This window comes from Wyeomyia smithii, chromosome 3 (assembly GCF_029784165.1).
Source record: "Wyeomyia smithii strain HCP4-BCI-WySm-NY-G18 chromosome 3, ASM2978416v1, whole genome shotgun sequence".
In the NCBI taxonomy this organism is placed as follows: domain Eukaryota; kingdom Metazoa; phylum Arthropoda; class Insecta; order Diptera; family Culicidae; genus Wyeomyia; species Wyeomyia smithii.
In genome coordinates, this window is record NC_073696.1 from 269,548,285 (window position 1) to 269,618,767 (window position 70,483).

Genomic DNA, 70,483 nt, shown 5'->3' on the forward strand with positions numbered 1-70,483 from the left:
CTACTAGTTACAACAAGAGGTTTAAAATTAGCAAAACGATGTTCATAAGTTGAGGATTTCGTGAAAACAGCGAACAACTAAAGTGCCTTTAGTTATGTAAAACACATACTTTTAAGAATGTTTTTATAATAAAGTAGAGCCGAAATTTATTTTGTAATGCACTGCGGCGCCCAGAACTTTATCGTGTCAAAAAATTTATCTAGATAATCGTGAATGATAACTCGAACCATATTTTAAAGAGTCGCACTTGTCTCGATAAGAGAGACACTCTAGGCCAGTGGTTCACAACCGGGGGGCCGCGAGGTTCATCTAGCGCTGGCGCGAAGTTCTTGGTCAATTTGACAGGCTAACTATAATTTCTTTCTAGATACTTCTGTGAAAGCGGATTTCCAACTCTTCTGCTTATTAAGGGGTTATATATCTTAAAAAAAAACCGAAAAAAAATATTGCATTATCTTCAAATACAACATCTTGAAAACATTTTCACAAATTTTCATAAAGATCTGAGTAATAGGAAGAAAGTTAGAGCGATTTGCAGCGCGCCTCGCCACGGCCGCATAAGCTAAACTTGAAACTTTACACGCGATCATCTCGGGATAGTGTTTTCCGAAAAATGACTGCTGTGATCCTGATTGCGGGAAAACTACTGAACCGATTTCCATCGTATTTTTTTAAATTTTCGTTATTAAATTACCGGTCCTTGAACAATCGCTTTTTGGAACATACAGTTACATTTTTCCGCAAAATAAATTATAATGCAATTTTTAGCGCTCAAAACGTGCATTTTTGGGAAAAACATTCCCGTTTGCAATGAAAACCAAATACTCATAAAAGCGATCGTTCAAGGACACGACACACTTCTAAACTAATGAAATAATATGAGTGTTTTGATTTCGGTTGACCCGCTGAGTCTCTATCAGGATCATCGCAAGCCTCTGCAAAAAATAGCGGCCATTACTCCAGTAATAATTGGTATATCTCAAAATCAAACGTATTTTTTTGTGGTTGATAAACTTTTGATGAACAACGCACCTTTCGGCGGGCACTGACATCCCCCTTTTACTGATTGTCAGTCACAGCAACACATTCTTGGGGAACTTGGTGTGTGAAATTAACTTAATCGTGGTCGTGGAGCTCACTTCTATCGTGGGAGAAGTTAATACGAAGTGCCCTGCCAGTCGTTGCCATCTCGTCGTCCATTACCACTCGATTCGGCGGGAAAATCGACTTAATCGTCCAATTCAACCGGTGCCGCTGCGTCATTGCCTGCAGCTCCGAGACCAGTGGACGAGACTGCCGCTTCCTGGCATGTATATACATGTTCGCCAGGTACTTTTTCACTGTTTGGCCGTACGAAACGACCTCCCGGACAAGCGCACGCAGTGATCCTCGAACTACCTCTTCAGCATCCCTTGAAGCTTCTTGTCGCTCAGGATCGTCGGCCGTCGGGAACCGGGCTTTCTTCCGTTGCTCTGATTGTTATCCAATAATGCCAGGATGTTGTAGATGCTGGAACGGACGTATTCGGCGTCTACAACATGCCGCACGATGTCCGTTTCCGACTCTGAACGGAGTAGCTTCATTGTTTTCGCCATCACGGTTACAGTTCAACTGATAGAACTGTCATTTTTTTCCTGCTGACCGATGGGTTACTATGATTGATGCTGCATGAGTGGTTTTGTCGGTGTAAAGGTAAACCCATGGAAATTCGGCAATTTTGTCCATTTCTTTTATGCAAATGTTTGTGTTGGGTGGAAAATTTTTCTTATCATTGATTTCTCTTGAATAGACTTGTGATGTGGATATATAAAAACGTTTTGTCCTCCTTTACTAAATTTTATGTCCATGTTCAAAAATTGCGGACATTATCCAGGCAGTCGAGTCTACTTCATAAGTAACAGGAAGTGATTTCGAGCAAGTGATTTCACATTCTTGAAACAATGAGGTTTCTTGCTTTTCTTAATAACGATCAACGAATACTCCTAACTACCGTCCATGTTTGTAACTTCAAGTTCTCGAGAAAAATCACGGGGACAATGGAAAATATTGGGCTATAGCTTCGGTAACGAACCTCCCTTCATGCATAAATCCAACCGACGCTTAAAACTTGCAGTTTTTTTTCCTCTTTTTGACTTCATGTTATGTTGAACAATAAAAACTGAATGTGGCACTTCGAGATATCGGTAGAAAAATCAGAGCATAAGATTGCTATGTTTTTTCAAGATAAAAGAAATTTGAGATTTTGAAATATACCTTCAAAACTATCGAGATAGGATATAATGAATATCGACATTCTGTGCCGAACACGCATCAGTACTGGACGTGTTTGGTGATCGGTCCGATAGAGTATAAAACAAAAGACGTGTGAACAAGTCTTGGCATTGTTTGCCTGGTCGAGTGAAATAAATCCGGGTTCAAGGTCGTTCCTTTGTGCAACTGTTTCGCATCGTGACTGCCAGCTGGTGCGTAAGCCGATTTGGCTGCTGGCTGGATTGTGCTACAGCAGTGGACGAGACACAAACGAGGAAAAAGAAGAAGCCATCAGTGTCAGCGAGTCGTATCGCTGTGTGGAGTGATCTCACACCTGGCTCGCTGCTGGTGGCTGTTTGGTGCTGCTGTATTGGTGCTGCTGGCTGTAACGGCTGCAACATCGAACGATCGGACAACCAACCTTACTGGAAGGGAGAAATAAAAAGGTACGTGTTCTTGTCAGCGCTAGTGCGCTAAACATAGCGCGATGGATGTAGATCCCTCGCCTCCCGCGCCACCATCCCCGAACCCCTCTGACCCTGACCCTTCTGTTACCCCCTCCCCTGTTCATTCTTCAGTCCCCCCTCGCCACAGGCTTTACCCAGACGGAGCCCAGGGCAGCTATACTGTTTATTTTCGGCCAAAGGCAGGACCGAAATCGAAAAAGTTGAACCTCTTGCAGATTTCTAAAGACCTGACGAAGGAGTACAAGGGCGTGACCGAAATTTCCAAGGTCCGGCCTAACAAGCTCCGTGTCGTGGTCGGTAACCTGAAAGAGGCCAACGATATAGCTTGCTCTGAGCTCTTCACACGCGAGTATCGCGTTTACATACCCGCACGAGACGTGGAGATCGACGGTGTCATAACCGATTCGAGTCTGTCCGTCGAGTGTATACTGCAAAGTGCCAAAGGGTGCTTTAAGAACAAAACGTGTCCCGAAGTAAAGGTGCTCGACTGCAAGCAATTGCGGTCAGCATCGATCATCGGTGGCAAAACAGTATACACTCCGTCAGACTCGTTTCGAGTTACGTTCGCCGGGTCTGCACTACCAAGCCACGTCTCGATCCACCGGGTTCGTCTCCCTGTGAGGCTCTACGTGCCCCGCGTCATGAACTGCCTGAATTGCAAGCAGTTAGGCCATACAGCCGCCTACTGCTGCAATAAGGCACGTTGTGGCAAGTGTGGGGAGTCTCATGCGGAAGATTCTTGCAGTGTTAACGCTGAAAAGTGTATTCACTGCGGAGAAAATCTGCATGAGCTCTCGACATGTGCGGTGTACATGCAGCGCAGGGATAAAATAAAACGGTCTCTCAAAGAGCGTTCAAAGCGTTCCTACGCTGACATGCTGAAGAAGACCGTTACCACTTCTCCCGTTACTTCGAACCCCTTCGATCTGTTGCCCTCTGAGGAAACCGATTCTGACGATTCACCAGCGGGAGCATCTTACGCCAATCCTGGGGAGTCTAGAAAGAGGAAAAGTGTTTCCTCTCCTAAACTTCCCCGAAAAGGTCCTAAGATTTCTCAAAGTGAAATGAAGGTTACAAACAAACCAAACAGTGCTGCGGAAAAACCGAAGCAAACTCCTCCTGGGCTGGCAAATTTAAAGTCCCAGAAGGAGTTCCCAGCACTGCCAGGAACATCTAAAACCCCAGTTGCTCCTTTTACACTCCCAGTTGATGAAACAAACTCTGGATTAGTGAAATTTTCTGACATTGTGGACTGGATTTTTGAAACTTTCAATGTACCCGATCCAATTAAAATTTTTCTTACAGCATTCCTCCCAACAGTTAGATCATTTTTGAAGCAGTTGACTGCCCAATGGCCTCTCCTTGCAGCGATTGTATCCTTCGATGCCTAATTCAACTGCGTATGTGAAGGATTCTATCTCTGTCTTACAGTGGAATTGTAGAAGTATTTTACCAAAAATTGATTCGTTTAAAGTTTTGATAAATAAAAACAAATGCGATGCATTTTCCCTTTGTGAAACTTGGCTTACTTCAAATATTGATCTCAACTTCCGTGATTTTAATATTATTCGCCTTGATCGAGACACCCCATATGGAGGAGTACTTTTAGGGATTAAAAAGTGCTATTCTTTCTATCGTATTAACCTCCCCTCGATTCCAGGCATCGAAGTTGTCGCATGTCAAATGACAATACAAGGTAAAGAGCTTTGTATTGCCTCAATATATATTCCCCCCAGAGCACAGGTTGGGCAACGGCTGCTCTTTGATTTAATAGAACTTCTTCCCTCGCCACGTTTGATTTTGGGAGACTTCAACTCTCATGGCGTGGCTTGGGGTTCCCCATACAATGATAACCGCTCCTCTTTAATCTATAACCTTTGCGATGACTTCGACATGACTATTTTAAACAACGGTGAAATGACACGTATCCCGAAACCTCCAGCGCGCCCAAGCGCTTTGGATCTATCCTTATGTTCGACGTCGCTACGGTTGGATTGCACATGGAAGGTAATCCTCGATCCTCACGGTAGCGACCATCTGCCTATTCTTATTTCAATTACTAACGGGTCAACTCGCATGCGACCAATTGACATTCCGTATGACCTCACACGAAATGTCGATTGGAAGTTATACGAGGAAATGATTTCAAAAGCGGTCGAGTCGATTCAACATCATTCACCACTTGAAGAATACAACCTCCTCGCGGGCTTGATTCTCGACGCCGCGTTGCAAGCCCAAACGAAGAAATATCCCGGCGTAACGATCAAAGAACGGCCTCCCACTCCGTGGTGGGACCAAGAGTGCTCCGATGTCTACACGCAAAGATCCGACGCGTTTAAGGCCTACCAGACGGGAGGTATACCTGGCGACTATTTACGGTATTCGGAGCTTGATACCAAGCTTAAAAGCTTGGCTAAAGCAAAGAAACGTGGATATTGGCGTCGGTTCGTGAACGAGACGTCGAGGGAGACATCGATGAGCACTCTTTGGAACACAGCCCGAAGAATGCGGAATCGCGTAACGGTCAACGAAAGCGAGGAGTCTTCAAGTAGGTGGATATTTGATTTTGCCAGGAAAGTATGTCCGGACTCTGTTCCTGAGCAAAATATTGTTCGCGATGCGTCTCCGGGCCACGACGCGATAGAATCACCTTTTACGATGGCAGAACTTTCAGTTGCCCTCCTGTCCTGTTACAATAACGCGCCTGGATTAGATAGAATCAAATTCAACTTGTTGAAGAATCTACCCGGCAATGCCAAGAGGCGCTTGTTGAACTTGTTCAATAAGTTCCTGGAGCAAAACATTGTACCGCAGGATTGGAGGCAAGTGAAGGTGATCGCCATCCAAAAACCAGGGAAACCAGCTTCTAATCACAACTCTTATAGGCCGATTGCAATGCTATCCTGTATCCGGAAATTGATGGAAAAAATGATACTCCGTCGTTTAGACCACTGGATCGAATCAAATGGTCTACTATCAGAAACTCAATTTGGCTTCCGCCGTGCCAAAGGGACGAATGATTGTCTTACGTTGCTTTCAACAGATATTCAGCTGGCGTATGCTCGTAAAGAACAAATGGCGTCTGCGTTCTTGGACATTAAGGGGGCTTTTGATTCCGTTTCTATTGACATTTTTTCGGGTAAACTTCACCGACAAGGATTTTCTCCAATTTTGAACAATTTTTTGCACAACTTGTTGTCCGAAAAGCACATGCATTTTACGCACGGCGATTTGGCAACTTTTCGCATTAGCTACATGGGTCTTCCCCAGGGCTCATGTTTAAGCCCCCTTCTTTACAACTTTTATGTAAATGACATCGACGAATGTCTGGCAAATTCATGCACGATAAGACAACTTGCAGACGACAGTGTAATCTCTGTTACAGGAGCCAAAGCTGCCGATTTGCAAGGACCATTGCAAGATACCTTGGACAATTTGTCTGCTTGGGCTTTACAGCTAGGTATCGAATTCTCTCCGGAGAAGACTGAGATAGTAGTTTTTTCTAGGAAGCATGAACCTGCTCAGCTTCAAACACAATTAATGGGTAAAACTATTTCTCAGGTTTTGGTACACAAATATCTTGGTGTCTGGTTCGACTCTAAAGGCACCTGGGGTTGTCACGTGAGGTATCTGATAAAAAAATGTCAACAAAGAGTGAATTTTCTTCGTACAATAACCGGACAATGGTGGGGAGCCCATCCAGGAGACCTTATAAGGCTTTACCAAACAACGATATTGTCTGTTATTGAATACGGGTGTTTCTGCTTCCGCTCCGCAGCAAACACACATTTGATCAAACTGGAGCGAATACAATATCGTTGTTTGCGTATCGCCTTAGGTTGCATGCAGTCGACCCATACGATGAGTTTGGAGGTTTTAGCTGGAGTACTACCATTGAAAAACCGCTTCTGGAGCCTGTCTTCTCGTATTCTAATCAAATGTGAGGTCTTGAACCGTCCCGTGATTGAAAATTTTGAAAGGTTAATCGAACTTAATTCTCAAACCCGTTTTATGACATTGTATTTCAATCACATGTCCCAAAATATTAACCCTTCTTCGAATATTCCAAATCGTGTCGACTTATCAAATACTTCTGATTCTACTGTGTTTTTCGATACATCCATGATAGAAGAAACTCGTGGAATCCCGGATCATTTACGCGTGCAGCAGATCCCTAAAATTTTTTCCAATAAATATCGAAACATCAACTGCGACAATATGTACTACACTGACGGATCACTTCTTGATGGGTCCACTGGCTTCGGTATCTTCAATAACAATTTAACCGTCTCCCATAAGCTCGATAATCCTGCTTCTGTTTACGTCGCAGAATTAGCTGCAATTCAGTACACCCTAGGGATTATCGAAAAAATGCCCACGGACCATTATTTCATCTTTACGGACAGTCTCAGTTCCATTGAGGCTCTCCGATCGATGAAAGATGTTAAGCACTCTCCGTATTTCCTGGGGAAAATACGGGAACATCTGAGTGCTTTATCCGAAAAATCTACTCAGATTACCTTAGCGTGGGTCCCTTCTCACTGCTCGATACCGGGTAATGAGAAAGCGGACTCTTTGGCTAAGGTGGGCGCAACAAACGGTGATATTTATGAAAGACCAATTGCCTTTAATGAATTTTTCGCACTTGTACGTCAGAATACGATCATCAGTTGGCAAAATGCTTGGACCAGAGGGGAATTGGGAAGGTGGTTACATTCCATAATCCCCAAAGTATCGACGAACCCGTGGTTCAAGGGGTTGGATGTAGGTCGGGATTTCATTTGCGTGATGTCCCGGCTTATGTCCAATCACTATAGATTTGACGCGCTCCTCCGTCGTGTTGGGCTCGGGGAAAGTGGTATCTGTGCCTGTGGTGAAGGTTATCACGACATAGAGCATGTGGTTTGGTCATGCCCTGTACACCGTGACGCCAGGTCTAAATTAATAGCTTCCCTGCAGGCCGAGGGTAGACAGCCGGCTGTTCCTGTTCGTGATGTCTTGGCGAGCCGTGACCTATCCTACATGTCCCTTATATACGTTTTCCTGAAATCCATCCACGCCCCAGTCTAGTCCCGTTCCCCTCCGTCTACACCCAACAAAACGACAAGAACACGTTTGAACCTTAAGCACAAAACCAGCAACCAGACCCCGCACAACAGAACCAGGACCCAAGGACTACGAGCCTCTGTCCCAACTCACGACATCGTGGCTCAGCAGAACGAATCCATACATGCCATTCGACGATTATCAGACGACCATTGAACAACAAAACACTGATTGGAAATCCCATGCTAGTTTTAAGTTAGACTTAATTTCAGCTCGTAGTCGGCAGCGAGGATAAAAAATTTGCTTTAGTTTTTAAGTCATCAGATATAATTGGCGCCGTTAAACATTAAATTGTATTTGTGCCGTGTCAAATAAATGTTATGTGAAGAAAAAAAAATAATGAATATCGAGAAGTTGATTTTATAAGTACAGATTAACAGACGTAACCTAGCTCCATCGTCACAAAAAACGATCATTTAAAACTTACAATCGAAAAACAGTCATCGCGCGATATCATCGTCATATAATCGTACCTCGAGACTAGCCGGGGCAGCTATGATGTTTACTATAAAGTTGTTTTTCATATCTTTGTCATTTTTGTCTTGTATAAAATAAATTTTATGAAATAGTATTACCAAATATATTTAACACAATTATCGCTCTACAGCCATCCTAATTGAGCAATTCCACAAACAATGGACAAGCTTTTAAATCGAGCATTTTCTATTTGGTTAAAATTTTGCATCGAAGTTTTTATGGGTAAAAGATGCTAGGGTAGAGCGGGGCTAGTTGGTCATTTTTGGTCAAAACGTTCTGTAACTTTCTGTAGGAAATTTTTTGGCAAGAACTCATTCCATGGAAATGTTGTGTTAAGTCTATAGCATCTGGAAAAAATATAAATTGTACAGAATGGTTTATGATTTTGCGGATGTTTTATGTTTTTTGAGTGGATGTCAAATTGACCAACTAGCCCTTCAGCTGGGGTAAGTTGGTCAGGGTGTGGGATAAATTGACCATTTATATTTCGGAAAGACAATTAAGTTTTCCTTTCTCACTGCATTTGCGGCAGCCTGTAGCGTCTCAGCGGAAGCCAAACCGCTTCCGGTTTTTTGTTTATACGTTTGCTTTCCGAAATCCCAAACTCCTAGAAAAGTAACTCATAATTGAATGAAAAAAATCGACGAGAAGTATATGTTGAAATCTCTCAAATAGTTTGGTTGGGAACTAAATCAAAAACTTGGATTCAGTTTGCATCTGTTAGTATGTGACCAACTAGCCCCACAAAACTTAACATAAAACTAACGAAAATGACTTCTATAATACGCTGTGTCATGTTTATTTCAATTTGGCTAGCTTTGTTAAGACAAAAATTTTCAACCTAAAAACCGAGTAGAATTGATGGCCAATTTGGCACCAACCTGTATTTATTATACGTCCTAATTAATATTGTACTTTATTTTGTCATTTTGTTTCTCTGGTTATCTACTACATAGCACCCATATAACACGATTTTTTGATACGTAGATTCGAAGATATTCTCATTGACCAACTTACCCCGTAACCAACTAGCTCCGCTCTACCCTGTTATTTGTTTTTTTTTTTTTTCGAAACACGACTCGTTTTTGAGGAACGATTTAAAAATGTTGGGTAGAAAAAGTATTGATAATTATAAATACTTTTAGAGCCAAACCGGTTTTTTGATTGATGTGACGACTTAGGCAAAGTTGTCGATAGTAATTTTGTCTTCCTAAAAAAATATACACTCTGGGAAAAAAACTTTTTTTTTTGAGAAAAAATGTGAAAAATTGAAAATTATTTACACTGTTCCACAAAAACGAAAAAATGTTTCCCTGAAGCTTAAAATAACTTTCCAAAACAGAATATAGCTTGTTATATATGCAGAAGTGCGTCACAGTGCAGCAAAGTAATTGCTCGCCGGGTTCGTCGCTTCTACGTTGGTTTATGGTAAACTCATGTAAGTCTCTATCATCACCAGGGGTATCAAAAGTCACAGCAATGGTTAAAAAGCTATAATCTTTCATTTTTTTCAGTTTAAATTAAAAATTTTTAAATATTCCAGAGAAAAAATCAATTACTTTCCAGAAAAAAAAAGAAATTTTCCAGAAAAGCCAGAACGTTTAGTAAGATTGGAATAACGTCTTCAGAAAAGTTGTAGACAGTAATTTTGTCCTTCTAGGAAAAATATACACCGCAAGACAAGGTTAAAAAAGCACTCAAAATATAACTATACGGAAACTAAACATTATAAGCTAACCAAAAATAGTTGACTGAACTTGGAGAAATAAAAAGTCAAGTGTCATAGTGTAATTTTTGTTGGAAGAATAACATTACTATCTACAACTTTGCCAACGACACTACACCGATCAAACATACCGTTTTTTTATTATTAATAAGCACTCGGCGCGGGAGATAATCCCAAAACTTGATGTCCCGGGTTTTATGCTGACATCAATTCTATATCGGCACTATTTCTAGTTGACAATTGCTATAGTTGGCATCTGATTTTTCTCAATAAGTATCCGTCTTGTTTTTTGTTCAAACTTTCCTTCCATTACTATTTATGCGGAAAATTCAATTTCCCCACACTCTGAGCGGAACTTGAGACCTTTTTGGCGTTTCGAAGTAAAACAAAACTCCAATTTTAATGTTTAAATGCCATTTCAAGCAAAGGAATAAGAATCATATCCTCTGTTTATAGTTCATAAACAGCAAAATTTCGCATCGAAACGGCGTTCATAAACAGCAAAATTTCGCATCGAAAGCACATTTGAGTTCCTTTCCGTCCCCTTTCAGTTGTTCACGAAATAATTTCCCCAGGGAGAATAAGTTTCAAGTACATGCGATCCTGTATTCGTTTTCGCAATGTTACATTTCTCACATTTACCTATGTTGGTTGCCATACGAAACCGAGAATTATTGCACAAAAAGCTAGCTGGTTTTTCAACGTTGGTTGCTTTCTCATAGTCTCAATTCTTCTGTCTAGGTCACAGTGTATAAATTACAATTACTGTTTAACTAAATAACAGTAAAATTGTTAAATGATTGGTTTAAACATGCAAAATTTCCTGATTTGTTACTTCTAAAAAATGAGTTTCAGATCTGTGTAGTTCACATGAATATGTATGAAAAATGGGCAATGGATATCGTTTTGCAATATTTATTTTGTCGAAACATATTTATGAGGTTCTAACATCGTTTTTATCGATTTGAATTTGTTGTGTGTAACAGACCTTTCTTCTTCGCAATATCATCAATTTCCGACACTTTTCTTTTGAAGGCTGATTGACAATTCTGGTTGAGTCATCTCTTAGAAAATCCGGAGACTGTTAAACGTGAAGCAATGTTTTTTCCCTATTTCTGTGGCAAACACGGAGCATGATAAGACACACTGGAAACAAGCATTTATTAATCAATTGTCTATACTAACACTATGTTGCACATCGTAAATTAATCCACCTTAAAAACATGAAATGAATAGAAAATTACACGGGTCGACAACTGGTTTGATCATTTGGAGTGTACCTGTAGTGATCAGTGTTATCTTCAAACATGTTATTGTTGGGTCGAACATTACTGGAAAAATCAGCCAAAACACATTGAGCATTTTTTTGCTTACAAAATTAAAAAATATATAAGGAATAAGTTTCATTTGTTCGAATAATATATCATAATCAAAATATTTTTATTATAAGATTGGGTAGTATCTATATTTATTATTGTAGTTCACACTCCCACACGAATCAGGATCACTTTTTTAAAACAAAGGAAAAAAAACATTGTCTACGAACAATTGTTTATTCCATCGTCCTCTGAGCAAACGTTTTTATGTCAAGGTTCTGAACACACACACACAACCACACACGAAAACAAAACCCCAACGCACCCCAAACAAGATCACGCGTGCGAGAAGCGGCGCGTGGAAAATGAAATAAAAAAAAAAGAAACAACAAAACCCACTCACCGGCACTGCACTGCAGCAGCAGGCCTGCTGCGGTACTCTTTATCTTGTTTACGTCGTACCATAGCAACCGTTATAGACATGCCGCCACCTTTTGCCGGGTGAATTTCAATCGCGGGGTAAACATTGACACTGAAAGAGAGTGAGCCACACACTGTTTACGTTCGTTCGCTTGGCTCACTGAGATGAGACCCTTCCTTGTCGGCGGCCCGGCGGCACTTTGGGATCACGATAGCCGAACGTGAATTCGAAGCTGAACCTTCAGAGTCAGAACAACAACGGTTCAAGAGAAACCATTTTTTAAAACGGGAGAGGGTCCATTCATTTTAAAATTCACTCACAGAGCGAAGAGATGCATTCTGTAAAAATAGTGTACGAAGCGCTTGAATTGCAGTTTTCCTTGCTGCACACACTTCACAGTGCGGCAAGTCTAGGGAAATGTTGGTCAACTAAAAAAATGCCCTTAATTTAAAAGAAAATCATGTTCACTGACTACATCATTTCATCACTTGAAAGCTTGTTTATTTATTTATTTATTTATTTCGTCAATCATATATGTAGACTGGTTACATTAATTTCTAAACTATACACGAACATAAAACAAATTAATTTTGTGTCCTCAGCCTCAAGGACTTGAAATACTGTTTCAGTTTATACCGGGACATCGTAAAGTCAATGGCTTCGCAGTGTTGATTATAAGAATTCATCATACTATTTATAGGTCCATTTTTTGAGTATTCCGTACGATGATGGTTAAGAGCAAATAAACTACGGTGTCGAAGTTGTCGAATGGGTGCATAAAAGTTCAATTTAGAAAGTAGTACTGCTGAGTCAACGTTCTGCGAAACGATATCGTTTACAAATGAAGCCATTGCGTCCTTCGCCGTTCTTTCAATGTTTGAATGTCAATCAACATGCAGCGTGCTTCATATGACGGAAGACGATGTGCGGTCCAACCTAGCTTACGAAGAGCATATAGTAGAAATTGCTTTTGTACTGATTCTATTCTATTCTAGATGATCATGGTTGTCTGATAATGGAGAAATGACAAAAAAAAGTTAACATCTTCCGAAAAAATAACAAGAACAAAGTTTTGAAGCCACAGTGGTTTTTTTTTTGCAAAGTATTAGACAGTAATTTTGTCCTTCCACAAAAAAATATACATTGTAAGAGAAAAAGCGCAAAATTAAAATTAAATATTTCAAAAACTCACTTTTCAAAAACCTGTTTTTTTTTTACAGAAACTACACAATATTAGCTAAACATTGATAGTTGTTTGAACTTTGCGAAATGAAAAAGGTTAAATTTTCCAAAAAAGAACTTCTATGCCAAGCCTTCTATCATTGTTAGATCCATGTTGGCCATGGAGCTCTTCCTCGTAAATACAGTCCAAAAACGATAACCCTTTCCAAGCCTATTCTGTAATAGAATTCAGTCTTCACCGTTTTCAGATCTTATTTCCCTGGACATATTCATGATTTAAACAATCTTTGTGGCTTAGTTAACGACACATGGATCATGAAATAACATTTTACAGTAATTAGAAATCAAGTTAAAAATCAAGAACAACGTTACTGAAAATTATTGGTTATTCGGGAATTGGGTTTTGAAAATTTACTGGACACTCTGTACAAACGAATTAAACCAAAAACAATAAACATAAATTCCGCAAAATAAACAAGTGAATTCTGAAATCGATGTGAACAACGACTTTAATGTAGAGGGAAAATATGATTGATGGGTAATTACAATTTACGATTTGTACTCAATGTCCACCGTTTCCCCACTGTGCATTGGCTTCCAGCCATTGCATTTTCAAGGGCGCGGTACAGTGGGGCAAAATTCTCTGCACAAACAATCATGAATCTGTAGTCACTTGTTGCGATAGGTTTCCATTCGCATTTCTATCATTTAATTCAAATTTGAAATGGTGAATTTTTTTTAACGTTCCGTAAAGCGCAATCATGAACAACCCTGCAAACCACCCTCGACGTGCATTGCACACCCATCCCGGTGCCGGCGATGCAGGTCCGCTGCAGCGCCACGTCGAAGTGAGAATGAAATAGATTTTCAGTTGCACTGCCAGTCGAGCCACGACCGTGAATAGGATTGAATCAAGTTTACCGCCAGTGCAGTTTGCAGCCGTTCGTTTGTAATTACTTTTCGTTCGACGAAAAGCAAAAGAACCTCCCGCCAATAGACGGAGCGGAGTGAAACCTGCACCGGTTTTTTTTAGTGACGTGCGTGAATCTTTCGGCTTAGGTTAACGTTGATGCGCTCGATGCATAGAACTAATTAAAATTGACGACGTTCAGTGAGAAAAAAAAACGATGAAAAAAGTAACGGACATAAGTGCATTTACCGATGGCGGTGAGGAAGAGTGTGCCCAAGAGCGGCGTGAAAGTGTGGAAAAATTGCTAAAACTGTCGGAGAATGATGTCCACCTAACGGTCGATAGCATCGAGTGTCTGCCCGGAAGCCAGCAAGGTGATAACTACATGTCGATCATAAAGCGCATCCTGGTGCGAGGAAAACGTCGGAAGTGGAACGGGAAAGCCAAGGGTAAGTTATCCATTTTTTATGGCTTGTATCATAACTCATACAAAGTGTTGTTCCTTACTAACACTACCCCGGGCACGTTATAAACCATTATGCGAAATTATTTTCCTTGTTGAAAGCGTAACCGAAGAAAGTCGCGGGTTGGTGGGTGGGTAAACAACGCCAGAAGTAGACGCACACACACAACTGCAAGTGCACTCTTGACCTACTTTGAGTACAGAACGAAGCGGTCGGCCTTGACATTTCCAAGCTGTTTTCCTCTAAACAGAAATCAATGGGGATTTTGCGCAAAATTAATAATATGAGCTTCAGCGGGAATCCAATTCGTGGAATTATTGACCTAAGCCTGGGTTGAACTTTTTGAATAGCCAATTCTAGAATTATTTACCTCATTTCACCCATGGCTGATCGGAATAATCGTTCGTTCGTTCGTCGGATTTACTTCCCGTCTAACATTTTATGCACTTCCCCGTTGCTCACGCGAACAATGGGTTCTTTTCCTGCTGCACAATCCGTGACCTTGGCTTCCGTAAAGCGCGCTCCACCACACAACCCTCCAACCTCCGCTAGTGTAGTATCGACTTATGTACCTAGAGAAGCAGCACATAAAAGACCGAAGGCAAATAAGAATCGTGTGCAAGTGCAGTGTCAAGTGCACCACCGTTACTGGAGCGCAAGAGACGAGGCTCCACGGCAGGCGCCGATGCGGACGGCAGAACGGGTTTGTTGGATTGGAACGAGCCGCGCGGGCGCCCACAGAAATGAACGCTAGGAAACCAGCGAAGTTTTCGTTTGAATGTAAGATTAGTTTTACATCCGCGTAGTGCGCATTTATATGCTAAGTAGGAGAGTTTTAAATTGTGCGTGATTGCGGGGGGATGAGCTTTTTTTGTACAAGCCACACTGCAGACCATGCGTCTCCACTGGGAGAGTATAGTTATTTTCGTATAGTTTTCAGGGAAATAAAATAGAGATTTGATCTGATACATGGATCACAATAATTGGTTGTTTTTCAACGCGCAGCAAACAATTGCACCCTCTGAATAGCTTGGGCGATGACGATTGTAATAAGTGCATTGCAAAATTTTTGAACACGTCCATGCTATAAAATACTGCTTTATTGAAGTTTACAGCCAGAACCCATCATGGCTCTTAAGTTCCAATGTCACTTGAGGTGAACAACAAAAACTCGTTTGGGGTTCTATTAAAATGCCAGGTTCTCAATTTGATCCACCGTAGTTTTCGTTTCTGTGAACGTTACTGCGTCGATTGTTTGTTTCTCGTGTGGCTGTAACCGATGCACTAAGCATTCACGCACGCACGTCGCTGGTTGGATGAACGAAACCAAACTGATGATTGAAAATATTCCGGCATTCGTTTAAGTGTATGACAGAGGAGAGAATTCAATACAAAGGTGGAGTTAATGTATCGCTATTGCTAATTTATTTTGCAAACAAAATTTTCAAATGCACATAAAAAAAAACAGTTATACTAGTTGGAGTGCATGCATGAAATAACATGCTTGAGAAAAGGTTCAATGTTCAAAAGGAAAGTTTGTTGTTCAATTTAAGACCGGATAAGATGCTGATCACGCCTTGCTGCTATCCCGACAGTGGGAATAAGGCACTCTGAAAAAAAAAAAAACAATGGGAAGTTGACTATTAGACCGGCGCAGAGATCTTGATTGCCAGGACCCAGAATACTTGTGTTGTTTTTTTATATCCAACCATTCACTTATAAAATCATTTGTTTGAGCCGGAAGCAGACTCGGAAAGTCTGCTGCTGCTGCCACTAAATTACGATCCAAAATCATCGTACAATCCGACAGTAAAATTATTGATTTAAGCTTAAGCAGTTTCTTATATAGTACAAAGAGTGCACTTGCACAGAGATGTTGTGAGGAGGCCACGCTCGTTTTGTAAAGGGCTCCACCTCTTTGTTGAGTTTTGTCTCTTCAGACGCAAGACGCAATGTACTGCATTTCATGTTGGCAACTAGCGGAAAAGAACCGAAGAACTCTCCACACGCAACAATATCACTCATATCGTGTTGTGGCTTGGCACAACAAGCGATTTTTTTTTGATTCGTTCAACTGTTGCATGTTGCATATTGCGGCAGTGCGGCTGGATGACAACAATATTTGTTCATGCTGACTGGTGAAAAACATGAGGATGGAGTTCGGTTTACTGCTGTAAAGTTGAATCTACCGTTTTTGTTAAAACGTTCCAACATTTTGAATGACGTGTAATAAGTATTTGAAAAATTGTATACAAATGAAGAGTTGGAGTGCTACCGAATTTTAAGTTTCACATAAAAATGAGGCGAAAACAAGTTTAAACAGCCTAAGTGCATGCAGATTAGAATAACATTTCACTTTCAATTCTAGCGCAAAGCACTTCTTGAGAAAAAAATGAATTTTCTTAATCTATTATTTGTTTTGTCCTTAAAAGGACCGTTTGTTGTTCAATTGAAAATCGGATTAAATGCTGATCGCACCCTTGCTTTTACCCATGCTGAGCAACCTAAGCTGAACAGCTAAAGCCCTTTGTCTCCCCGGGACCGCCGTTAGGCATTACTTCAGGGAGAGGGCCCGTCGTGCTTTTCGCACTTACCTCTATGGGTAGCAGAGCAGCCTATACAGGCCAGTTAGTTAACCGTTAACTAACTGGGGCACGTCGATGGTTTCCCGTCGATTGGTGCCCTGCAAAATACTAACGATCTGTGATGATGCCGTGATGACCGCATCCCAGATTTCCCTATTTTCGCACATCCTACGCACTATATTCTCTGGCGTGGTGTCCATCCCACTTATTGCCAGCATTTCGTACCGTACCCGCTCGAAGCGCGGACATGTGAAGAACACATGCTCTGCGCTTTCTTCCGCACCCGTACAAGCGGGGCACATAGGGGACTCGGCGTACCCGAACCTATGCAGGTACTGCCTAAAACAGCCATGGCCTGACAGGATCTGTGTCAGATGGAAGGTTACTTCCCTATGACGCTTATTAATCCAGCCTGCTAACTCTGGAATGAGTCGGTGTGTCCATCTACCTTTTGTAGTGTTGGACCACTCCCGCTGCCACCTGGCCATTGAGGATGACCGTATGGTGTTGCGAATACCCCTCGTGTCGCGTTGGTCGAAGCACTCAACTTCCTCTTTGACGATGATGCTGATGGGCATCATGCCAGCCAGGACGCAGACCGCCTCGTACGACACTGTTCGGTATGCGCACGCGACCCTTAGGCACATTAGCCTGTACGTACTCTCGAGTTTGCCGCGATGGCACGAGGTACTCAATACCTTGGACCACACTGGTCCTCCATACCTGAGTATGGACGTGGTCACGCTAGCAAGGACTTTGCGCCTGCTGCTACGAACCGCCGAGCTGTTTGCCATCATGCGAGATAGCGCTGCCACAGCCATGGAAGCTTTCTTGCAGGTATAATCGACGTGGCTCCCGAACGTGAGCTTGTCGTCGATCATAACCCCCAGAAGCTTCAACGAGCGTTTTGAGGCGATAGTGCATGTACCGGCTCTAATCGATGCCTCCTGCTCAGACTTTCTGTTATTTACAACAATAACTTCAGTCTTATGGTGCGCTAGCTCCAGTTTCCTGGAGTGCATCCAGTCTTCCACTACGCGTATTGATAGCGCGGCCTTTAACTCTACCTCTCTAATAGACTCGCCATAGACCTCAAGAGTTATGTCATCGGCGAAGCCCACGATCACCACCCCTGGAGGGAGTGTTAGTTTTAACACGCCGTCATACATAGCGTTCCACTGTACCGGACCCAGAATGGAACCTTGCGGTACACCTGCGGTAACCGGAACGCTTTTCTGACCTTCGTTTGTGTTATACACTAGCACTCGATTCTGAAAGTAGTTGCCCAGAATCTTGTACAGCGGCGTCGGCACTCTGAGACTCTGTAGCGCTAAGGCTATGGAGTCCCAGCTGGCACTGTTAAACGCGTTCTTCACGTCAAACGTGACGATCGCGTAGTAACGAATGCCCCTCCTCTTGCGTTTGCAACCTCAGCCGTTCTGGTGACGGAGAGAATTGCATCCACCGTGGACCTACCTTTTCGAAAACCGAACTGGTTGCTTGATAGACCGTTCTCACTTTCTGTATATTTCACCAGTCTATTGAGGATTACCCTCTCAAGCAACTTGCCCGCCGTGTCCAGCAGGCAGATTGGTCTGTATGCCGATGGGTCACCTGGTGGTTTCCCAACCTTCGGCAACAGCACCAGCCTCTGGCGCTTCCACAAGTCCGGGAAGCGGCAGTCGTCAAGGCATTTCTGCATGACCGCCCTGAAAAACCCGGGGGCTTCTTTGATGGCCGTCTTGATGGCCAAGTTCGGGATTCCGTCTGGTCCCGGAGCCTAGCCTACCTTCAGGGAGTTTGCGATCTCGATCAATTTATCTTCCGTCACCCTTACCGCATCGTCAGCCTCTGCACGGCTGCCGTCACTCACGGTAGGTGGTGACTCGTCAGCCGGAGGCTAGAGACTTGGTTCGTGGCTTGGGAAGAGGCCCTGAATGATCGTTTCTAGCATCGCTGGTGATTGTTCGGCCGGGGCTAGCGCACCTCTAGTCTTGGTCATAACGATCCCCACGGGATCGCGGCGTCACCCCACGGGTTCGAATTGGCACTGGCGCAGAGTCGTTCGAAACAGGCAAGTTTGCTGGCTCTGATTGCGCTCTTAAGCGTTGCCTTAGCGGATCTGAATGCGACACCGCGTTCCGCTCTTTGCTCGTCGGAACGTGCGCGTTGCATCCTCCGTCTTGCACGGAGGCATGCATTGCGCAGGCCTGCTATCGTATCGCTCCACCAGTATGTAGGTGGCCTACCCTCTCTAGGCGGACGAGACCTAGGCATCGTGGCGTCGCACGCCCATGACAGCATCGAATTTAGATGGTCCACATCCGGGAGCAGTTCACCCCCTTCGTGCTTCCATCTAATTGCCTGCCCAAAAACATCTGCATCGAAATGCAATGTTTTCCAGTCGTAGAAGGATGGAATATTGGCCCTACTCGCTGCTTGCTTCCGCACGCCTACCTCATAGCGGATCGATTGGTGATCGCTATTCGTGTAGCTGTTGTCTACCCTCCAGTTCGTGATCAGTCCCGGGCTGCAGAACGTCACATCGATAATCGATTCGGCACCGTTTCTACTGTAGGTGCATTTTGTACCAACGTTAGCCAAGTCTAAGTTGAGCTTTGCCAAAGCTTCCAACAAGACCTGGCCCCTCTGGTTTGTACAGCGACTCCCCCACTCGACAGCCCAAGCGTTGAAGTCACCCGCAACCACCAACGGCCATAGGCCCGTCAGTTCCACGGTTGCTTGATCGACCATCTGCGCGAACGTTTCGGTAGACCAACTTGGCGGAGCATAGCAACTGCAGTAGAATACTCCTTCCACTTTGGCAATGACGTACCCCTCTATGGAGGTCGACACAATCTCCTGAACCGGGGACCTGCCTGTCGTGCAAATGGCCGTCTTCCCAGACTTCCCTAGTAACAATATTGGTTTTATGAAAGTTTTTTAGCGGTTAATACAGCCAAAAAAGCGCTACAAAACTTTCATAAAACCAGTTTTGTTACTTGGGTTGTTCTATACCCAGTTACCGTTTCCGGTTGGGATACGGTATGGGTCCGAGACGATGGCCACGTCCGACAACGACTCAGCAGCCGCTTGGTGTAGCAACTGCTGCGCCGCATAGCAGTGGTTCAGGTTTAACTGTATCACCCTCAGGCCTGCGGCTTAGTAGCCGGCCGTGCAGCCGGACACTTGGGGCCTCCCATGGCGTGTTTGGCGTCCCGTTTACCGGTGCATACCAGACACTTGGGAGGTGCACCGCAGTCCCGTGCCTTGTGGCCTGCGCTCACATTGGACCTGTCGGGCCCTTTGCACGACCAGGATTTATGCCCCCGCTCAAAGCACCTGAAGCAAACGTCAGGCTGTTGGAAGGTGCCCAGAGGGCAGACCGACCGACCCACCTTCAACGTGGCCTTCTTCAGGGCCTTGTTACCCTCCGCTAGTGGAAGCTTTATGGTAGCAACCTGGGTGCCGGCCGGGCCCCTGCGGAGACGAACTGCCTCTGCGGTCAATACCACTCCACACTCTCGTTCGAAGGCTTGTGCTATGTCGCACCCTTCGGTGATCTCGTCCAGGTTTTTAAGCTGGAGAGTCACTTCAGGAGTGAGGGCTCGGATTTGAACCTCCTCGCCTAGCACTTCCTGGGCCGTCTTTTTATAGGCACAGCCCTTGCCCTTCGCCTCTTTGCGGAGTTCGAGGATCATCTCGCCGGTGAGTGACCGACGAATTGACCTGACGTCCGTGCCGAGGTCTTTGAGCTTGGGTTCGCCTCTCATGGCCTTCAAAACTTCGGCGTACTTAGACGCATCGGTCTTGAAAATGAGCGCGTCACCATTGCTCCGCCTACTCGCTCCTTGCGGCTTCTTATTGCGGTCGCCGCGCTTCGCGCGTCGTTCCCGCTTCTGCCGCTTCTTATTCACCACGGTGGTCCAATCCGTGGCTTCGCCGTTTGCCGATTCTTTGCTCGGCTGGACCGACGAGCCAGCTTCCTGGCTGTCACCGAACAACCGCCTTCGTTGCGTCCTGGGGGCCGTTTCCCCCGGAGAGCCCCTCGCACGTTTGCCAGTCGGTTCAGTTGAACAGACTTCGGCAAACGATGCTGCAGCTGTTTGTGTGTATTTAGACACAGCTGCAGCACTCCCTTTTTTAGGCTGGTTGAGCCTCGCCTCTAGCGCGAGTGCCTTGCTTTCGGCATCGTTAGCCCGTTTAAGGGCTTGCGAAAGCTCGGACTTCGCGCTGCAAACGTTCATACGTAACAACAGAAGACATTGTTTCAGGTCTTTTGATATGTTGCTACGTTCGTCCGTGATCTTGAGTATTTCATCAAGTTGTACGGACACCGCCTCCACGCTTGGGAACTTATTCATGTGGCTTTCTACCGCAGAGAGTAGCATAGCCCCAGATATCTGTTCCCGCTCCTTGGCGGTTTTAGGTGTTTCCACCTTGCCACCAGTCTTTGCCGTTCCGGTTGGTGCTGGCTTAGGCGTGCCCGCTTTTGCCCCAACTCGGAATTCCCCTGTCGGTGTCGCAAAAGGTGTACCAACCTGTGCGCCGCCTTTACCGGCATCGGCCAGTCTCGGTGGAGATGATCGCACCCCTGTGATACCCCAAGAGTGGTACTCTGTGAACACAGTGGAAAACCTGACAACACAATATTCTCACTGAAAATTAGAACAGCCGGCTTGTGTTCCTGCCAAAATAAGGCAGAGGTTCACTGGAGAAGGTGACCTTCCGTCCCCCCATTCGCCAACAACATTATTTGTTTGAGTCGAAAGCGGACACGAAAAACCTGTCACCCGCTGCTGCTAAGTCATGACCGACCGTCGTAGCATCAGATAGTGAAATGGTTGATTTGAGCAGAAACAGGCTCTCATATAGTCCCAAAAGTATTTTCCCGGTTAGTGAGGTATAATTTGGAGTCTCGATTGACAGTAAGCTACGATTCGACGAGCATATTACCACCGTTTCGTCTAAAGCATTCGCCATACTTGGTTTCATTCGACGGAACACCTCGGAATTCGAAGACATCCACGCCCCGAAAACACTCTACTACTCGTTGGTTCGCAGCATCTTGGAGTATGCCGCCCCTGTTTGGGCACCGTACAACACTGGACTAATTAATAAAATCGAGAGCGTCCAACGTTCTTTTATCCGATACGCTTTGCGTCGACTTCCATGGCAGAATAACTTACACCTCCCCGCTTATGAGCATCGTTGTCAGCTGATAAAACTAAGCTCACTAGCCGAGCGTAGAGTGTTATCGCAGAGGTTTGTGGTAGATGGCTCGGATAGCTGCGCGGTGTGTGGCGTGTAGTTCGGTCGAGCAAGCGATGGTTCAGCGTGATATGCCGACGTAGGCGTAAAGCGACTGTACTGCCGTCATGCGATCGAGCACTTTGCTGACCCCGCGTTATGCTGCCGGTCATCGCCAGTGGTATAGTTTAAGCGAAGAATAGAAATAAAGAAGTGAGTCAGTCCCGTCCAGACGGGCACGCAAGAAGGAAGTTATTAACTCTCTGTTGTGTATCACAAAATCCGAACTAAATACAACAGGTTACTTATTTATGATCTTCTGATGGACACAGTCGACTGTAGTTATCTTCTTCAACAATTAAACATCCATGCGCCCCATCGTCGCTTACGCAACCGAACGTTTCTCTGGACTCCAACCCACCGCACCACGTATAGCCAGCATAATCCGTTAGATTACAGTTGTAGGCTCTTCAACGAAATTAGGCACGAATTCGACTTTAATATAAGCAAAACTAGATTTAAAAAAGCTATATTTTAATTAAATTTAGGTTTAATTGTCTGTACTGTATTATACTGAAGACTAAACAATAAACAAATATTCTGTTGTCCGTGTTGCGTTTCAACAAGGTTTGACAGTTTTCATTAGTGCAATAGTTCGCATAATCAAATTACAATTGTCTGCATTACTGCCGTTCCAAGCATAGTTGTCTCAGCGTGCATAAGTTTTGTGTAGAACATGAGACAACTATGCTTGGAACGGCAGATTAGGGCTGCAAGAAAGAAGAAAAGCCGTTGAAAACTAACAGAGTGATAAGCATTTAAAAACGGACAAATCTCTTCCCATTTTTCGTTTTAAGGTTTCATTTTCCTTTTGCGGATCTTTCGAGAGACGTCATTCTACATCGGAAGATTACCCGTTTTTCCGATTATGTCCAAACTGTGTGTATTTCTTCATGTTCGATACTGGACTGTGTTTCCCTGTCGTAGTTCACTACTCAGAAAAAAAGCGCAAAGTTTTATTTGTCCCAAATAGTTTCTTACACCTTGTAATTCTTTACATGTCCGGATTTTTACGTGCGGTTATGACGGACAGTATACGCAGCCTATTTTGACTAGAGATACGCAGAGAGATAAGCGGTGAAAAAACCGCCAATTTGGCAACTAGGTTTCACATGTCAGAGGTGCCGGATCTCTTATCAAAGAGCAAGTTAACTAACTTTTTCATTCGACTCGTATAACCGTTGGTGACGTTGGAAGTCCTTGGGAATAATGAAGCGCATCAGAAAAACCGGGAAGGTGTTAAATTTTATGTTAATGTTTAATTTTATATACTTTCACCATAATTGATCACTATTTTGTTGACCGCATAAAAGGTTTGGCAACCATCAGTGAAAAATCACTGTGATGAAGCAATTTTGAAGCATTCTCAATTCATTGTTTCAAAATAGAACATAAAAAACGTGTGAGATAAATATATCCTTCATTGTACATGATTGCAACATGATGTTATCTTTCTTGTTCGGATTGGCTCGGATTTTGACATGTTCGTTTGGCTCACAACATTCTCTTCGCATATCTCTCCCTCTGAATATTGCTAATTTTGACGCCTTCTGTAGGTCAGGCAATTTTCAATCACAGTAATGTTGTATAGTAACTTTAACAAACTATGGGCTTTTTGTTATTTGAGTTTCGTCGTGCACCTGCGCGAATCAAAATTAACAAAACTGTTTATTAAAGCCCTCCTTATATATCTATTTTCACGCCTATGATGATGTGCAAGCCCAAAACTCTCTACGAGGTGGAGATTTGGAATATTCTATTGGCGGTTTGATCGTGTTCCTTTCGATCAAATTCAAGCGCTTGACGGATTTCCAAACTTTCGACTGCAAATGAAACCCATTCAAATAGATTTGCTACAGAAATACTGAATTGCAGTCGAAATTTGTGCTGTCGAGTTTACGGCCTTCAAAATTACCAAATTCGATCGGCTGTTAAGAATTGCTTAGATGAATAAAGCAACCAGCTATAAAACAGTGTAGAACAATTATGTGAAAATAAGTTTTTATTTCTGTAGAGCAAAGAAATTTTGAAGCTACCTTAATTTCGAAACATGAGTTTTTTCGTACCTTTTTTGCACCAAGAAAACCAATGGAATCGCTCGCTGCAGAGTGAATTTTTACTGCATACTTCTTACTCACCAATAGCGCTGTGTGTAGCATTTTTTATACCACATTTCTTTCTTCAGCTAAGCGGAACAAAAGAGGTGAGTCACTCTAGTGAGAATTCATAGAAGTACACCTCGGTGCGCACTGCTGAGATAACTTTGATACCATTCGAAGAGCAAACATGCACGATGGGAAGCTGGATGTTTTTTTGACGTTGACTAACGTCTATATCGAAGTTAGGCCCCTGAATTTGAAAATCTAGTAATTCAACCAGGGAAAACCAGAGAAAAGTGGTCAGGTTTTGAACGCTTATTTTGCAGTCATCTATAATCAGGTTTTCGAGGTTTTGGCATCAATCGATCAGAGATTCTTTTACGGTTAAATTTATGTAACAAAAACAAACTATTGTTTGAAATACACTATTGAAAAATTGGTAATTAATATCGATTGTCTAAATCATACCGCGCATCCAATCACTACCTCTCTTCCCAAGCACAGTCGACACTAACGGATACAATCGATCTGACTTTGTTGTTATTGTTGTTGTCATTTTCTGTTTCCGATGTTTATGCTGCTGCTAGCGGAAAAAACCTTGCAAATATGCATCTTTTTGTTGGTGTTAATTTTACGACAGCGGCCGGCGCCCCATCATTCTGATTCCAAAACCGCACCAGTGACATGCGGACGCTAGGTGATAGCAGCTGAAAGGAGGAAATACAAAAGAGTACCGCTCATCTCGTGCCGGTTTCACCCGTAATGCTGGTGGCTTTAGTAGTAAATGGCTACTGCAAAACACTTAAATGGCTGGAATTCTGGACGGACTAACCAAAAACCAACAATATAATCGGCAACTGGCACCTTTTGGTGCCTCGAAATTTTGGTACAGAAGCGGCTAATTGAATTTTCTGTTTTACCAAATGCTGCTGCTAGCGGAAAAAACCTTGCAAAAATGCATGTTTGTGTTGGTGTTAATATTACGACAGCGGCCGGCGCAGCTTTCAAGAAACATTTGTCTCTACCATTCCATTATCTATGTAGCCCCTCCTTCTTTCTAATTATCTGACGAAGCCTTGGTATAAAACGTAACGTTCGAACATTTCACCCCATCAGTTTCATTATTAAACCGTACCGGATACATACGGACGCTCAGTGTTAGCAGCTAAAAGGAGGAAAAACAAAATAGTACCGGTCATCTCGTGCCGGTTTCACCCGTAATGCTGGTGGCTACTGCAAAATACTAAAATGGCTGGAATTCTGGACGGAAACCAGTGAACGAGAAATCGGCAACTGGCATCTTTTGGTGCCTCGCAGTTTTATAATAGAAGCGGTTAGTTGAATTTTATGTTTTACGATTGCTGCTGCTAGCGGAAAAAAACCTTGCAAGAATGCATGTTTGGGTTGATGTTAATTTCACGACAGCGCTAGGTGTTAGCAGCTGAAAGGAGGAAAGACAAAATAGTACCGGTCATCTCGTGCCGGTTTTACCCGCCATGCTGGTGGCTGTTGGTAATAAATGGCTACTGCAAAATACTGCAAAAATGGCTGGAATTCTGGAAGAACTAACCAGTAAACGAGAATAATCGGCAACTGGTACCTTTTGGTGCCTCGAAATTTTGTTACAGAAGTTTTGTAAAAGAAGCGTTGCAATTCCCTCTACTATTTGGTTCAATGGAATATAAGAATACGGTAGTCAACGTCATGCGGTCGTGTCTTGAATACCACCCTCCTACTATTTTTTTTCAGTTTCGGCAGCTTCCACTTAGAAGGTTTGTGAGATTTTCCGTTTTCGTTTTATATTGTTTGTCTTAAATAGATGGAAAGTGTTTATTTATGTTAATGTTACCCTCCCGACCTCCATGCCACTCAACGACTGGCCGATTGACCGCACGAATGCAACCAACCACACATCAGGTGATGATGGATATCTTAGTAAGATATAATTTTAATAATTTATTTATTTATTAATTTGGTCATCCGACTACACGTCTAAATGATAATTAGTGTTTGGACTGGGAAAAGCCGCCTTGAGTATACTTTAGTCTTCATCAAAGCGGCATAAAAACAATGTAGAGTAAGCTGTCCCAAAATAAAACAATGTTGAAAAAGTCAAGGTGCTCAGCCCTAAATTGAACTCTAATGTTATTTATAGCATTTTTGTAGAACATTTCGACTTTCTAAAAAATTGTTTTCAGGTTGCCCAAACGTGATTTATGAAAAAATTACTTTTTTAAGCTACAAACCCACTCTGTTGCACTTTTTTCAAATCTGTTCGATTCCTACATTTTTCCATATATTTTTTTAATTTTTATAGGGTCGTTTTTGAATATTTTGCATGGTTCAGTTCAGCATCGCATTCAATTATTTGACTCACAGACTAAAGAAAATTTTTGATCAAGAACTGAAACTTTTACTGCAAAGCGGAATTCATGACGAAAATTTACATGAAAAAAGATCCTTGATATCTTATCGGGGCGGGCTGAGATATTAACGCTTTTACTAGTGATGGAAAACTATGCATTTTGTCAGAAATGCCACTGAAGCTCAATATCTCCATTGCACAGTGTTTTATTTTGCCGTTTGTGCATATAATTTCCTAAATAGTGATTCAATTGTTGATTATAGCCATAAGGTATGTTCGGAGAAGTTTCAGGATACTCAAAAATGCATCTTTGAATGTATGATTATGGGTGATCAATCCATATTAACGAGTGAGGTAAAAAAATTAAAAAATTTTAATCAGAATAAGATAGACGCAAGGTGTCTTCGACAAAGTTTTAGGTTATCTTAAAACAAGAAACTATACCGAAGACATCATGTTTCTATCTCTTACATATTACGTGCAACATTGAGTTTTCTATTAGAAGGCACTGAAAATCACAATTTTCGTTCTTACTTTTTTCGTAGATTTTTGCGAATTTTTTGAACTTCTACTCAATTATCAGCCATACAAAAACGCATTTGTTTCCTGAACATTGTTATTTTTTATCTCCCAAAATAAAACAGTTATTAAACATATTTGTTAAAATGCATAGTTTTCCATCAAATATAATAATGCCAATATCTCAGCTCCATGATAAGATTTCAAGTATCTTTTTTCATGTAAATTTTCGTCATAAATCTTGCTTTGCAATGAAAAATTCAGTTTATGGTCAAAATTTTTTTCAATTTGTGTTTTGAAGGATTTTATCTAAAAATTATTAGAAAATGTGATGTTTAGCGGGCTCTGGGAGTCAAAAAACTAACTTCAATGCTGAACTGAGTCATGCAAAATGTTCAAAAACAACCCCATAAAAATAAAGAAATATATAGAAAAATGTAGGAATCGGAAAATGTAGGAAAAGTGCAAAATAGTGGGTTTGTAGCCTAAAAAAGTCATTTTGTCATAAATCACGCTTGGGCAACCTGAAAACAATTTTTTAGAAATTCGAAATATTCTTCAAAAATGCTAGGAATAACATTATCTTTCAATTTAGGGTTGAGCACCTTGACTTTTTCAACATCGATTTTTTTAGTCTGCATCTGTCAACACTAGACCGAGGGGCAATTAACTAAAGTAATTACATTGATTGTTTCTACATTGATTCTTGTTAGGGTGGTTTCAAAAGTTATCAGCAGCCGACGGTAAGCTTCAAACACGTGCTTTTTTGCGCAGCGCGTCGTCCCGTATAGAAAAGAAATTCGCTATACTGCCGTGAGATGACAAAGTGACGTAAGTGCCACTTTCTCGAATATGAGTTTTTCATGCCAATTTGTTCATTATTCGAAGACCTATCTTTTGGTGTCTTCCTTTTCGTTGTTACTTATTCGTACGTTACATAAAATCAAAAAAACAAAGTGACGTTGGCACACATTTCCATACAAAAGTGACGAAGAATTCTTTCGTTTTTGGGCCGTACTGAAAAACTGATCACTTGGATCTACGTCACAATGTCATCTCACGGCAGTATAGTCTCTCATAGGTCCGTCTTACCTGCACAGCCGGTCCGTTTCATATGCACGTTGTGAAATAGTGGTTTTTCGAGACTGTTTTTCTTTTAGTGAAAACTAATATAAAATCACTATAAAAAGGAAAGGTTTACATTATTTTATGAAAAGCACTAGCCAATGTCGAATTTAATGAATATCGTTGGTTAAAATGTTGTGTTTTGAGCAGGATAATGAATGATTTCCTTGGGGTGACCGTCTTGTCTTGGCTAATGTCCACGGTCCATACAATTTTCTCAAAATTTATATGGGCACTTGTCCACCGAGAGGGAGGGGGGGTCAAAATCGTTTAAAATCTGTCCACGTGGTATGTGGATAGCCCCTAAACGAATGTCTGATTACAACAAGACGATGCAAAGCATAAAAAGACAGAAAACAAAGACTAAGAGTCTCACCGTACGCTCCATATAACCCTTGAAAAAGTACTATGGAAGAGATATTCGCTATGTGGTGCTGTTCTTAATTCGTTGCGTGCCGAGCCCATCATCAAGAACTGAGTACGTGTTAGTGCTAGGTGGAAAGCAAGAGCTGAAGGTTGGTCCGCTCTTTCTGCTGTGCATGTTTAGGACATCAGTTTTAATAACATTCTCACAGCAGATTATTAAACTGTCTGATAAAATAAGTATTCACGAATTTTTGAGGAAAACTTTACCTTCAAGACATCAAAATCATTCTGTGCCGAACACGCATCAGTATCGGACGTGTGATCGGTGATCGCTCCGATAGAATATAAAACAAAAGACGTGTGAACAAGTGTTGGCATTGTTTGCCTGGTCGAGTGAAATAAATCCGGGTTCAAGGTCGCGCCTTTCTGCAACTGTTTCGCATCGTGACTACCAGCTGGTGTGTAAGCCGATTTGGCTGCTGGCTGAATTGTGCTACAGCAGTGGACGAGACACAAAAGAGGAAAAAGAAGGAGCCATCAGTTGACAGTGAATTGTATCGCTGTGTGGAGTGTTCTCACACCTGGCTCGCTGCTGGTGGCTGTTTGGTGCTGCTGTATTGGTGCTGCTGGCTGTAACGGCTGCAACATCGAACGATCGGACAACCAACCTTACTGGAAGGGAGAAGTAAAAAGGTACGTAGTGCGCTAGACTTAGCGGGATGGATGTAGATCCCTCGCCTCCCGCGCCACCATCCCCGAACCCCTCTGACCCTGACCCTTCTGTTACCCCCTCCCCTGTTCATTCTTCAGTCCCCCCTCGCCCCAGGCTTTACCCAGACGGAGCCCAGGGCAGCTATACTGTCTATTTTCGGCCAAAGGCGGGACCGAAATCGAAACAGTTGAACCTCTTGCAGATTTCTAAAGACCTGACGAAGGAGTACAAGGGCGTGACCGAAATTTCCAAGGTCCGGCCTAACAAGCTCCGTGTCGTGGTCAGTAACCTGAAAGAGGCCAACGATATAGCTTGCTCTGAGCTCTTCACACGCGAGTATCGCGTTTACATACCCGTGGAGGTCGACGGTGTCATAACCGATTCGAGTCTGTCCGCCGAGTGTATACTGAAAAGTGCCAAAGGGTGCTTTAAGAACAAAACCTGTCCCGATGTAAAGGTACTTGACTGCAAGCAATTGCGGTCAGCATCGATCATCGGTGGCAAAACAGTATACACCCCGTCAGACTCGTTTCGAGTTACGTTCGCCGGGTCAGCGCTACCAAGCCACGTCTCGATCCACCGGGTTCGTCTCCCTGTGCGATTATATGTGCCTCGCGTCATGAACTGCCTGAACTGTAAGCAGTTAGGCCACACCGCCGCCTACTGCTGCAATAAGGCACGCTGTGGCAAGTGTGGGGAGAATCATGCGGATGATTCCTGCAGTAAAAATGCTGAAAAATGCATTCACTGTGGGGAGAGTCAGCATGAGCTCTCGACATGTGCGGTGTACATGCAGCGCAGGGATAAAATAAAGAGGTCTCTCAAAGAGCGTTCGAAGCGTTCTTACGCTGAGATGCTGAAGAAGACCGTTACCACTTCTCCCATTACATCAAACCCTCTAGAAAGAGGAAAAATATTTCCTCTCCTAAACTTCCCAGAAAAGGTCCTAAGATTTCTCAAATTGAAATGAAAGTTACAAGCAAACCAAACAGTGCTGCGGAAAAACCGAAGCAAACTCCTCCTGGGCTTGCAAATTTAAAGTCCCAGAAGGAGTTCCCAGCACTGCCAGGAACATCTAAAACCCCAGTTGTTCCTTTTGCACATCCAGTTGAGGAAACAAACTCTGGATTAGTGAAATTTTCCGACATTGTGGACTGGATTTTTGAAACTTTCAATGTACCCGATCCAATTAAAATTTTTCTTACAGCATTTCTCCCAACAGTTAAATCATTTTTGAAGCAGTTGACTGTCCAATGGCCCCTCCTTGCAGCGATTGTATCCTTCGATGCCTAATTCAACTGCGTATATGGTGGATTCTATCTCTGTCTTACAGTGGAATTGTAGAAGTATTTTACCAAAAATTGATTCGTTTAAAGTTTTGATAAATAAAACCAAATGCGATGCATTTTCCTTTTGTGAAACTTGGCTTACTTCAAATATTGATCTCAACTTCCATGATTTTAATGTTATTCGCCTTGATCGAGACACCCCATATGGAGGAGTACTTTTAGGGATTAAAAAGTGCTATTCTTTCTATCGTATTAACCTCCCCTCGATTCCAGGCATCGAAGTTGTCGCATGTCAAATGACAATACAAGGTAAAGAGCTTTGTATTGCCTCAATATATATTCCTCCCAGAGCACAGGTTGGGCAACGGCTGCTCTTTGATTTAATAGAACTTCTTCCCTCGCCACGTTTGATTTTGGGAGACTGCAACTCTCATGGCGTGGCTTGGGGTTCCCCTTACAATGATAACCGCTCCTCTTTAATCTATAACCTTTGCGATGACTTAGACATGACTATTTTAAACAACGGCGGAATGACACGTATCCCGAAACCTCCAGCGCGCCCAAGCGCTTTGGATCTATCCTTATGTTCGACGTCGCTACGGTTGGATTGCACATGGAAGGTAATCCTCGATCCTCACGGTAGCGACCATTTGCCTATTCTTATTTCAATTAATAACGGGTCAACTCGCATGCGACCAGTTGACATTCCGTATGACCTCACACGGAATGTCGATTGGAAGTTATACGAGGAAATGATTTCAAAAGCGGTCGATTCGATTCAACATCATCCACCACTTCAAAAATACAACCTCCTCGCGGGCTTCATTCTCGACGCCGCGTTGCAAGCCCAAACGAAGAAATATCCCGGCGTAACGACTAAAGAACGGCCTCCCACTCCGTGGTGGGACCAAGAGTGCTCCGATGTCTACACGCAAAGATCCGACGCGTTTTTGGCCTACCAGAAGGGAGGTATACCTGGCGACTATTTACGGTATTCGGAGCTTGATACCAAGCTTAAAAGCTTGGCTAAAGCAAAGAAACGCGAATATTGGCGTCGGTTCGTGAACGAGACGTCGAGGGAGACATCGATGAGCACTCTTTGGAACACAGCCCGAAGAATGCGGAATCGCGTAACGGTCAACGAAAGCGAGGAGTCTTCAAGTAGGTGGATATTTGATTTTGCCAGGAAAGTATGTCCGGACTCTGTTCCTGAGCAAAATATTGTTCGTGATGCGTCTCCGGGCCACGACGCGATAGAATCACCTTTTACGATGGCAGAATTTTCAGTTGCCCTCCTGTCCTGTAACAATAACGCGCCTGGGTTAGATAGAATCAAATTCAACTTGTTGAAGAATCTACCCGGCAATGCCAAGAGGCGCTTGTTGAACCTGTTCAATAAGTTCCTGGAGCAAAACATTGTACCGCAGGATTGGAGGCAAGTGAAGGTGATCGCCATCCAAAAACCGGGAAAACCAGCTTCTGATCACAACTCTTATAGGCCGATTGCAATGCTATCCTGTATCCGGAAATTGATGGAGAAAATGATACTCCGTCGTTTAGACCATTGGATCGAATCAAATGGTCTACTATCAGATACTCAATTTGGCTTCCGCCGTGCCAAAGGAACGAATGACTGTCTTGCGTTGCTTTCTACAGATATTCAGCTAGCCTATGCTCGCAAAGAACAAATGGCATCTGTGTTCTTGGACATTAAGGGGGCTTTTGATTCCGTTTCTATTGACATTCTTTCGGGCAAACTTCACCGACAAGGATTTTCTCCAATTTTAAACAATTTTTTGCACAATTTGTTGTCCGAAAAGCACTTGCATTTTACGCACGGCGATTTGGCAACTTTTCGCATTAGCTACATGGGTCTTCCCCAGGGCTCATGTTTAAGCCCCCTTCTTTACAACTTTTATGTAAATGACATCGACGAATGTCTGGCAAATTCATGCACGATAAGACAACTTGCAGACGACAGTGTAATCTCTGTTACAGGAGCCAAAGGTGCCGATTTGCAAGGACCATTGCAAGATACCTTGGACAATTTGTCTGCTTGGGCTTTACAGCTAGGTATCGAATTCTCTCCGGAGAAGACTGAGATAGTAGTTTTTTCTAGGAAGCATGAACCTGCTCAGCTTCAAACACAATTAATGGGTAAAACGATTTCTCAGGTTTTGGTACACAAATATCTTGATGTCTGGTTCGACTCTAAAGGCACCTGGGGTTGTCACGTTCGGTATTTGATGAAAAAATGTCAACAAAGAGTGAATTTTCTTCGTACAACCGGACAATGGTGGGGAGCCCACCCAGGAGACCTTATAAGGCTTTACCAAACAACGATACTGTCTGTTATTGAGTACGGGTGTTTCTGCTTCCGCTCCGCAGCAAACACACATTTTATCAAACTGGAGCGAAAACAATATCGTTGTTTGCGTATTGCCTTAGGTTGCATGCAGTCGACCCATACGATGAGTTTGGAGTACTACCATTGAAAAACCGCTTCTGGAGCCTATCTTCTCGTATTCTTATCAAATGTGAGGTCTTGAACCGTCCCGTGATTGAAAATTTTGAAAGGTTAATCGAACTTAATTCTCAAACCCGTTTTATGACATTGTATTTCCATCACATGTCCCAAAATATTAACCCTTCTTCGAATATTCCAAATCGTGTCGACTTATCAAATACTTCTGATTCTACTGTGTTTTTCGATACATCCATGATAGAAGAAACTCGTGGAATCCCGGATCATTTACGCGTGCAGCAGATCCCCAAATTTTTTTCCAATAAATATCGAAACATTAACTGCAACAATATGTTCTACACTGACGGATCACTTCTGGATGGGTCCACTGGCTTCGGTATTTTCAATAACAATTTAACCGTCTCCCATAAGCTCGATAATCCTGCTTCTGTTTACGTCGCAGAATTGGCTGCAATTCAGTACACCCTAGGGATTATCGAAAAAATGCCCACGGACCATTACTTCATCTTTACGGACAGTCTTAGTTCCATTGAGGCTCTCCGATCGATGAAAGATGTTTAGCACTCTCCGTATTTCCTGGGGAAAATACGGGAACATCTGAGTGCTTTATCCGAAAAATCTACTCAGATTACCTTAGCGTGGGTCCCTTCTCACTGCTCGATACCGGGCAATGAGAAAGCGGACTCTTTGGCTAAGGTGGGCGCAACAAACGGTGATATTTATGAAAGACCAATTGCTTTTAATGAATTTTTCGCACTTGTACGTCAGAATACGATCATCAGTTGGCAAAATGCTTGGACCAGAGGGGAATTGGGAAGGTGGTTACATTCCATAATCCCCAAAGTATCGACGAACCCGTGGTTCAAGGGGTTGGATGTAGGTCGGGATTTCATTTGCGTGATGTCTCGGCTTATGTCCAATCACTATAGATTTGACGCGCATCTCCGTCGTGTTGGGCTCGGGGAAAGTGGTATCTGCGCCTGTGGTGAGGGTTATCACGACATAGAGCATGTGGTTTGGTCATGCCCTGTACACCGTGACGCCAGGTCTAAATTAATAGCTTCCCTGCAGGCCGAAAGTAGGCAGCTGGCTGTTCCTGTTCGTGATGTCTTGGCGAGCCGTGACCTATCCTACATGTCCCTCATATACGTTTTCCTGAAATCCATCCACGCCCCAGTTTAATCCTATTCCCTTCCGCCTACATCCAACCAAACGACAAGAACACGTTAAGACCCCGGATCCGGAAACAGCAACTAGACCCGCACGATACTCTCAGGTCCCGAGGGAGACAACCCAATATGTCAGTCCGTAATATCTTGGCCCAGCAGCGGAACATATTCAATATGCTGCTTACCTATGGCGATGGAAAACCATCAAACAACAAATCAGTGCTCAGTGCGTCTTGAACTGTCCTACAGATCAGACGTTTTTTCGGTTGCTTGTGGACTGGTCTTTGACTGCCTATAGCTTCAAAGTTTGTGTTTTGTCAGTGTGTCTTTTAAAGATTACCTGAAAGTTATTTCCCATCAGTCTTTCTCAAGACTACCTACTTTTGAATTTAACATTTGTTTTAACTTTTTTCGTATCACCTGAAATGTCTGGACGGAAAAAGAAACCTCGCATCGCTGCGGGGAGGAAAAGAGAGGCATCTCTTTCTGACACATCGAGTGTCTGTAGTGACAATCCTTTTGATATTTTGCCTGAGCAAGAAGCTGGTGAAATGGAAGTTACCAATAATAAAACTATACAAAATATAAAATCTTTAAAAAAGGAGAAGGTTCCACCTATTGTGGTAACTATTTCTTCTGAATTTAATATATTCAAAAAGGAACTTTCAACGTTTGTTTCTGACGTTAAAGTTACCTATCAAATCGGCCGTAGAGGTGAATGCCGCTGATTAGCCGACTCAGTAAAGGGTCGTGATCGTCTTGTTCAGTATTTAACTGACAAGATGTACAAATTTTTTACATATGACACCAAGAACGCCAAGCCGTTCAAGGTTGTCTTGAAAGGTCTCACCAACGATCAAACCGTTGATGAGATCAAACTTACTTTAACAGAATTACTTGGCATAGCCCCTACCCAAGTAATTCTAATGAAACAAAAATCACGAGGCAAAAACAGTCAGAGAACTGGAATTTCCCTTGTTAATTATTTAATTCATTTTAACCGCAATGAGGTTAACAACTTAAAATTTTTTGAAAAAGCACATGCTTTGTATAATGTGCGTGTAAAGTGGGAAACTTATAGGAAGTATGGCGGAGGTGAAAAGCATATCACCCAATGCCGTACTTGCCAACGTTATGGCCATGGTTCCAAATTCTGTAACATGGACCAAAAATGTCTTAATTGTGGAGACTCTTCTCACAAAAAGGACACATGTCCTGTGAAAGAGAGTAAAAATTTTCGCTGTGCGAATTGTAACGGCAACCATATGTCAAATTTTTATCAATGCCCAGTCCGTTTAGCAATTGTTAAGGCAAGGCAAGGTAAACAAAATTCAATTTCTCAATTAAAACCAACTTCAAAACAAAATTCTCCAAGCGTACCAGTGACGCATAATTTACCTACTCCTTTGCATACCCGTTTAACTTATGCTCAGGTTACAGGTAGTTCGAACATTATACCGCCTAGTGTTGGTAGTTCGAAAATGACCGTTAATATGGGTAAGCAAAACAGGCTAGAAAATAATTGTACACCTAACACTCCAGCTAATATTGCTGCCGAAAATATTTTTTCTAATGTCAACTGCCTGGGGCCTATTACGGCAGGTAAACTTTCTTTTTTGCAACAGGCAATGTTCGATCTTATGAACGCCATGTTGCAGGCAAAATCAATGTTTGAAGCCATTCAAATAGGCACAAATTTTACTATTAAAATTGTTTCTAATTTAAAATTTAGCAATGATTTTAAATAAAACAATTAAAATATTAAATTGGAATGCTCGCTCATTGAAGGCCAATGAGAATGAGCTTTTTAACTTTTTAACAGTAAATAATGTGCATATTGCAATTATTACTGAAACATTTTTGAAACCTAACATAAAATTAAAATATGATCCCAATTACGTGGTTCATAGATATGATAGGATTCAGGGTTCCGGCGGTGGAGTTGCAATTGTTATTCATCGCCGAATCAAACATCGTGCTCTTCCCCATCTTGAGACGAAAGTTATTGAAACTTTGGGAATTGAAGTTCAAACTGAACTTGGGATTTTATTTATTGCCGCAGCATATTTACCATTTCAATGCACACGCGAGCTCAAAAATTATTTTAAAGGTGATTTACAAAAACTCACCAGAAATCGTTTGAAATTTTTCATAATCGGCGATTTTAACGCTAAACATCGTTCATGGAATAATTCTCAAAGTAATTCCAATGGCAAAATTTTATTCAACGATTGTTCTTCAGGATACTATTCTATTTTGTCTCCGAATAGTCCTACATGCTTTTCTTCTGTAAGAAACCCTTCAACAATTGATTTGGTGCTTACAGATCAAAGTCATGTATGTAGTGATTTGATCACACATGCTGACTTTGATTCTGATCATCTTCCAATAACTTTTTCTTTATCACATGAATCAGTTTTAAACCCTATGAGCTCTGTTTTTAATTATAACAAGGCTAATTGGGAAAGATACAAAACTCATATTGAGAGAAATTTCAATAATGAGCTTGATTTGCAAAACGAAGTGAATATTGATTCCGCTTTGGACGCATTAAAATGTGCAATTGTTGATGCCAGGAATTATTCTGTTCCAAAGGCTCAAGTGAAATTTGATTCACCAATAATTGACGAAAATCTTCAACTTCTAATTCGTTTGAAAAATGTCCGCAGACGTCAATATCAACGTTCTCGTGAGCCTGTTTTTAAAACTATTTATAAAAATTTACAGAAAGAGATAAAACATAGATTTACTCTTCTGAGAAATCAAAATTTTGAGACTAAAGTTGAAAAATTGAAACCATATTCAAGCCCTTTTTGGAAGCTGTCGAAGATTCTTAAGAAACCTTCAAAGCCTCTTCCAGTTTTAAAAGATGGTGAACGTTTTCTTGTATCCAATGAACAAAAGGCTCAAAGACTTGCTCAGCAGTTTGAGAGTGTTCATAACTCAAATTTGAATTTTGTGAGTCCAATTGAAAATGAAGTCACACGTCAATTTGATTTAATTTCTTCCCAGAATTTTTTACCTGCAGAAATAATTGAAACTAACTTGAATGAGATTAAATCAATTATTAAAAATTTCAAAAATATGAAAGCACCTGGTGACGATGGAATCTTTAATATACTAATCAAACATCTCCCTGAGAGCACAATGGAATTTTTAGTAAAAATTTTCAATTGCTGCTTCAAAATTACATATTTTCCCAAATTATGGAAAAATGCAAAAATTACTCCCATTTTAAAACCGGATAAGAACCCAGCTGAAGTTTCAAGTTATCGACCAATCAGTTTGCTTTCTTCAATAAGTAAACTGTTTGAGAGAATTATTCTTAACAGAATGATGTCACACATCAACGAAAATTCAATTTTTGCAAATGAACAGTTTGGATTTCGCCATGGGCATTCCACAACTCATCAATTGCTCAGAGTTACTAATATGATACGAGCTAACAAATCTGAAGGTTATTCCACTGGAGCTGCTCTTTTAGACATAGAAAAAGCATTCGACAGTGTTTGGCATAAAGGTTTGATTGCGAAATTGCAAACTTTTAACTTTCCAATTTTCCTAATCAAAATTTTAAAAAATTATCTTACTGATCGAACTCTGCAGGTTGTCTATCAGAATTCAAAATCTGATAGATTTCCTGTCAGAGCAGGTGTACCTCAAGGTTCAGTCTTGGGTCCAGTCCTGTACAACATATTCACTTCAGATCTTCCTGATTTGCCTCCAGGATGCACAAAGTCATTGTTCTGCGATGACACAAGCATTTCCGTAAAAGGAAAAAGTCTTCGTGTCATATGCAGTCGATTGCAGAAAAGTTTAGATATTTTTTCTTGTTACTTGCAAAAGTGGAAAATCTCTCCCAATGCTTCTAAAACTCAAATGATAATTTTTCCGCATAAGCCTAGGGCTTCTTTCCTCAAGCCAAACAATAATCACGTTGTCAAGATGAATGGGGTTATTTTAAGTTGGTCCGACAAGGTTAAGTACTTGGGACTAATTTATGATAAAAAACTTATTTTCAAAGAGCACATTGAGAGTATACAAGCCAAGTGCATCAAATATACGAGATGTTTATATCCTCTCATTAACAGGAATTCTAAACTTTGTTTAAAGAACAAACTTTTGATTTACAAACAAATTTTTAGACCAGCAATGCTTTATGCAGTACCGATCTGGTCAAGTTGCTGTTCAACAAGAAAGAAAACGCTCCAAAGGATTCAGAATAAAATTCTGGAAATGATTTTGAAGCGTCCTCCTTGGTTGGTACATTCGAATTACATAGACTTACTGGTGTTGAACCATTAGAAGCTATGTCAAATAAAATTACTAACAATTTTCGACAAAAATCGTTGCAATCCTCAATTGCTACGATAAGCTCTCTTTATAGCCAATAAGTTAGCAATTAAGTTAGTTGTAAGTTTACTTCCCCTTTTCTGACAAGTAGGTTTAAATCCCTACGAATGATAAGTCCTAATTGCGAAAGCAAACAAATCCTAACAATTAAAATTACAAATTTCTAACAGTGTTGAGAAGTCACCATTTGTGATTGGACACACATACTCATTATTTACTAATATTTATCATAAATACTTAAGCTACTAACAAATCCCCCCTTTAAAAAAAAAAAAAAAAAACAAATCAGTGCTTTTAATGCAAAACATTCTAGCTTTAAGTTAGATTTAGTTTCAGCTCGTAGTCGGCAGCGAGGATAAAAAATTTGCTTTTAGTTATTAAGATACTTTAGAAAGTAAGCTACCAGATATAATTGGCGCCGTTAAACATTAAATTGTATTGGTGCCGTGTCAAATAAATTATAGATGAAGAAAAAAAAAAAGACATCAAAATAGTATAGGCTCATGGAGGCAAACATTAGTTGACCTAATGGGACGGGAAGGTTTAGTCATTTTTTTCTAATATTGTCATAGCAGAAGGTTGGTATCTACTCATGGTGTCTGGGCTAGGCGTGATCACATGTGATTGGTTCATCATTCGCGGGAGTTTATTTGAACTATCCTGCGACATATGCATTGTTAATTTGCACCGCGTGATTGTACCTTTAAAAACTAGTTAAAAAACTGGTATTGAAGATTGTTTTAAACTTTTTAGTTAGGACATAAACAATAGAGGGCCTAATTTTGAGAAGGATTGATATACATCAGAACAACATAACAAAAAATTGGGTTTGGGCAGTGTTTGGGAAACGGGATAGTGACAAATTTAACTTCTTCAATTATATAATTCTAGGGCGCTAAAAACTGCCACTGGTGTTTCACAAAAGTGACACCGGCAAGTTTGTTTAATATATCGTCATTTCTGATTGCCGATTGCTGCTGACACGGGATGATTATAGTGCTCTTGTTCTGGCAGAATTTCCTGTCATTTCGAGCACTTTTGCAGATCCTAAATACTACATGACAAGTACTGCTCGAGATGAGCAGTACTTTGCCTTTTCTCTCTTGGTCACGTGTAGAACCTGGCGTCAGTATGGTATCGATTCGGTGTTGGAATGAAAATAAAGGTAACATTTCTGCATGCTACCTTTAAAATCAGGATTTCGAGAGAAATTGGTTTCATTGCTGGTCGACACAAGCGAAAAAAGTTGCTCTGAGTCTCGAACAACTTGCTTTCAAAATATTTTAGCTTTTTAATCTTTCCTGTGAGTTTTGGTACCCCTAGTGTATGCAGAACGGCTTCGAAATGCTCAGATAAATTGCTCACCGGGCTCGTCGCATCTACGTTTACTTACGGGAAAAATCTTTGAAAAAGTTATTGCTAAGGGTACCAAAATTCAACGCAGCGGTTAAAAAGCTACAATCTATCTTTATTTCTGTTTAGGCTCGAGGGTAGATCCTATGTTCGTCAGTGTTAACAATTTGCACCCCCAACTGCCTGGAAGATATATTTCTACCCCAGAAAAGGGTATATACCCCTCAAGACTGAGTGAGAAATTTTACAGAATGGTAACATAAGACTGTCTATTTTAGGAGTGTATGTAATGTCCAGCTGGTCTCGAGGAACGATGCTGGCCAAACAAGCCAGTCGTCTCAGTCTCAGCTCGGGAAAGACTGTTAGTGTTAGTAGGATCGTGGCGCTAGACCTGCAATTGTCCTGTACATTTAACAGTTGGCTGCGAAGTCTGTGTATAATGAACAGTGGTTCAAGTCCCGAATCGGAATGTAGCACCAAGGCTTCGCTTTGTATTGTTCAGTTTTAAATAAAAAATGGTTTATACCTGCCTGTCTGGAGCTATTGTTCAAACCAAGTTTTCGCGGAAAGATACTGTTTCTTCTAACGGTAATAACGAAAAATTAAAAATCAAACGATACATCTTGACTAACTAAGTTTTTATATCTTTCAACATCCGGAAGCAGAAAACATCAATAATTCTAAATGGTACATCCATCAATTTTCCATGTTTGATAGATAGCAGGCACTCAGATAGAATCGTTTCCGTGCGTAATGAATTGTAGAACCGTGAACGCTGATAACATTCAGAATGCTTTCGAAGAACAGTTTCCAGTTTCCAAACTGAACAACTGGACAGTCCGCTAACAACACTGCGTAGTTTCCAGTCATTAACTTGCTAAAGACCTTCGTGTATCTAATGTGCCAATGGTAATTTTCCGCTATCCGATCGCTAGCTGTCAGCACAACTCGTTTGTCAACTGAGCGGCCACCACAACCGGACCGAACTGGAATGAATAATAGAAAAGAATGCACAACTCGCCACCTTTCCCATTCCGAGATAGTAAACATTCAACGCTGCAGCAGCGGTGTTAAAAATGCTGTGAAAACCCAACATTCAGCATGAGATAATCACTAGCAATTCACCAATACAATCTTAGCTGCGGCTTTTTTTTCTCTTCGCTCGCTATTGTACACTAGAATAGCGAGCGAAACGAAAGGTGGAGGCGCCATAGCGCACCGGTTTCAAGTTGATTTATTGATCCGTCCGCAGCGCACTACAAGTGCCATCTAGCCAGTTTTCAATGTCAAGACATTAGAAGTAAAATTATGCACGGCTAGGCTATTGAACCTGACATCGTGATTCATATGCATGAGCGCACCGGGGTTAATGGTTTTTATCGTCACACACCCCTTCTGTCTCTGTCATCACGTAGACACACAAAAAAGTTAATCACTCTTTTTTTGTTTGACTCTCATTTGTTTCGCAGAATTTTTCGTGTCGCTGATCTTCAAGCGGCAAATCGCGAGCCTTCAGCGGCGAAAGCTGTTCCGAGCGGACGAAGCCTTCGCCAACGAGATCAACGCCTACACGCAGCTGGTACCGGTGCTGAGAAAATTCTCCCGTGATCGGCTCCCCTTTCCGTCGTGCATCTACGCCGGCACAGATGCTGAGGGTGACCTGATCGTGCTGCAGGATTTGTGGCGCAGCGGATACCGAATGGTCGATCGTCGGAAGAGTCTCAGCTATCGCCAGTGCCGGACGATTATGCGGGTAAAGGGCTATGATCATGATCATCTGCTTCCATATCATCATCATCAGCATTTGGAACAGTAAAGTCATCAAACGTTAGTTTCATTTTTATTCGCCGTAAATTATTCTCACAAAAGGTACGATTTTTTCGTGAACATTCCAACTGGAAGGAAGAATATTATTTGAAAGACATTTAAAAAATGGAGACGCATGGCCACTTGAACATCAATAAGCCCTTGAACATCAATAAGCTCAGTAGTTGTTTCGGTGCGATTTTGTCATAATTTATTTCAATGACCTATCGTAATTACATGTAACCTCTCATTCGTCCATTAACAATAAAAAAATATGAATCGTTGAAAGTTCACTTTTTTTTCTTTTCTGTCATTCAAGGAGTTAGCAAATTTCCACGCTGTGTCACTGGCCATGAAGCAAATTCAGCCGGTGTTGTTCCACACGATGAAAGAAAAGGTATCAGAAATAGTCTACAACGATGAGGCAGCCGAATTCTACACACATTCCCTGGAGACCTCCTTGAGGGGTACCCTAGACAGCTTGCACTACAGCAACAAGGACGGCAACCTGGACGTCGCGATTAAAGCCATCGAACGCTTGAGTGGACGACTGTACAGCATCATGTCCAGCACGGTTCGCAACAGTCACGAACCTTGGAATGTGCTTTGCCACGGGGACACCTGGGTGAACAACCTAATGTTCAACGAAAGCCAAGACCGAGCCAAATTGATTGATCTGCAAACAATGCGGTACACCTCGCCGGTCATCGATATCATCCATCTGCTTTACACCAGTGCCGGGGCTGATCTGCGACTTAATTTCACGGATGAACTCCTACGGAACTACCAGGAAGCTCTCGTGGATGCACTGCGAACCTATGTCCCCGTGCACAAGCGGTTTGTTCTTGCCTCGCTGGAAGCTACCTTCTGCTACGAGAACATTCGGACGGAATATTACTCGCGCATCCAGTACGGACTGGGAATCGCCATGTGGCTGCTACCGGCAGTTACCTTCCATCCGGATCACATTCCCGACCTCGACTCGGTAACAATGAACGATTTCAAAACCAAGAACCACGAGAAAACGATCGCCCAGATGCTGTCGCCCGATTATCACACCCGGATGCGTGAAACCGTGCTGGAGTTCTACGAAAATGGATTCCTGGATGGCATGTAAAGATTAGTGATCGGCGGAATGTGTTCAGTTTGAGAAAGTAGTAGTTGGGTTCAGCTGTCGATCACTGGTAAAGATTTTGCTATTCAATATCGATTAACTCGAACAAACATTTTAACTAGTATTAAACCATACGAAGAAACCCTCTCGATTATCATTCCAACAAATGAAAATAAAACCTTCAACATAAACTTATTTATCAATAGTTACCGTTCGTGAGGCACATTCAATGAACATGCCTAGTACATGCAACAGCTAGTCATTTATATATTGGTAAAGCATTACATCAAAATAAGGAAAATAAAAATAGTAAACAAAAAGCCAGCCGTTTCTATCGGTTATCAAAGTAGGAAATCAAACATGCCAAAACAATCGAAAACAAAACATCACGTAAGATCGAGAAGCGCCTCCGAGTTATGCAGCCAAGTGCGAGCTTATTTCACATAGCAAATCACCCCAGTTGTATTACTTAACAGTTTGCAATATCAATTTCGCTGAGAGCAATAAAACAAAAACTAAACTATAGCAAAAAAGAAAAACAGGAAAACCGCCACGGTACGATGCCTTACGTAAGTTTAGTTTAGATGGTAATCGCAATCTCACCTGGAAGATTAGAACCGGCAAACGTAACGCAGTGCTGTCAAACGTCCCTCGAACCGAAACAGTAGCAGGCGGAGCATTACCGTCGTCACACTTTGTAGCTTATCAATAATAAGTACAACCATAATAAACCTAGCAAGCGCCGGAGGCCAAGACCACTGGCAAGTGAAAATATTCCACCACAATAATATCCTGGCAGTTAATTAAACCTAGCAGATCTAGTTGAATACATAATAATTGTACTCGAGATAAGTCCAGTTGCAGCACGTGTATCATTCGTTTGCCTTAACAATCTTAAAACAGTACAAGAGTAGTAAAAATGAGAGCAACCGGAGATACGGAGAAAAGTTAATGTTTTATTACACGTTTCTTGACGTAATAGTGTTCAGTAGTGTTCGTTGAAAAATATTTACGTTAAATATTACTGTTGTAAAAACACAAAAAATAGTTGTATCGCACATAAAGCCCAGGACTCTCGCTGTTCTATTAAGCTGAGGTGGAATGTGTGACCTATCCGATCCGTGGAGGATGGGCGTTTTGAAATGCAAACTTGCTAAATGCTTCTGATTTCAAGGTTTACAGCTTTCAATGCAAATAGCGAAATCTGGTTTTATACTTGTTGTATACGTACTAAGTGGCTAGAAAAGCTCATGAATAAACTTATATTGCTTTAAGCTAACAGTGGTGATTTTTTTTTCTTTCACTCGACTCTAACGTGACTGACGACAAGCGACGATGAGGGTAATACCAGTACGTAAACATCCTTCTCAGCGTAGTGCTTGAAGGAGCAATCAAAATGATTACCGGCTCTTCAAATGATATAATTAAAACATTCGTGTGAAATGTGACTGATGAATTTTTCTTCAGCAGGGACCTGAAGTAAGCCTACACTGTCCGCCAATACAATACTCAATATTAGGCTTTCCTCCTTTGTAAACATCCGTTCTGCGCTGATCCAAATCAAGCTTGCAAGGAAATGTTGTTCCCAGGTTCTACGATACTTTTACACACTGTGTTTGTGAATAAAATTCTAGACAGAAGTCAATATGTTTTCAAAAAATCCAGGTGACTATTCAAAACTTCATTCCATGAAAATACGCACATCAGTTCACTTTAATTCAGAATACCAGGGCAAATTGGTGTGCCTCGGTCGGAAACAAAGGTTGAAAGTTTCTAACAAAGTCGCTCGTTAATGATCACATAATTATTCAGTTAGTCATTGGAAACTGATTTCCAAGGATTCGGATTGTGGTCACTGTGGCCAAACCTGCGTATTAATGCTCATTGGCATGAATGTGTTTTTGAGCGCTTACATCTCAGACGTTTTTGACGTAGGACTACGTCTAACCGCACTATATCGAGATACATTCTGCGGAAACTAAAACCAAGGTGTAACGTTGGAATGAAAGATTTCAAACGGTAATGCTGGTGTAACCACATAATGGATTACAATAATCAATATGTCGTTGGATTGATAAAATGATGGACAATTTTGTGATTCCTCAGTTATCATTATCATTTCATTGTTTAACAGTGAAAATTGAATAAAAGTTTCAAGGTCGAATTTTCACGAACAATGTACCAATCACATGCGAGCACCTCTGGCACAGACTTCATGAATAGACACCAACTGGTTGCTGTGATATCCCGTATAGCAGTGGCAAAAAAAATTTGACAGAGTCCCCCCGTCCCAATAGGTCAACTAACGTTTGCTTCTATGAGCCTAGACTATATTGATGTCTTGAAGGTGAAGCTTTTTCGGAAAGTTCGTAACCACCTCCACTATCAGACAGTTTCACGTTCTGCTGTCAGAATGTTATTAAAACTGATGTCTTGATGGAAAACATGCTGGCACAGGCAACAGTACTGCACCTAGCAATGTATGAATAGAGCGCTGGTTGGTCACTCGTCGTCTATCAGTACAGTAGAACTCGATATCCATTTGTGTGCAACGAAGCCAAGTTAAGACTACATTGCCGTTGTCGACGCACAATGGGGCGTGTTGGGTTAACGCGTAGGTATCGTTTGGCGATCTGGAATACAATCGAATTGCCGTTTAAATTGTCTTCTTCTTCTTCTTGTTTCGTATATGTAGTAGCAAATATCAGAATTCAATATGATTATTCGGGTACCGCAAAATACGCTGCGCCACCGGGGACAGCAAAATTCTGTACGTGTCGGTAGAGGCAGATAGCAGAGTATATAAATTAGGTTCATTGTACAGATAATCGCGTTGTTTATTTTTAAACTCTACACTCTGTTTTTCTCATGTCCATTTGAAGTTTTCTGTGAATAACATTTTGGTTCAAAAACTGTAATTTTCTATCGTTATTTTTTCCACGAACTTGTAATTGCAGGAAAATTTTATTATGTGACATCTTTGCCGCTTGGTGATTGGAGAGTGAGCCATAACAACAAATAAATATTGTTTAATTTCTACTAAATCGTACTCAATTTAGGTCTGTATAGAAGCTTGCCTTTTCGCGTATTGAAGAAAATTGACTGTATTAGAATGGAAGATATTCATCAATGTTAAGGAGAACATTTTTTCTTTTAAAATAGAGTGCTGCAAATAAATAATCAAAACAGACGCCGTTTGATTTGGCCAAACACGACATGGCAAAATTTGCCAAAAATGAACGGTTCTCTTTTCATAACGTTTTTTCATGGATATTTCCTCCAATGAACTAGTTTTAGTTCAAGTCGTTTGAGGTGTCGCTTGATGAATTAAGGCTGATGACCTAGATACTTGATATTACTACCCGAATAATTAGAGGCTTAGTACTGCTTAGATCATGATCATTATACAATTCAGGGTTGATATTTGTTGACACTCTTGAGTGAAAGTGAAAAAAAGCATCCATAGACGTTTTTTACGATTGGATTCTTGAAGATTTGGCGAGTATCAGGCAGTGCGAAAATCAAGCAGAAAAAATGAAGCCACAGAAAATATGTTAAAAGGTGCAGGTGTTGAACACGGGCGCTAAAGTCGAGAAATCCGTTAGACTGCAGGACATTTTTAACGACTAGAAATGGGCATTTATCATGACTAGAACTTAGTAGATATTGAAACAAATTAATACGAGGTATTTGAAGTTCGAATTTTTATTTATCGATCTTCGTTTCTGATGTCAGTAATGCTAAAACTAAAACCACAGACTAACAGATGTAACACTGGAACCTAGCTCTATCGCCACAAAAAAACGATTATTTCTAATTTCCAATCGAATAACAGTCATCGCGCGACAACACCATCTGAGGCGCTGTCATGCAATCTCATACATATTTTGTGGTTCCCTGTTTGACGCTAGTGTTGATGTCTAAAAAAACCAGGGGGCTCTTGTGGCTGTCAAACTCCATACATTTTCCATCTACCACTCATTGATTCTGGTACCAGCGTTTCTGGTACCCACTTTTTGGTTGGTTTGCCCTAAAACAAGTGAAATAGAGTAAACGTCCCATTTTTTCGGTAGACTTATTCTCGAGTAAATGTCGTTTTAGATGGAAAAAACAAGAGCTTAACATTTGTTTTCAGTACAATGTGCACTTTCAATGCATAAGATAAGTTTTGTAAGTATTTGAAATGAAATAATACCGCCGTGATGAATATATGATTGGTAGGCAAAATGTTGACGTTCATAGGCCCCTGAAAAAAAACGAGGCAGCGCAAAAACGGCAGCAGATGGTGCTAGTGTTACTAACGTAAAGTACTGGAATCATCCGAACGATGATTTTACTGAAGAGGAAGGGAGGGAGAAACGGATACGAAGCTGTGGGAGTGTCAAAATGAACCAAAATGAGCTGTCGATGTCAATTTGAATCAAGGGAAAAACGCTTTTTTTTCTAATGACAATGAGTATTGTTATAACTGAAAGGTATCGCGTTGCTTGAGAAAATATTCATCGCAAACAGTTTTTGTATTCATTGCCGTTTTACAAACTATTTTAGTTTATTTTTACGTAAAATAATAAATTTACTAAGCTCTAAGTAATAATCATTTAGGCGTCCTCCGATTATTAAACTTGCGCTTTTCTGGATTAAGGGCTTTGGTTACAATTTCAGACACACTTCATCACGGTCGAATGTCAATTCTCGTTTCACAAAATAGTGAGATATAGGATTGTAAAATTTTTGCAACTACATGAAACGCCGAAAAAATCTGCCTCACGGGTTACGCTCTCGTACACCTTATCAGAAAGTCTTTCACTGGGTGCAGGTAATCCGGAAGATCTTGGCGCATTTGGCGTGTAACAGTGCAAGCTGCACGTCTGACTCATCTTCGGCATATTTCTTGAGAATCGTCTTGGCCGTTTGAACGTAGCGCTCAGCTAGTCCGTTGGCATGGTCAAAGTCCCAGTTCTTCGTGAACTCTTGGAATTCTCCAGACGAGTACAGCGGTCCATTATCCGACTCCAATACATGTGGAACACCATGAACTGCAAACCATTCCTTGATTTTCGCTATTACGAAGACAACTCTGACAGCTCTTTAAAGTCGAAGAAACCCGAATAGCTATCCACGATTAAAATATAGTATTTACCTTTAAAATGGAATAGATCTGAAGCAACTCGCTGGAACGGCAAACTTGGAATTTCTTTTGGAACGATAGTCTGTTTCACGTTGATCCTTCGATACATGATCTCGTAGTTCGGTAGCTGCTCTTTTCGACATTTGCAGTATGATGTGGACCTCCAATTCATCCACGAACTCCTCATTTTGGTGATTCACGACGTCCCGGCTTAGTATGTCAGGAATAGGTATGTCCTTGCCTCCTACGTAGATGGCCCGTGGATTGTACTGCGCTACATCTAGCCTGATTCTCTTGAGCCTTGGTGGTGCCCGGTCTAATGGTTTTCGGAGAATAGATTCTAGTGGTTTGTGATCTCTTTCAATAGTCAGTTCCTTACCGTATATGTACTGATGAAACTTCCGACACGCAAAACAGATCGCAGCTGCTTCTTTCTCTATCTGTGATTAAATAAATTCGGCTGGGCTTAACGACTTTGACGCATACGCAACTGGTTTGCCACCTTGCAGCAAAAATGCTCCCATTGCTTTGGAGCTGGCATCTACCGACAACACAACAGGCGCGTTAACGTCGTAAAAGGCTAGAATGGGTGGAGAAATCATCATGTTTTTTATCTTCAAAAATGCGTTCTGCTGCTCAATATTCCATTGTTACCCAACATTTTTAGATAACAGCATTCGAAGTGGACTTGTAATCTCTGATAGGTTTTTAACAAACTTACCGAGATATGTAATCATGCCAAGAGCTCTCTGTAGTTGCTGCTTACTCGTAGGTACTTGGTGGTTTCGAATTGCGTCAAGTTTCTCGTCATCCGCTTTTAACCCTTCGGCCGACAGAATATGTCCAAGGAATTTAACTGATGGCTGGTCAAACAGGCACTTTTCCCAATTCGGCTTAAGACCTGCTGTAGTGGTCCTCTTCAACACGATGTTGGTGATTTCATGTAGTTGATTCGAGTTCGGGGCATGGATCAATATATCATCCATCGAGCATTCATGTGCATGTCGTTTTGAAATATCTCGGGAGCCGACGCCAGGCCCAATGGAAGTCGCTTACAGCAGTATCGGCCCCATGGCGCCCAAAAGAAAGATGCTTCGATGTACGGTCAGTCACTTTAATCTGCCAGAACCCTTTTTTGCAATCTAAAAGGGCGAATCGAACAGAACCTTTAAGGCGTGCGGATATCTCTTCTATTGTGGTAAGTGGACGATGCTTTCTTAACAGGTTCTGATTAACCTGCGTTGAGTCTATGCAGATTATTAATTTTCCCTTCTTCCGGACAATCACCATGGCGTTGACGACAGGGGTTGGCTAGTGAATTTTCGCAATAACACCTAGTCTTTCCATACTAGCGAGTTCTTTTTTAATATCTTCCCTGATGCTGTGGGGTACGTTTCGTGAGGGACGGACTTCTCATATCGGATTCCCAATCAAATAAATATCATACACGTAATTGCGCAGACATCCTAGGCCTTCATAGAGTCTTTTCGCGTTTACTTCAGCAGTGAAGGGCGGTGCAGGTTTTACGGCCTAACACTGGCGTGACATCTTCCTTCACGACTTTAAAAGTAATGTGACTGGACCTACCTTTGACCGTACATCTTTCATACCAATCATCGTCCCCACCATTCTCCACGACATGTACATGAAACTCTTCTTCAGCATCAGACTCGTCACATTCACTCACTTGCTGTGCGATTTCACTCACTTTTTTGTCGAATTTTTTCTTCGTTTTGCACATACTTGCAAAATGACCCTTCAGTCTACAGGCATTGCACACTTTATCGAAGGCAGGGCAGTTACCCTTTTTGTGCTTTCTTCCACAGCGATTAGAGGTGGGAAAAATGGTTCACTATAGTGAGCGGATCAGAGCGGTTCAGCTCACTAAGATGAACTAGTTCTTTTTAACAGCTCACTCGCTCTTTTCATTCCTACATAATTTTTGGTTTTTATCAGTGTAGCTAATTATCAGACACCGCAAGCGAGAGCCAGGTGAAAGCTTTACACCCGATTTGTCAAGCGCAAGGTCGCACGCAAAATTACAATAGAACTCCCAGAAACAAGCTGCCACCAAACTTCTGCCCTGATATGCATGACTTGCATTTCTCATCACCCAGCCACCAGCCAGCCGCAAGAGCATGCAAAAAAAAACAACTTGCAACAGTCCATACACAGGTACACGGGATGGCTAACGCCGAGTACGCACACGAATGGATGTGGAACGAAAAGAACGAAAGAACTGATTCACTGATCTGGCAATCCGCTCGCAGGCTGATCAAAAGATTCAGTTCTTTGAAAGAGCGAAATATTTCGCTCTCAAAAGAACTGGTACTTCCGATGGCTCTTTTGTTAAGCTCGCAGGCAATCCGCTCGCGATCAGAAGATTTCGATCTTTTAAAGAACTGATTTTCTGATCAGCTCGCGAGCGGATTGTCTGCATAGATTCAAAAGATCAGTGAACCAGTTCTTTCGCTCTTTTCGTTCCACTTTTCGTGTGCGTCTCGGCGTTAGCCAGCCCGTGAGCTGTGTGTGAACTGTGGCAAGAAGATTTTATTTTTTATTCCCGCGGCTGGTGGATGGTTATGCATAGGAGAGCAGGCAGCCGGCGGCAGCTATTTTCTGGGAGTTCTATTGCAGTGTCGCACGCCGCTTTGCGCTTGGGGTGTAAAACATTCATATGGCTCTCGCTTGCGGTGTCTGATCAACAAAATCAGCTTCAGCTTTTTGCTTGAAGTAAGGGGTGAGTTACCGCTCTTTAAAAAAGAGCGATAGATCACTCACTCACTTTGAAGAACCAGCTCTTTAGATCAGTTCGTGAGCGGATTGCCCACCTCTAACAGCGATTACAATTGATCACTTGTTGTGACCGTACCGAGAATGATGACAAAACAGTTAGTTTATTCCAATTTAGTTTATTCATATCAATCTAATTTATTTAAAGGTTCTCTACATGTTGTGACTATTACTTTCCACGAGGCTTATTACACTGACTCGTCAATTTTAATATCGATTTTAATAGCGCTTTTCAGTGGTGCACTTTCAACGTATCTCTCATCATAGGTAGGATGTAACACCTCTCCCCCTCGTAAAAAAATAGTATTCAAAAAAATATTTTTGTAAAAGAATTACAGATTTAATCTCTTGGGAGGATTAATTGTGCGACTGGAGCGCCGTAATGGTGGAGAAATCTCCCCAAAAGTTTATCTTTGAAATCCGGTCACAGGGCTTCCCATCGCATTCGTAACCGCTTCCGTCGGAGTAATTGAAGGTTGAACGGTCATCGCCGGAGTTGAGTCCATGTTATCTGTGCAAGTATCTTTCGCAGCAGTTACAGTTGCACTAGCAGCAGGTGGTGCAATCGAAATCTTACCCTCGTTCTCTATAGCAGACTTGATACTATAGTCAGTTGAGTTCTCGCTCAAATTAGCACCTACCAAATTTCCATTTATTATTTGATAAGAAATCCCGTACACGCAACCGATCACCATCTGAGAACTGTCGAACTTGGTAATTGGTCCTCTGCGCTTCATTTTTCGGTAATAGTAAATCGAGTCTCGATCGAATCTACCGACCGAACAGCAGCATCGAAGGTGATTTTCCTGTCGAGGGATGTATCATTTTCGTTTGAATTAGGAATTTTCGTTTTGTTTGAACGTAGCGCTCTGCTTGTCCGTTCGATGCTGGGTGGTACGGTGCTCCATTTTATGGACTATACCATTCATCCGTAGGAAAAGCTGGAACGTTTCCGAAGTAAATTGGACACCGTGGTCGCTCACGAGTACCGACGGAATACCGAAAGTACTAAAAATATCACGACACATGTTTACCGTACTCTCAGCAGTTATTGATTTGCACACTTTAATTTCCGGCCATTTACTGTAAGCGTCAACTAGTATGAAGAAATATGTGTCCATGAAGGGACCAGCAAAATCAACGTGAACTCTTTGGAAGGGTTCAGTTGGAGTTTCCCAGCAGTGTAGTGACATTTTTGCAGGTTCTGTTCTAACTATTTGGCAGTCGGCGCAGTTTGACACCATTTCTTCAATATCGCGATCGATTCCACTCCACCAGCAATAACCACGGGCGAGCGATTTTGTGCGGGTAGTCCCGTAATGTGTGGAATGTAGCTCATCTAGAACTCGCTTCCTCAACCTAGCAGGCACGTAAACACGAATCCCTCGTAAGAGACAACCCTTTTGTAGCGAAAACTCGTTTCGCTCGATACCAAACCGATCTTTCCCTTCTACCAGTTTGCCATATTTGATACCTTGAACCAGGTTCTTCACTAAAGGATCTCCGGAAGTAGCTTGCGATAACTCTTCTGCAGTTAACGGTAGAGTTTCAATTTGATTCAACTCAACGACGTCTGATTCTTCAATTTCGTTCTCTGGGTCGGTTCGAAGCAGCGGAATTCTCGACATTGCGTCAGCATTAGCATGGTCATTAGAACGTCGAAACCGTATTTCATAACTGAACGACTGCAAATAAGTTGCATAGTGCTGCATTCGTAAAGCTGACATGACCGGTAAACCCTTGTGCTCTCCGAATATTTTGGTAATTGCCTGGTTGTCTGTTATTAGTGTGAATTTCCGGCAATACAAAAATTGAAAAAACTTCTTTACGCCAAAAATGATTGCGTAGGCTTCCTTATCCACCTGCATGTAATTCTGTTGCACACGGCTCAGCGTTTGAGAGGCAAACTGAATCGGACGCTCGATACCATCTGGGTAAAGATGACTTAACACGGCTCCTACTCCATAGGGGGATGCGTCGGTAGCAAGTAACAATGGCAATTCCGGCGAATAGTGGACAAGGCAAGTGTCAGATTGCATTTGTTTTTTAATTAACTGAAATGATTTGTCATTTTTTAGTAGATTATTGAGTGGATATAGTATTGTGCTTAAATTCTTGAAAAAACGACCATAATAATTAATGAAACCGATAAATGATCGAACTTCATCTTTATTCTTCGGTTGGGGCATGTCCTGAATTGCTTCTATTTCCGCCCGAAGTTTGTGAACTCCTCTTCTGTCGATCAGGTACCCACAGTATTCAATTTTGTCCACAAAAAAATCGCATTTATTTTTATTTACTCTTATGTTGTGCATGTCAAGCCCACGAAGAACTTCCTCTAGGCGGCTCAAATGTATTTCATCCTTCTCTCCTGTAATCTTTATATCGTCTAAAAATACGCTAACACCTTCAATTCCTCGTAGTATTGCTTCCATTTTTCGTTGCCAGATCGCAGGAGCTGATGCAACACCATACATTAAACGATTCGGACGATAAAGGCCCCGATGTGTACTGAGCGTTAAAATTTCCCGATCTTCGGGAGCAACTTCCAATTGTAAATAGGCTTGTACGAGATCAATTGTGCTAAACTTTGTTTCTCCAGCAAGCGAAGAAAATAACTCGTCCACAGTAGGTAGGGGATGTTTATCGACGATAAGATTTGGGTTCACTGTTTGCTTGTAGTCCCCGCAAATACGTACACGGTTCTGAGATTTTTTACAGGAACAATTGGCGTCGCCCAGTTACTTTGGTTGACTTTGGTTAGCACTCCTTCGGTGACTAGTTTCTCCAGTTCATCTTCGACGATTTTCTGCATATTAAACGGTATTTTTCTTGCTTTCATAAAAACCGGCTGCACATTTTGTTTCAATGGTAGATTAGCTTGGACACTAGAAATTTTACCTATCGAGTCTTCAAACACTCTCGGATATTTTGATAAAATCACGGCGAGTGAATCACTCGTATGATCGGATGTAGCATCAGGTGCAACAATTGTATTTACGGTACCAACTTTCAGAATATTGCTCCAATCTATAGTGACAACATATTTAGCCACTCGCGCCCAAGCAATGGGTGTTTTTCGGACTTTACCACGTACAACGGTAAGGAAACTACATTACCATCAAATTATACCTGCGCATCAAAAATACCTTGAACTTCCATATTGTTATTGCAATAGCTAACGAGTCTTGTCTTGCTTCCACGCAATTGTCCTTTTGGAAACAGTTTTTTCCAGAAATCTGCGTTCATAATACTCACAGGAGACCCTGTATCAACTTCAAAATTGACTTCGATTCCATTCACGCGAATTGGCAACCAGTATTTCTTATTTTTCGATAGACAATTGACAGTACACACTTCGCGTATATTTGCAATTTCGGGACCTTCTTGACACGAAGCATTACTAGACTGAAAGACGTAGTTCGTCTGAGCAGCACTTGAATTATTCGCAGTATTACTTTCTCCAGCTTCCTTCTTCATGTTGCTTTGTGTTTGAAGTTGTTTGCCAAATGCGATTTATCACCACATCGGAAACAATAAACGTTCGCCGTGTTTTGACGTGCTTTGGTGGGTATTTCCCCATCGTTCGTACTGTATTTTTCTTTCTTACATGGCAGCACAGAACGGAAGGTCATCTGTGATACGAAAACTGCTAAGTGCTCAGTGAATTTTGCAGCGCTCCCTAGGGGTGGAAAGAACGCTTTTTACACGGAAAATAAACAAAATTTATACTACTTTTATCGAAATCAATCAAACACACTGGTATAAATCTGTCGGCGAAAACACTACAGGTTAACCCTGCTAAGCATCTGTAAGAAGGAAAACACATTATTTCTAGGGGCTTGACAACTTTATTTCATGAAAAATATTTCGGTAATGGTTGATATATATATATATATATATATATTAATATCTATCATTTATTTATCACATTAACTTCCCAACCATAGCGTATAGGACATGGTGAACGGTTTGATCAACAAGTAGGCACGAGCGGGGAAGCGTTTTTTTTATTTTGTACGGTTGAAGACGAGGCATCACCAAGCGACAGCAAATAACTTTTTCTACTTGTTAATAAATTCTTACTAACTAAGCAAATGAAAATCGCAAATCCATGTGTTCCAAGTTGTGAACTGCTTCTAAAATGAATGAATATCAGTAGCAAGGTATGTAGCTTTACCGGATTTATAATTTGAATGCATCGAAATAGTATATTATAAGATGCGATGAATTTTGGTCATCGGTTGTTTTAATAAACAACTTTAGTCTTTGGCATTTTTTTGCAATATAGCCGGCTGTACTTTTGACATACCGTTTTACTATGTTTCTATACACCAACATCACAACAACGATAATATGACTTCAAAGAGTTTTGATGTAATTAGAGGAGTGTCTGAAAATGCAACGATAAACACTTAGAAACAATGAATACAATCGAATTTTGCTCGTTGCACTAAATTCGTAGCCCAACTAGTGAAGAACTTTCACGCTTGGGTTGAGCTATCCAGGTTGCAAGATGACACCGGTTGTTTCTTTTTGTTAGGATTACTAATCACCTATTGGGTTACGCAGTGTCTTGCCCCTAGCATTCTTCAAAACAGCTGACTCAGATACCGGCATAGATGATTGTAGAGCTGTTCCTTTATTGTTTTTCAGTAATCTACTCCTTTTAACTGTGAAAATAATCAGATTATTAACACGAGTTACATAAAGTGAGAGTCGCATCTTTTGTTTCAAGTCTCTAATTACCATCTCGTTTAGAGTCCTCTTGAAGAATATTCGTATATTACGTAACGTGAAATTTGGCAATTTTCAAAACCCCCATCAACTAAGTAACGCAAATTTGCATGGTGGTCTTATGCAGTGTAACACTTCGCTGGATACCTTTCCTCCACCTCTCCCCTGAGGGCGTTATGTATTATACAAATATTTCCATATATGAACGAACGCTAGAGGTAAGGCACTATTGATATACAATGGTGATTCGCTTACCGGTTGCTCCTTAGTCGGGGGTTTGTTAGTTGGGCCCTCATCCATCTAAAAAGCGCTCTTATGTCAAAATGGAACGACAATCAAATGCATGCAAGAAACCCGAAAAGTGAATAAAAAATAAAATAAATTTTTACTACTCGTACTTGAGTTTATTTGTCATTGATTGTTGGTGGTTACCTTTGATTACTCGAAAAAAAATGACATTGATTACTTCGGAGTATTCTCAGGTTACGACGCATTTCGAAACCCCTTGAAACGAACCTCTTGGGATCCTTTTTTAGTGTTCTGTAAGGTTGACACTTTCGCTTGTCAGCAAAGATACCAGATTTGTCAGCAAAACGATGATTTGTTTTGATTCGCAGGTATGTGCGGTTTTTTTCAATCTCCATCCCGCATAATCAATAACCATAAACGGATGATAATCCATATGGTTTAACGATACCCCATACAGTCGAAACTATATCCCGAACTAGTTGTTAGGCACGTTTTATGGTTATTTATTATGCGGAAGGTTAACTACATTTTTTTTTCCTATGACTTTCTCAAAATGTGTGCAGTTTTTACAGATTTCTGCCTGCTCGAGCGCATTTTTTCGAATCACGATTAGATTTTTATCAGATTTAAAAAAAAAGACTGCACAATGAAACCGGTACCTCTTACAATCGCATTATTCGTTGCTCTAGAAGCTAACCTGATTTTAATTAAGCTTATTCAGCTTATTTTTGTTTAAATGGCATGTCGCATGTCACATCAATGAGAAGAAAATCTATATTCTCCAGAATGGACTAGAGTCAATCGACAAAACATTTAATATAATCTTATAAGAGGATGAAAATAGTTTATGAATTTCATTTTCGAATAAAAATGTGATTCATTAATTATAAATATTCTGAAAATTTGCGTTAAAAAATCCATCTGTGCCATGATTTTTAAAAACTCAAAGTACTTTCTTTAGTTGAAAAAAAAAACTCACGAGCTGCATTTGAAATTTTAACAATTTTCAAAAATAGCCGTCTATGTCACATGGTACAATTGTAAATGGAAGAATTGCAACATTAACGTTTTAAAACGCATGATTTTTCAATAACATTGATTGTTGTTCGTGTTTCAAATCAACATCGATTACAATACCTTCGTTACACTATTGTAATATGACAAACTCCACAAATGTGAATAATTGCGAATTTTTACCCAAAACGTTTTTGCATCGAACGTAATAGATTGTATTAAACGGGTTAAACTGTTTAAATAACCGTCAATTCAAAACATCGAATAAATTATGCCACATTATACCACTGGCAAAGCGGCATAAACGTACACGACAAATATATATTGCCCGAGAGCACAGGAAATTCAATTGTCATTTTTCAGTCCTTTTGTGTGCACTTTCTGTTCGATCATATACCTGAAGTTGACCTTCCGTTCTGTGATGGCAGCTTACGTACCGTATGGACGTCCTGATTAACTGCACTGTTTTCAATCTCCGCACCGCTTTTTCGTGATAGTTCCATACCCACCCAATATCACGGACTCCCTTCAATGTAAGCTGTCTCTTCTCTAGTAACCGGTTCACGGATTTTATCGCGTGGGCCTCTGGGTGCAATTTCGTCGCAGATGACATCATAAGTCTCGGGTCCCATGTGATGAAGCAGTAATTTTTTTTTCATCTCCTCGTTATTAATACCAAAAATTGAGAAGGCAGTCTCCAACCGCTCAATCCATCGCTTCCATCGCAACTTTTTTCTATCGAATGGCTCAATACCAAGGTTCGGTGGCGCAGCGCCACCAGCAGCAGCAACAGCATTTTGATTATTCTGATCTGCATTCGCCATCCTCGTCGTAAGAACTGTTTTGACCGTACCGAGAATGATGACAAAACAGTTAGTTTATTCTAATTTAGTTTATTCATATCAATCTAATTTATTTAAAGGTTCTCTACATGTTGTGACTATTACTTTCCACGAGGCTTATTACACTGACTCGTCAACTTTAATATCGATCCAGTATAGCGCTTTTCAGTGGTACACTTTCAACGTATCTCTCATCATAGGTAGGATGTATTCCACACTTTCGGCTCGTCGGGTCGTCTCCCCGACCTTAACACTTCAACTTTTTCGTTTTTTTTCAACTCCCGCGTTTGCATCGATGTTAATTCGAAATTACGGCACAGCTGGATTGTTTTTTTGGAGTGAAAGCTCATCGTCCAGTAACTGAGGCACTAGTTTAGTGAATCGCGTTCCAATGATCAACTTATCTTTTATGAGCGAATCATGTAAAACGCTAAAAGCGCACTTTTTCGCTTGCTCTCGGACGCTAGTTACAAACACATCGAAAGGTTCTACTTATTTTTGCACGATTCTGTTTAAATGATATCGCTCGTATGTGATGCAAGACTTGGGAGTGAAATGCTCATTAAACTTTCGCACTCTCACATATATATATATATATATATATACGGATCGACGCAAGACATCGCAGTGGCTGGTCCACTGTTGATAAAGGCGGTCGGAAGACAGCGAGACACGCTACCGAAGGTAGTAGCGCTGTCGGAGCAGCTCGATGCCATAATCGAGTTTGCGAAAAGTCGCACCAACACGACGAAGTACCTGAAGCAGGCTCTCTACATGCTTCGGTCCTCCGTCGATGCTGCGAAGAAGGAGCACGCCGAGCTCAAGGCAAGAGCGGTGGCTGCAGAGAAGAATGCAACGGAGGTGACCGGAAGGGCGACGAAGTCGGTCCAAACGGACACCTGCATGTTTGCAGCGGTTTGCGCCTCCGGGTCAGCCGCAAAAAGAGCAAGGCAGTCTCCGGGGGAAGCCCCCGAGAACAGCAAGAAACGGTTGGTTGTGCTAAGCCCGCGAGATAGCACACCAACGGCCTCCAAGTCCGCCGAAAAGTCTGCCGAAGTGGCAGCTACGGGAAACCCTTGGGTTACCGTGGGAGGAAGGAAGCGCCAAAAAGACAGCAAGCGCAACGACGAGAAGGCGACAAATCGTCCAAAAATGGGAAAGAAGGCGCGAAGCAGGGGCGACGCCCTCATACTCAAGACGGATGGGTCCAAGTACTCCGAAGTCTTGAAGAAAATGAGAGGCGAAACCCAGCTCAAGGATCTGGGAGCGGATGTGCGGACCATCCGTCGTTCTCGCACCGGCGAGATGATCCTTGAGCTCCGTAAGGATGCTAAAAACAAGGGCGCTGCCTACAAGACGGTAGCCGAGCAGGTCCTCGGGAAAGATGTGCAAATTCGGGCACTCACCTCAGAGGTGACTCTCCAGCTCAAAAACCTGGATGAAATCACCGAGAGGTGCGATATTGCACAGGCCCTCAAGGAGAAGTGCGGAGTGGAAGTAGCCACTGAGGTAATTCGCCTCCGAAAGGGTCCAGCGGGGACCCAGGTGGCCACTTTCCGGCTTGCATCGGCCGATGCAACTCTGGCCCTGAAGACAGCCAAACTTAAGGTTGGCTGGTCAGTATGTCCCCTGAGCATACTCCAGCAGCCGGACGTTTGCTTCAGGTGTTTCGAGGGAGGACACAAGTCCTGGACCTGCAAGGGGCCCGATAGGAGCCAGTTATGTAGGCGTTGTGGTGGTGCTGGCCATAAAGCTAAAGACTGCGGGGAGCCTCCCAAGTGCTTGGTATGTACTGGAAAACGGGACGCCAAGCACTTTATGGGAGGCCCACGGTGCCCAGCCGGTAAGGCGGCCACGAAACCACGGGCGTGAGGGTGACACAATTGAACCTGAACCATTGCTATGCGGCACAGCAGCTGCTATACCAAGCAGCGTCTGAGTCGCGGTCGGACATCGCAATCGTATCGGACCCCTACTGCATTCCTCCCGGAAACGGTAATTGGGTTGCAGATAAGTCCAGTACGGCGGCCATATGCACGACCAGCAAGTTCCCGGTTCAGGAGGTTGTGTCAACCTCAAATGAAGGATACGCGGTTGCCAAGGTGGACGGAGTGTTCTACTGCAGTTGTTATGCTCCACCGCGTTGGTCTATCGAAAGGTTCGCCCAGATGGTCGATTTGTTATCTATGGAGCTGACGGGACTAACACCCTTAGTAGTGGCGGGCGACTTCAACGCTTGGGCTGTTGAGTGGGGAAGCCGCCGCACGAACCGGAGGGGTCAGATCTTGTTGGAAGCTTTGGCAAAGCTCAACCTAGATCTGGCCAACGTTGGAACCAAGTGTACATTCAGCAGAAATGGTGCGGAGTCGATCATCGACGTGACGTTCTCCAGCCCAGGACTGATCGTGAACTGGAGGGTAGACGATGGCTACACCTATAGTGACCACCAGTCGGTCTGCTATAGCGTAGTCCAGAACGTGAGGCGGCAGGCGACGGGTAGAGCCAATACTCCGACCGTCCGCGGGTGGAAGACATCGCATTTCGATGCCGAGGTATTTGCAGAAGCAATGAGAAGAGAGCGCGAGGGGGGCAGTTGGCTCCGCCCGAGTGCTGACCAATTAGTTGCCACATTATCGCGGGCGTGCGACGCCACCATGCCTAGGACCCGCCAACCTAGGAATGGTAAGTCACCGGTATACTGGTGGACCGACGCGATAGCGGACCTCCGTAGCGCGTGCCTCCGTGCAAGACGGATGTTGCAACGTGCACGTACCGATGCACAGAGGGTAGAGCGCCGTGTAGTATTCGGATCTGCAAGATCGGCGCTTAAAAGTGCGATAAAGGCGAGCAAAAGGGCCTGCTTCGATAGGCTATGCGCGAGTGCCAATACGAATCCGTGGGGCAACGCCTACAGAGTCGTAATGGCGAAGACCAAAGGCGTGTTGGCGCCTGCAGAGCGATCACCAGCGATGCTGGAGCGTATCATCGAGGGACTCTTTCCACGACACGAGCCAAATCCTTGGCCTCCGGTTGCCGAGTCTCACGTCCGACGTTCCAGTATCTCAGACACAGACCAGGGATGGTCGGCCAACCTGCCGGGCATCCAATCCGTGAGAGACGGCATCCGTGCAGAGGTTGTGGAGGAGGTAAGGGTTACGAATGAGGAACTCATCGTGATCGCCAACTCCCTAAAGGTGAGCAATGCACCGGGACCGGATGGAATCCCGAACTTGGCCATCAGGACGGCCATGAAAGTGGCCCCCGATCTATTTCGAGCAGTCATGCAGAAGTGCCTGGATGACTGCCTTTTTCCGGACAGGTGGAAGCGACAGAGATTGGTGCTGTTGCTGAAGGCTGGGAAACCGCCAGGGGACCCATCGGCATACAGACCTATCTGTCTGCTGGACACTACGGGCAAGGTGCTTGAGAGGATTATCCTCAACAGACTGGTGAAGTACACAGAGGGTGTAAACGGTCTGGCAAGTAACCAGTTCGGCTTCCGGAAAGGTAGATCCACGCTGGATGCTATTCTCTCTGTCACCAAGACGGCAGAGGTAGCACTCCAGCGTAAGAGTTGGGGCATTCGCTATTGCGCAATCGTCACGCTTGACGTGAAGAATGCATTCAATAGCGCCAGTTGGGACTCCATAGCGCTCGCGCTTAGGAGCATCCACGTACCGGTGTCGTTGTACAAGATTTTGGAAAATTATTTCCAGAATCGGGTACTAGTTTACAACACGGAGGAGGGTCAGAAGTGCGTCCCAATCACCGCAGGGGTACCGCAAGGTTCCATCCTGGGCCCGGTGTTGTGGAATGTCATGTATGACGGGGTGTTGAAACTAAAGTTCCCTGTAGGGGTTGTGATCGTCGGTTTCGCAGACGACATCACGCTAGAGGTCTACGGCGAGTCGATCGAAGAGGTCGAGTTGACGGCCGCGCACTGCATACGCAAGGTCGAAGACTGGATGCACTCTAGGAAACTGGAGTTAGCGCACCATAAAACGGAGGTTACGGTTGTGAACAACCGCAAATTAGAGCAACAGGCGGTGGTCAGAGTCGGTGACTGCACCATTACCTCAAGGCGTTCCTTGTAGCTCTTGGGGGTTATGGTTGACGATAAGCTCACATTTAAGAGTCACGTCGACTATGCCTGTAAGAGGGCTTCAACGGCCGCTGCAGGACTATCTCGAATAATGTCCAATAGCTCAGCGGTATATGGCAGCAAGCGTAAACTTCTTGCCAGCGTGGTTTCGTCCATACTTAGGTATGGTGGGCCAGCGTGGTCCAAAGCGTTAGGTACCAACAGTCATCGTCGAAAACTGGAAAGTACCTACAGGCTCATGTGCCTGAGGGTTGTGAGCGCGTACCGTACAGTGTCATACGACGCAATCTGCGTCCTGTCCGGCATGATGCCTATCAGCATAGCCATTAAGGAGGACGTAGAATGCTTCGATCAACGTGACACAAGGGGTATACGAGGCACCAGAAGGTCATTCTCGATGATCAGATGGCAGCAGGAATGGTCCAATTCCGCAAAGGGTAGATGGACGCATCGACTTATTCCGGACGTATCCGGATGGGTCGGGAGGCGCCATGGAGAAGTTAACTTCCACTTGACACAGATTCTGTCAGGTCATGATTGCTTCAGGCAGTATCTACACAGATTCGGGCATGCGGGGTCCCCCATGTGTCCCGAGTGCGCGGATGCGGAAGAAACTGCTGAGCATGTCTTCTTCGTGTGCCCTCGTTTTGTGCATGCGCGGAGCGACATGATGGTAGTGAGCGGGCCAGACACCACTCCGGACAACCTAGTTCGGAGGATGTGTAAAGACCCAAACATTTGGAGGGCGGTTTGTACAGCCGCCTCTCAAATAGTTTTAGAATTGCAAAACAGGCGACAGGTTGACCACCGACACGCCAGTGTTAGCTAACGGCCAGTCTCCAGGTTAGTTAGCTAAGTTAGCAAAGAGATCTATAGAACCAAGAGGGTGCACAGAGCACAAAAGCCGCTCCCCGAAGCAATACCTAGCGGTGGTCCCGGGGAGTATTATGGGCTGGAGACTGGAGGGGTTTTAGTGGGTCCGTCACTGATTCAAACCAACCCCACACTCCCTGAGGCTGGTCACCCCAGGGGTTTGGATGCAAATTTCCCCTCCACCTGAAAAAAAAAAAAAAAAAACATATATATATATATATATATATATATATATATATATATATATATATATCATTATCTTGCTCTGGACGCAGTCCGAAAGTATCAAAAATACGTAAACAATCGACTCCAATTGCACTTAGCAGCGTTGCTGCTTGCACTGTTCAGCACCTCTTTTTGGCAATTCTCAACATTTTTCACGGTCGAATGTAGCAAAAACTTTTTCTTTTCTCGAAAGTCGCTTCTGACACCATGTAAGCTGTTTTAAAAACTGACTTTATTCAAGAGTGGTCAATTACTAGGGTAAGGAACCATTCAAATATTACATAACGCGGAATTTGGCAATTTTCAATATGTAACGCAATTTTACATGTATACCACACGCAATATAACGCTTCGCTGAATACCCCCCACCTCTGAGCGCGTTATGTATTATTTGAATGATCCCTAAGAGTATATAACAAGGTGTGCTCAAAGGCACGCTAAGGTGAAACTACTCAAGTTAACATGTTACACCAATCACCGCAGAAGTACCGCAAGGTTTCATCCTAGGTCCGATGCTGTGGAATGTCATGTACAACGGAGTGTTGAAGCTAACGTTGCTTGCAAGGGTTGTAACCGTCAGCTTTGCGGACGACAGAACACTGGAGGTCTCCGGCAAGTCGATCGAAGAGGTCGAGTTGACGGCCCGGCGGCCGTGCACTGTATACGCATAGTTTAGGATCATAGTTTAGTGTCATACAACGCAATCTGCGTCTTGTCCGGCATGATGCCTATCAACATCGCCATTAGGCAGGGCGTAGAGAATGAACGTCACACGAGAAGCTCACGAGGTACCAGAAGGTCATTCTCGATGATTAAATGGCAGCTGGAACTCATTCCGGAGGTATCCGGATAAGTCAGGAGACGCTATGGAGTCAATCGCCATCACGCCAGTGGTAGCTAACTGCCAGTCCCCAGATAGTTAGCTATAAGGTTTAAGAGTAAAGAGGGTGCATGAGGCACAAAAAGACACTCCCACGTCATATTTATCCGTTGTTCTGGGGAGATAAGAGCTGGAGAAGGGAGGGGTTTCAGTGCACTATCTGCTCAGGTGTATGTTAGCGAACACTTTTCGTCTTATTTCATATTCAACATCTTGGACCTTTGTCTGGGTTGGTAAATGGCTGGACACGTATCACTTGAGACTGTATTGTGGTCATCGACTTCTACTCAGCAACTCCAGTCTCAATCTCCACGAGGTGCCAACCGAGAAATGGGTAATCTTAGCAGAGATCGGATGAGCAACCCCCGCCGGTGAAAACTTTTGTCTTATGCTGACTGGGAAGGGAGATCGTACGCGGCTGTATCGCATCGGAAGGTGATATACACAGGGATGGCGTGCAGGGAAGTGGCATGAGCACCGGCGTAGCGTAGTGGGGGCGGCGGGGGTGGAACGCTCGGGTGCCACCCTCTAGGGGGTGACACCCATGAGGAGAATTTTCATACATGTCACCATCAAATGAGTGATATCCGTGAGATTAACTATTATGCATTAAGTTGAAAATTGGAGTTGTCGACTAGCGACATTCGATTTTACTCTCATACCGTACATCTGATTTGCTATACAGCGCATTACTTCCGACGTTAGGTATAATGTACGGTATGAGAGAAAAGTTGAATGTCACTAGTCGACAACTCCAATTTTCAACTTAATGCATAATATCAATTAGGTGGAGGTCACGTATAATCTCAACCAATTTTTCAAAAATGGGTAGATTTAGTGCAATTGAAAAAGAACGTGCTAACTTTCACAATTTTTGACTGCAAAATTATTTCACTGCAACCTTGTGGGGGTGACACTCAGGGGGAAAGGGATGACACCCGAATTTTCCGCCCCGGGTGTCACCCAGTCACGTTACGCCACTGGGCTTGAGCATTACAAAATCTCACATTCTCCTAGGTTTTGCGGACGATGTCGTTGGCATGGGCGCAACTAAGGAAAATTTCTAGGGGGGGCTAGTTTTCATGTATGCCATTTTAAAAAAGAGAAAAAAGAGTTTGAATATGCTTATTTAATAACGCTTAAAATAGTATCGTAGAAGCAGAAAAAATCACTTCGGGATAGAATCTCCGATGATGTACTGAATATCTTGAACACATCGTCAACGCCAAGCTCTTTCAGCAACAATGATTCGATATTTAGGAGAGCTAGATTTGGTAAACGGCTGGGCAGTGCTTTTTGACAGTTCACCCGTACTAGTTAGAATAAAATAGACCCCAGTGTGGTTCAAGGCTTAATGCCCTATTCCTACCTCCACGTGGTACCGACTGGGATACGAGCAACCAAGGAAAAACCGGTGAACCGGTGGGGTAGTTGTTATTCTTAGAGAGCAGCTTGTCTGCGCGTCTACCCCACAGGCTAGGGGCGGCTCAAACAGCGACTGATCCGGACCGGACGGTTGAACTATTAAATGCGGTGTCTCGCCAGCTACATCCATGGCGGCAGCTCCGTCGCGAGACTAGGCATCGCAGCCCTAGTAAGGCAGCATACTAAAATAAACATACTACGGAGAATCAAGAATTCAAAACGAACCGGAACAATCGGCAATGACCCAGCCGACGAAATAAGGACGACAATTAGAAGCTCAATACATGTAACAGTAGATCGCTTAACGACCCGGTTGTCGACCGGATTCTGCTGGATCAGCTAGAACCCCGCCACTTCGACATCGTTGCGCTCCAGGAGCTTTGCCTGAAAGGAGAGAAGGTACGGTGGATTTGTGGCCGCAAGGCACTGTACCACCAAAGCGGCAGGCAATCAGCGACAGGTTGTGTTTGTTGAGAATTGAAGGCCGGTTCCACAACTACACTATTCCCAATGTGCACTGCCCTCACGAAGGAAGACCTGATGCAGGGAAAAAAGCGTTCTACGCACAGCTGGAGAAACTGTACGATAGCTGCTCGCGTAGAGATATCAAGATCGTCGTTGGGGACATGAACGGAAGGATAGACTTATATAAACCGGTTATCGGCCCGCACAGCCTGCTATGCACCAACTTCGCAGCTCCCCGCGGATTAGCAGTCCAAAGTCCCTTCTTTCCTCGACCAACGTACAGCGAAACAAATCGACCACGTTCTCAACGACGGCCCGTTCTTCTCAGACATTACAAACGTACGCACCAATCACGGTGATGATCGGACAAGACCACTTCGATAAAAAAAAACTACAAAACCCTGATAACCGATAGTCCTCTACGGAAGTCCTTTTGATATTTTCGAACAGAAGGTGACTATCTACGGTGGAGCACAAGCGGACGACGGATAATAGCTACAGCGCATGAACCATGAGCTACAAGCGCTGCTTGGAGAGGACCCCATTGCACACCTGGCGAAAGACAATAGGTTGCGGTAGGCCGGTCACATCGTAAGAATGCCGGACGACAACCACGTGAAATCACTTCTCTTCAGCAACCCTACCGGCACAAGAAATTAAGGGGCGCAGCGTGCATGATGGCTCGACCACGTCGAAAGAGACTTGCGAGTGATGAGACGTCTGGGAAACTGGTGAAACACAGCCCAAAACCGAGTAAACTGGCGACTTCTTGATACAGCACGAGTTACTACAGCTCTCCTCTGACTGGTAAGGTGAGTAAGAGAGCAAGGGTTGAGAATCGGTCCTGGGTGCAGAACTAGTTCTTAGCCAATGAATGACGACATCTCAATTTGTGTGGATTTTGATGCTCTGATAAGTAGCATGGAATGTATATATATATTGAATACAATCATTCTCTGGGAAATTCTAGGGGGGGCTAAACACGTTCCCCTAGCCCCCCGTAGTTGCGCCCATGGTCGTTGGTATTTACCGTAAAGCGGTTAAAGAGGCCTTTGCCCTCCCAAGGCTTGTGATAAACTCTGCCGAAACTACACAATTGCGCTATAAATCACTGATTCTCTTGGTGGTCCTCTATCGCCATGAAGCATGAACACTGAACGAGGCTGATCGGCGAGCTCTTGGTGTTTTTGAGCGTAGGATTCCGTTGTTAATCCTTGTGGGCAACCTAGAAAATGTTCTTTGGCGCAGACGCATTGGTTAAAAATCAGAATTTCTTATACTTAACTGTCTTTTTAGCACGACTAAAATCGCAAATGTTACGTCACATTTAATATCTTGTCATTTAAACATTACCTAAAATACAAAATTATTTTTAGTAGAACGCACAGATTACGTATGAGAAAGACCAGATTACATCGCTAGGTGAATTAGCTTGTGTTTTTAGCTATTCTGACCAAAAAATTCAGAATAAACGTCATTAAATTTTATTTACAAGAAAAACTTGAACTTTCCCGTGTTTTTTTTTTTCAAAATAACTTGAAACCATAACAAAACTTTTAGTTAAAAGGGCAGGATGGAGAAATAAAAAATATTTTTCAAACAGTTGTATCATTTGAAATCAAAAAGCTAATGCTGATTAACTTCGCTAATGCATCCGTGTTCAAGTTATTCTAAATTTTACTTGAGAAAATAAACAGTAAACTAATTAACTTTTCTCCTCAAATTAATTTTTTGTTGAAACTAGACATTATTTCAAAACTTGAAAAAAATGCTGGATGGAGAGATGATAGACAAATTTTTGCTTTTAAGTTAAATTCTACGAATGCAATATGTTAGCAATTTCAAATTATAAAGCTCTTGGCTTCTATCATTCTATTCTGTTGGTGGGATTTTCCAATATTAGTTTTTCAGTTTCCAATAAAAATTCGTTTTTTGTAAGCTTTTTGTGATTCTCCAGCAACAAACATAGATTTATTGAAATGTACGAATAACACAATTCAATCTTTGACAGTAGATATTGAATGAATAGTTCAAGAGTTATGTTGGTCTTTGAATTATTCAAACCACCTCCGTGAATGTGAACATAACCATAAATAGCGGTAATAATGAATGATCGATTAATTTTTTGCGTACTTTCAGATAATTTGGCACGATTTTGCTCTGTATAGAAATACTTCGAAGATGTGATATTCTTTACTTCCAGCTTAGGACGATTGAACTGCTTACGTGCTATACGTTCAGCGCTTTTTTTTCGTTTCTTTTCAAGTATTCACATTCTAAATGATAAGGAACAATAAAAGAAAGAGGGAAATAATATATGACAAGACAAAATTTGCTTTATGAGCTTAGAAAATATTAGGCAATTTTAACAAATCAATCAGAAGCTGAACTGTTAAGAGCCAGTTCGCGAGAGCCGCAACCGCCTTTCTGAGGGACGTTGTTTTGATGTTCTCCGATTGGGCTGAAATTTTCAGCGTTTGTTTGTCTATTCAAGGTAGAAAGTTTTGCAAAATTTCAATTTTTTTCTTTGAGGTTAAGTGGGGTAAAACGGTCCTTGAAAATGTTATGTCCAAATACTAAAAAGTGCAATAACTCCTGCTAGACTTGATGGATTTTTCTAAAAATTTGTGGTATTATTCTACACTAAAAGTGCTACAAAACGCATGGTAACAATATAGGGTAAAGAGGTAAATTGACGAAAAAAACGCATTTTTCTTTTAAAAATTGTCAATTTTCAGGGTCATCCTACTCTTTTCAACATCGCTAGAAAAAATATCTGAATATGGCGTTTTGTAGAGCAACTCAAGAGCTTTGATGTCATGTACAAGCCAAGTGTGCCAAATGGGGTAAAACGGCCCTAGAAAGTTTTTTTTTTTTGAAAAAACCGTCAAAATCACTAAAATCACTGTAGTTTCTGCTAGACTTAAAATATTTTACTAAAAATTTGGATTATCACTGTACCTTACCACAGCTACCTACTGTATCAGAAGATAGGCAATTTGGGGTAAAACGTTCCTTGTAGATTTTTTTTTTTCGAAAAATGCCGTCAAAATCACCAATACTGCAAGACCTCGAATCAGACTCGATAGATTTACTGAAAATTTAGATAATTACTCTAAGTTAATACGAACTTAAAGGCAAGATGACAAAAATGACAAATAGATTTACATAAGGGGCCATCCACATACCACGTGGACAGCTAATGTCCACGGTCCATATAATTTTTTTAGAATTTGTATGGACAGTTGTCCACGGAGGGGGAGAGGGGGTCATCATTGTTAAAAATCTGTCCACGTGGTATGTGGTTGGCCCCTAACGAAAATAAATATTTTTCTTGAGAAATACTTAGCGATTTTCGGGGTGCTATTTTCTCTACAGAAAAGGTCCAGAACCAGAAGTTAGCATTTTATGAACAACTACAAAGCTTTTATTTGGCATAATATCCAGGTGCATCTTTTGGGAAGCGACTAAAAAGGACTAAAGTTTTCCTTGACTTCACGAAAAGCTTCAAACAAGGTAAAAAAAATTATCGACATGATGGTCGCAAAAATAAATATTTCCAACCGAGTACCTACTTATCCGTGGAGCAAATAAAATCGTTATTTGCACGATTCTCTGCAATAGTTATGTATGCAAAACTTAGCGTAAAGGAAGATGGTGCTTTGATGAACGTTGAAGAACATCATGAGTAAAAATTGTTAAGCATTAATGTTCGAAGTCGTGATTTTTCAAAATGATTGTTCATTTTTGTTGATACAACAGCAACCAGAGTAACATGATTTTTTTGGCCAACACTCAGGAAAAAACGAAGAATGAGACCGATGACAATTAAGTTAAAAATAATCAAATTAAAAAGGTTTAAATTGTATTTAAAAACAATAAAATTAAAAAGGTGAACATGAAACTCAAACCATAACTTACTTCATTTGCTTTAACAAAACTCGAAATATTGCAGTCTTTCAGCAAGCGTCTCATCGATAATATCTTTTACAGGGTTTGATGCTTTTCTTGAAACCTAGTGAAAAAGTCAAGAAAAAGTTCAGTCCTTTTCAGTCAGTTTTCAAATGATGCATCTGGAATTGATAACAAATAAAAGCTCTTTAGTTGTTTTATAAAATGCTAACTTCGGGTTTCGAACTGTTTTTTGTTGAGGAAATAGCACCCTGAAATTCGCCAAGTATTTTCCAAGAAAAATATTTTTTTTCGTCATGTAAATCTATTTGTCACTTTTATCATCTTACCCTTAAGTTCGTATCTAACTAGAGTTATAATCTAAAATTTCAGTAAATTTTTCGAGCCTAACCCGAGGTATTGCAGTTTTGGTGATTTTGACGGCATTTTTCGAAAAAAAAAAAATCTTCAAGGAACGTTTTACCCCAAATTGCGTATCTTCTTGCGTATTCTAGGTAGTTCTGGTGAGGTACAGTGATAATCCAAATTTTAAGTAAAATCTTTTAAGTCTAGCAGGAACTAAAGTGATTCTAGTGATTTGACAGTTTTTTTTAAAAAAAACCTTCTAGGGCCGTTTTACCCCATTTGGCACACTTGGCTTATACATGACATCAAAGCTCTTGAGTTGCTCTACAAAACGCCATATTCAGATATTTTTTCTAGCGATGTTGAAAAGAGTAGTATGACCCTGAAAATTGATAATTTTAAAAGAAAAATGCGTTTTATTCGTCTTTTCACCTCTTTACCCTATATTGTTACCATGCGTTTTTAAGTACTCTTAGTGTAGAATACCTCAAATTTTTGGAAAAATCCATCAAGTCTAGCAGGAG

General features: G+C 42.2%; 2 protein-coding genes across 2 annotated transcripts; one reads left to right on the forward strand and one right to left on the reverse strand.

The window, feature by feature from the left end:
• The first annotated feature begins 13,787 nt into the window (after window positions 1-13,787).
• Window positions 13,788-44,248, forward strand: LOC129732517 (uncharacterized oxidoreductase dhs-27). The gene is made up of 3 exons (XM_055693467.1): window positions 13,788-14,304; window positions 41,519-41,802; window positions 42,175-44,248. Exons 1-3 carry the CDS (start codon window positions 14,073-14,075, stop codon window positions 42,970-42,972), a joined length of 1,314 nt encoding a protein of 437 aa, XP_055549442.1. The 5' UTR covers window positions 13,788-14,072; the 3' UTR covers window positions 42,973-44,248.
• A 7,478-nt stretch (window positions 44,249-51,726) lies between these two features.
• Window positions 51,727-52,518, reverse strand: LOC129729288 (uncharacterized protein K02A2.6-like). The gene has a single exon (XM_055687798.1). It carries the CDS (start codon window positions 52,516-52,518, stop codon window positions 51,727-51,729), a length of 792 nt encoding a protein of 263 aa, XP_055543773.1.
• Window positions 52,519-70,483: the final 17,965 nt, after the last annotated feature.

Bases quoted from the DNA above. Each gene is read 5' to 3' on its own strand.
- LOC129732517 (XM_055693467.1), top strand. From the start codon at position 14,073: ATGAAAAAAGTAACGGACATAAGTGCATTTACCGATGGCGGTGAGGAA. The intron at 14,305-41,518 runs GTAAGTTATCCA...TTTGTTTCGCAG, and splicing joins GTGGAACGGGAAAGCCAAGG to AATTTTTCGTGTCGCTGATC. The intron at 41,803-42,174 runs GTAAAGGGCTAT...CTGTCATTCAAG, and splicing joins AGTGCCGGACGATTATGCGG to GAGTTAGCAAATTTCCACGC.
- LOC129729288 (XM_055687798.1), bottom strand. From the start codon at position 52,518: ATGTCGAGAATTCCGCTGCTTCGAACCGACCCAGAGAACGAAATTGAA.